General features: G+C 37.1%; 4 protein-coding genes across 10 annotated transcripts in view; 3 read left to right on the top strand and 1 right to left on the bottom strand.

Moving 5' to 3' along the window:
• Positions 1 to 5,437: 5,437 nt before the first annotated feature.
• On the bottom strand, positions 5,438 to 23,399 carry Cdnf (cerebral dopamine neurotrophic factor). Its single transcript, XM_015483510.2, has 4 exons — positions 23,184 to 23,399; positions 12,795 to 12,922; positions 11,534 to 11,675; positions 5,438 to 7,372 (listed from the first exon to the last, which is right to left on the bottom strand). The coding sequence occupies exons 1-4, from the start codon at positions 23,296 to 23,298 to the stop codon at positions 7,194 to 7,196; spliced, it is 564 nt and encodes a 187-aa protein (XP_015338996.1). The 5' UTR covers positions 23,299 to 23,399; the 3' UTR covers positions 5,438 to 7,193.
• A 247-nt stretch (positions 23,400 to 23,646) lies between these two features.
• Hspa14 (heat shock protein family A (Hsp70) member 14) lies at positions 23,647 to 53,421 on the top strand. 4 transcript variants are annotated; one of them, XM_015483509.2, is made up of 14 exons: positions 23,649 to 23,816; positions 25,019 to 25,099; positions 25,173 to 25,255; positions 33,529 to 33,577; positions 33,698 to 33,803; positions 34,765 to 34,855; positions 36,902 to 37,006; positions 38,053 to 38,214; positions 39,590 to 39,745; positions 41,627 to 41,729; positions 50,304 to 50,516; positions 51,058 to 51,231; positions 52,577 to 52,647; positions 53,209 to 53,421. In XM_015483509.2, the coding sequence occupies exons 1-14, from the start codon at positions 23,760 to 23,762 to the stop codon at positions 53,285 to 53,287; spliced, it is 1,530 nt and encodes a 509-aa protein (XP_015338995.1). In that variant the 5' UTR covers positions 23,649 to 23,759; the 3' UTR covers positions 53,288 to 53,421. The 4 variants fall into 4 exon arrangements, with proteins under 4 accessions (XP_048665140.1, XP_015338995.1, XP_048665139.1 ...); XM_048809182.1 differs by lacking the exon at positions 23,649 to 23,816 and adding an exon at positions 23,826 to 23,888; XM_048809183.1 differs by lacking the exons at positions 36,902 to 37,006; positions 38,053 to 38,214 and having other exon boundaries at positions 23,647 to 23,816.
• On the top strand, positions 25,083 to 29,148 carry Msantd7 (Myb/SANT DNA binding domain containing 7). 2 transcript variants are annotated; one of them, XM_048809185.1, is made up of 4 exons: positions 25,083 to 25,099; positions 25,173 to 25,255; positions 27,353 to 28,087; positions 28,625 to 29,148. In XM_048809185.1, the coding sequence occupies exons 3-4, from the start codon at positions 27,526 to 27,528 to the stop codon at positions 29,146 to 29,148; spliced, it is 1,086 nt and encodes a 361-aa protein (XP_048665142.1). In that variant the 5' UTR covers positions 25,083 to 25,099; positions 25,173 to 25,255; positions 27,353 to 27,525. The 2 variants fall into 2 exon arrangements, with proteins under 2 accessions (XP_048665142.1, XP_048665143.1); XM_048809186.1 differs by lacking the exons at positions 25,083 to 25,099; positions 25,173 to 25,255; positions 27,353 to 28,087 and adding an exon at positions 26,071 to 26,077 and having other exon boundaries at positions 28,674 to 29,148.
• A 5,829-nt stretch (positions 53,422 to 59,250) lies between the features above and the next one.
• Suv39h2 (SUV39H2 histone lysine methyltransferase) overlaps positions 59,251 to 65,102 on the top strand; it is a 27,161-nt gene continuing 21,309 nt past the window's right edge. Inside the window, exons 1-2 of one of the 3 annotated variants that reach the window (XM_048809181.1) lie at positions 59,251 to 59,450; positions 62,110 to 62,255. In XM_048809181.1, the coding sequence (XP_048665138.1) occupies positions 59,408 to 59,450; positions 62,110 to 62,255 (189 nt within the window). In that variant the 5' untranslated portion in view covers positions 59,251 to 59,407. The remainder of the gene's footprint in view (positions 59,451 to 62,109; positions 62,256 to 65,102) is intronic. The other 2 variants (XM_015483508.2, XM_048809180.1) reach the window with 2 other exon arrangements.

The raw sequence follows: 65,102 nt of genomic DNA, 5'->3' as shown, positions 1-65,102 counted from the left end.
GTCCTTCTTTATCCCTTTTGATTAACTTAGGTTTGAAGTTGCTTTTATTCGATATGAGTATGGCCACTCCTGCTTGCTTCCGAGGACCATGTGAGTGGTATGATTTTTCCCAACCTTTCACCTTCAGCCTGTGTATGTCTTTTCCTATCATATAAGTCTCCTGAAGGCAGCATATTGTTGGATTTGTTTTTTTAATCCAGGTTACTAGCCTATGTCTCTTGATTGGTGAATTTAAGCCATTAACTTTTAGGGTTACTATTAATATATTGTTTGTACTTCCAGTCATGCTTATTTATTTATTTATTTATTTTAATATGGCTAGTTTTTCCTCTTTGGTTATTTTTCCCCCCTTTACTGAGTTACCTCCCACTGTTAGTTTTGGGTGCTGTTTTTCAATTCCTCTTCTTGTAGTGTTTTGCTCAAAATGTCTTGCAGTGCTGGTTTTCTGGCTGCGAATTCTTTTAACTTTCCTTTATCGTGGAATATTTTAATTTCATCGTCAAATCTGAAGCTTAATTTTGCTGGATACAGTATTCTTGGTTGGAATCCATTATTTTTCAGCATTTGAAATACGTTGTTCCAGGATCTTCTCGCTTTCAACGTCTGTGATGAAAAATCAGTCGTTAACCTATTTGGTTTACCCCTGAATGTAATCTGCCTCCTTTCTCTCGTAGCTTTTAATATTCTCTCCTTGTTCTGTATGTTGGATATCTTCATAATTATGTGTCTTGGAGTTGGTCTATTACGGTTTTGTATGTTTGGGGTCCTGTAGGCTTCCAGGATTTGGCAATCCATTCCATCTTTCATATCTGGGAAGTTTTCTAAGATTATTTCATTCAATAGATTGTTCATTCCTTTGGTTTGAACCTCTATACCTTCTTCTATCCCAATGACTCTCAAGTTTGGTTTTTTTATGACATCCCATATCTCTTGGATGGATTGCTCATGATTTCTTAGCATCCTTTCTGTGTTGACTATATTATTTTCAAGTTGATAAACTTTGTCCTTATTATCTGATGTTGTGACTTCTATTTGATCTAGTCTATTTGTAATATTCTCGTTTGAGTTTTTAATTTGGTTTATAGTTTCCTGCATTTCTAGGATTACTGTTTGATTTTTTTTAAAAAATCTCTATCTCCTGGTAGAGTTCATTCTTTCCCATTTGAATTTGCTTATGTAATTTGTTTTCAAAGTATACTTTCATTGTTTGGACTTGCTGTCTAATGTCTTGTCTAAGATTCTATTCCATCTGAGTTAGGTATGCCTTGAGTTCTTTCTCTGTCCTTTTTCTTATGCCTCTAGGTTCTCCTGTAAATTTAAGTTGTCCTGCATTGTTTGTAATCCTTTTTTCCCTTGTTTTTTCATAGTGCTCACGTTACTTTCCAACTCTGTTTGACTGCTGTGTTTCTGTTTTCTCCTTTATATTTGTTTTGGTTTTTATAGTTCCAATATCTCTCCTTTGTGTGGGAGACAATGTTCAGAGATGTTGGATTTAATTGTGATTTATGGTAAATTCATTAGTTTCATTAAAGGCCTACAGATTTTGATGGCATATAGAGAACTGAGATTTGAACTTAGGATTTTATGTTAAGGTCGGGCAATTTGATGGTATGGAGGTTAGTATATGTTAGCTTCTTTGGGGGGTGGCTCAAATGCAGGCGGATATTAAAAGAGAATAGACAGGAGTACTTGGGGGTAGTTAAGGGCTTAGGTGGACTATAGACCAACTTGTGGTATTCATCTATTTGCATTTAGTAAATTATATGTAATCTGGGTGGTCATGCTTAAGAGGAAAGATGGGGAAAAGGTAAGGAAGCAAACCAAGAAAGAGAAAGGGAGAGAAGAAAGAAAGAGGAAAGAATAGAAAAGAAAAAGAAATGATAAAAAATAATAAAATACAGTAAAATAAAAATTACAATTAAAAAAATAATTTAAAAAAATTAAAATTAAAAAATTTTAAAAATTAAAAAAAAAGGCACTGTTAGGCTTCTATTTTCTTCGCTTCCAGTAGGTGGTGCTGTGCCTTCCGGGCCAAGATTTTGCCCTCCGGCTGTAGGAAACAATCTGTGTGAGGCCTCTCCCTCCTCCCCCACCTGGTGTCTCTCCAAACCTGTTAGCTTAGGTTTATTCCTGGTCTCTAGTCTCCTCGCTTCTCCTGCCAGACAGGCCTTCCCCAGTGTGATACCTCTCCGCAGTTCAAGCTACACTCTGGGCCTGCAGTTTCCTGGATGTGGAGCGAGGCTATTGGGAACCGGCCCCTTATTGTTTTGATTCCCTCTGATAGCCATTCCTCCGAGACCTGGTGAGACAGGTTTCGTTTTCGCCACTGGTGGGAGGGGGGAGTTGGAGGTCAGGTGCCTTTACCTTTCCCCACACCTCTATTCACGCTCACTCTGATAATCACGCCCCCAGAAATCCGGGAAGAGATTTTATGCGATTTCCCCGCTGTATGTGAGAAGGGCTAAATGTCACACACCTGTTCTATCGCTGAACTTGCTGCAATCTGTCGGAAATTGGCGATGGTGACGTCAGCTCTCCAAGATGGTGGCCACTGGCTTCCTTGGTGGGTTGGTCCGTTGTGGAGGACAGATCTGGATTGTTTCTCTCCCCTGTCTCAAACCCAGAACTCAGTCTAGAGCACAGTGAGGGCACAGTTGGCAGGACCCCACAGAATCCGCAGCGCTGTTTCTCTGTGTTGCTGGCATGCCGTTTCTGGCTGCGGGGCGGGCCGCCGATCAATCAGCCTGAATCTCCGGGCGCACGGTTCACTCGCGATTGAGCCCCAGTAATTGATCCTCAGGTGATGGAAATCCTTCCTCTAGGTTTCGGTGCACCCCAATTTTGCTGGAAATTCCTAACAAGATAGCTTTTGGCCATTCTAACTCGTTATTCACCTGTGCAGTGACGCGGTACACGGGGGTGATGCACTCTATTCACTGCCATCTTCCAACAGAGCAATATTTATTTTTTAGTTATCGGCAGACACAACATCTTTTGTTTGTATGTGGTGCTGAGGATCGAACCCAGGCCGCACGCATGCCAGGCGAGCCCGCTACCGCTTGAGCCACATCCCCAGCCCTTGAGCCACATCCCCAGCCCTATCCATTTCCTTTTATATTGACCCATGTTTTTTGTTACCAATAATAATAATAATAATAATAATAATTGTTATTAGAGGAATAATTACTTGATGCAATTAAATTCCTAGCTTTTATCCTTTATTCGTATTACAAATTTAAGATTCCCCTAAAACAAAAGGGGAAAAAAAACTAAAAGAAAGTTTCTGAATTCAGTACATTAGCATGCCCAGGAGGATTTCTCTTTGGGTGGGATTGTTTTATATCAAGCGTAATATGAAAAAATGGGCACCAATTACTTCTTTGGGATGAAATCCACAGGCTGAAAGCTCATAGCTACTTACTTAGAAAAGACTCTTATTAAGAGCTGTTCAAACCCACAGATGGGGCCTTTGGATCACAGAGTGCTCCATTGTGATTTTCAGGTCTACTAATTAAATATCTTCTTATCCGATAGGCCAAGCTTATTTAGTCTAAGTTTAAACCTTTTTGGTGGAATGTAGATTACAGATTATCCATGTTCAAATGAAGAACTAGAACTTTTAAGTTGTGCTCTAAATGTTATATCTGAACACCAATGTTCATTTAAGGACCAAATTAAAGGGTCTCCTGCTTGGAATTTTTGAAATCTAGACTAGATCAGGAATCATGTCTTGCCAGAATAAAACTGTTCACATGAACCTATTTAGCCCAGAGTTTTTTCACTTTTGTCAAAATGTCTCATTTCAAAATCTTCTGTACTTATGAATTTGGGGTAAAAACACATAAAAAAGGGCATAAAATACACAACAATGACAGAAGAAGGGATTTAAATGAGAACAACAAAAAAAATAGCTAGTTCTTATAGAGCTTAAAAAAAAGAAAGAAATGTCATAGCCTATATGTATGAAAGATGCAAATAAAAAGGAGGAGGAAGAGTTATTTAAGGTATTATAATCAGGAATTATAGCCTTAGATTCATGGCAAGGAAAGATTGACACTATATGGCAGAGATGGTTTGTGGTCACAAACTATTTCCCTTGTTCCTCAGTTAAAAAAAAAAAAAAAAGAAAGAAAGAAAAAAATCCTGGTTTTATCTGGGCAACAATGATCCCAAACTCCCTTACAACCAAATTGACATGTGCTTACTTTCTGGTGTGGAAACGTTAAGTGGGATGAGGACCCAGGTGGGGCAGGGGCTCAGGTGAGAGGCCAGTCCTTTCCAGACTTCTCCCTTTTGGAATAAGAAATTCCAGCAGCCAATCTGGACTGTGGATTAAAAATGACACCTGCCACTAGGATGTGAAGCAAAATGACTGGATCTGAGTCCCTGCTAACTTTGGGGAACTGCCAGATTTACTCTGGACTAGCTAGTTCTCTGCTTCTTTAACATGAAAGAAGAAATTCTTGCACATTTTGTTGTTGTTGTTATATTCAGCTCTATCAAAAATTTAACTGATTCAGACTGGCAAAAAGAAAAATTATATCAATCACAGGATCATGACTTGGGCCCTTGCCACTCATGTGTGGCCCCTGAAAGAGCAGCGAAGACATTTGGGGGCTTCTTAAAAATGCTCAGGTCCCACCCCAGAGTCACTGAATGTGCAATTGAAGCATTGAGAAGCACTTATATAAATTCTCTTTAAAAACTAGCCTAGGGCTGGGGATGTGGCCAAGCGGTAGCACGCTCGCCAGGCATGCTTTCGGCCCGGGTTCGATCCTTAGCACCACATACAAACAAAGATGTTGTGTCTGCTGAAAACTAAAAAATAAATATTAAAAATTCTCTCTCTCTTAAAAAAAGAAAAAAAACTAGCCTAACCATCGTTGATTGGAATGACCTGCTGAGTGGTGTTCTTATTACCTAGATTTATATCCTGAAAATGTGACACAGAAATATGATCTGATTTTGAAGTCAGAGAGTAAACATTATTTTCAAGACAAGTTTCACTAAAAGCTCAAAATGCAAAAACAAACAAGAAACAAATAAAAAGTCTATAAAAAATTTTTAAAGGGGTTGGGGTTGTGGCTCAGTAGTAGAGCGCTCACCTAGCATGTGTGAGGCCCATAAAAATAAAGTAAAAAAAAAAAAAGGATTGTGTCCAACTACAACAAAAAATAAATACTTAAAAAGAAGTTTTTAAAAACTAACTTTGGGCTTTTTTAAAATATATTTTTAGTTATAGATGGATGCAATACCTTGACTTTATTTATTTAATGTGGTGCTGACACATGCCAGGCAAGCGTTCTACCACTGAGCCACAACCCCAGTCGTAACTTTGAGCTTTTTAAAGACATAATTCAAAATAAAGTAGGTTCTTTACACATGATGATAAGATAGCTGATGAAATCCAGAAACAATAAAGACTTCAGGCCTGTCATTACACCAAAGCTTTTTTATTTTAATTTTTCAGTTACATAATAAATGTGTCTCCTTGGGAACCACTAATTCTGTGACAAGTTTGGTTATATTCTAACCACTCAGCTGAAAAGTCATTTACCTCTGTAGCATTTAAAAAAGGTAACATTATATTTTCAATATATACTTTTCAGTCTGGAAAATTTCTCCTGCACTCCCCAAAATGACTCCCAGTCAGGAAATGCAATTCTCTAAATAAACAACGTGTTTTGAATTGATTAATTTTAGACAATTTTCAAATAATTTTAGAGCTTTGTTTTTTAATTTTTAATTTTTTTGGTACTGGAGATTGAACTCAGAGGCACTTTACCACTAAGCTACATCCCCAGCCCTTTTAATTTTTTTAAACTTTGAGTCAGGATCTTGCTAAATTGCTTAAGGCCTTGCTCAGTTGTTGAGGCTGGTCTTGAATTTGTAATCTTCTGTCTCAGCCTCCCAAGTTGCTGGGATTTTAGGTATGCCACACAGTACCTGACTTAAGGCAGTTTTGGGGGGGAGAGGGATAGATACCAGCATTGAACTCAGGGGCACTCAAACATTGAGCTGCATCCCCAGCCCTTTTTTGTATTTTATTAGAGACGGTGTCTCACTGAATTGCTTAGCACCTCCCCATTGCTGAGGATAGCTTGAACTCTCAATCCTCCTGCCTCAGCCTCCTGAACGGCAGGGTTAAGGCAGTTTTTTACATATACAAATTTCCCAGATCTTAATTGTACTACTGGATGAGTGTGACAATCACATTCATGATCACCCAATTTAGATGTAGGACATTCCCATCACCACAGAAAGTTTCAAAGAAACACTGCTCTTAAGTCTTCCCCCACCTCCATCCCCATGCAAAACAACCATTTCTACCATGGCTTTCTTTTCCTTCTGTGGTAGGAAAATAGAACTGAGTACAACTTTGTAATTTAAAGCTGATAAAACAGCATTAAGAACCATAAAGTTCCATGCTGTCTGCAAGTGCTCTTAATATGCTTTAATCCTCTATCAAAAGTCCATCTGATGTGCAATAATAAACAATGAATAAGACTTTGAGCTTGGTTCACTTAGCAATTCAAGCACAATTACAACTTGCCAAAACATTGGATATTCTTATGTGGAGTCTTGATCTATTTTTTTTTAAGTAGGTTTAAGTATGTTTTCCTCAGATGGGAAACACTAACTTCCAGCATAATGCACTACCATTCTGACATCAAAGAGCCAGAATGTACATGATTTGCAGTTGAAAATAGAGTGTATAAAATACATATATATTTATACACACACACACACACAAACCCTCAGTAATTATTTGGGGTTGAAGATGTGTGTCAGATAAGCTAGCTGTTGTTTCTTTTGTTCTAGTATAATGTATTTAATTTAAAAATCTTGTACAAAGAGAAATTTGTGAGCACTCCCTTCACCCTATGATCAATTTACTTCATCAATTTTAGGTAGTTCATTTCCCCCAATTTTAGAGGTAGGCAATGATAACTTACATAGTTCTTCAAAGAAAATTATGTGAAAGGCACTTTTAGGTTCTGGTACATTTGTAAGATGCCAATGATATTAGTAATTTTAGTTATAAGCCTAAGTAACAAAATTCTGATATATAATATTAGGACCAAAAAGCCTGAGACCCAATGCAATGCAATCCCTAGTCATCTTTAACAAACATGTCCTTGTTCTCAAGAGTCATTTCTCTCTAATTACAATTCATGGTGTATGGGTATCCATCAGAGTTCAGGTTTGGGGTGCACTGCTGTGTATTTGGGTGCTAGTTCTTTGATTAGATTCACATAGTCGGTTTTCTCTGCACAAGCCTTGCACTCCTCACCCCAGCTGTGCAGTATCTGTTTCAGTTCTGCCACTCTCATTTTCTGCAGGTCCACAGATGCCAAGTCCAAGTTCTTTTCTAAATGCCAAAAAGGAAAAGCACAGTTAAAATACACAGCTCCCTAGAGTCCTGTAAAACACAAAGGCACATAGTGGTGAGTCCCCTGTGATCCAACATGGTAACAGTTTTGCTTTCCATGGAAACCAAGACACACCTAAGGAAAATGTAGTACATACAGGAGGCCCTCTCTATCTAGAAGTTCTGCATCTTTGGATTCACCTGAAAATGTTTGGTGATACAGGGGAGGTGGAAAAATGCTTCTGTGTACTGACCACATACAACGTTTTCCCTATCATTATTCCCTAAACAATACAATATAACAACATTACATTACACTGTATGGTCTGTTATACTTTAAATCATCTCTATATTAAAATAATGAAATTAATACAATCTAGATGACTTAAAGTATGGGGGGGGGGTTATACAGTAGCAGAGCACTATCCTAGCATACATGTGGCCCTGGGCTTGATCCTCAGCACCATAATAAATAACAAAATAAAGTAAGTAAGTAAGTAAAAAGGAGATGTAAATAAGTTCTATGCAAACACTACACCATTTTATAAAAGAGAATTGAACATCTGAGGATTTTAGTGTCCACAAGGGGTCCTAGACCAGTCCCTGAGTATACCAAGGAAGAACTATACAAAGCGCCTAAAGAACTGTACAGTGCTTTATCTAATTTTCTTTCTCTCCCAGGGACTATAACAGCTCAAAACATGAGCCTATGTAGTTCTGTGAGGTTCTCAAGATCAGCATTTCTAAAACAAATAGCACTAAATCCTAATTGCTGTTCCTAAAGTACGGATGGCATTAGAGCAGATTATGCTAAGTGAAGTTAGCCAATCCCTAAAAAACAAATGCCGAATGTCTTCTCTGATATAAGGGGGGTGACTCAAAATGGGATAGGGAAGAAGAGCATGAGAAGAAGACTACCACTAAATAGGGAAGAGAGGTGGGAGGGAAAAAGAGGGAGAAGGGGAGTTGCACGGAAGATGGAAGGAGAACCTCATTATTATACAGAATATATATATGATGTTGTAATGAGAAAAAGAAAAAAAAAGTGTGTCACATTAGATTGGATAGAGAGAAATGGGAGAAGAGGGAAGGAGTAAGGAGGATAGGAAGGGTAGCAGAATAGAATTGACAATATGATTGATGTATGTACATTCCATGTATGTATTATATGTCAAAATTCATTCTGCTGTCATGTATGACTATAAATAAATAAATAAATAAATAATTTTTTAAAAAAGATGAAATCCATAAAGGCAGTGTCTCTTGGATGGCTTTGGTTGTAGCCAACGAAAGCAGCTAAGCAGCCAGTTATGGTTCACTTTTCTTTTTTTAATTTTTTTGTAGTTATAGATGGACAGCATGCCTTTATTTTATTTGTTTATTTTCTTATGTGGTGCTAAGGATGGAACCCAGTGCCTCACAGTGTTAAGCAAGCTCTCTGCCACTTGGCTACAGACCCAGTCCACAGTTCACTTTTTATACATGACTTCAGTAAAACAGATGAGCACTATAGAGTTTTCAATAAAAATGTAAAGAAACCAAAACCTAGGGACAAAATTAGGAACATTTTCACTAATCCTTAATTATTTTGCATCTCTACTTAAACTCACCTAATGCCCCACCCTAACAGGATTAGTAAATTATCCCAGCATTCATTTGTGGTCCTTTGTGGTATACCTACTTCTCCAATGCTAGTGCTATGGTATCAGTCAACCTGGCTCCTAAAATTCTTGCCAATACTATTGTCACCAGCATCTAACTCCTCTACCAAGACTACCATCTCCCTGCTTAAAAAGAATACCTGCAGAGAACATTAAGAACTCAGCTCTCGGGGCTGGGGATGTGGCTCAAGCGGTAACGCACTCACCTGGCATGCGCGGGGCTCTGGGTTTGTTCCTCAGCACCACATAAAGATAAAATAAAGTAGTTGTGTCCATCGAAAACTAAAAACTAAATATTAAAAAAAAAATCTCTCTCTCTCTCTCTCTAAAAAGAAGAACTCAGCTCTCTATTGCCATGTCCAAAAATAAGAAAAATTTAAGCTCATCTATAATAAACTCATGATTGTAATTTCCCTATCAGAAATGGGTAATTTTCCTCTTTCAAAAGGAGTCTCCTCTGCCTCTCCCCCACTGCCAAGTGTTTGCCCTGAACACGGACACAACATTCACATTTACTTATTAAGTAATTAGATCCAGCCCACGACTTTTTCAGCCTGACTTCTTTTTTAAAAATGTTTTTTTCTTTTTCTGCCTGCATAATGGAATATCACATTTTAAAACATTAAAAACCCAATAGTCATTCAGCAGTTTGTACAAAATGTCCTATAAATGAATACAAGTTTAAAAATTGGATTTTAAAGATTTTTTTTTTTAATTTTTGGATGGTCATCTATACTCTGTGCTTCAGAGAACCCTTGAATCCTTAGAGTGATTCCTTGTGCTATTAAAAACAAAATATGCAAAGGCAAACATTTTTTTAGTTCAAAAACCAAATGACACCTTCCTTGAAAACATCCAACTCCACACTCATCTGGTTGTTAATTTGTGGCTGCTTTGACAGAATACCTTTGAAGTAGAAACTGTCATAAATAACCCAACTTATTAATATTCCACAGCACAAAGTTACCTGCTCAGTCTCTTCTTTCCTGACATGAAGAATAATTTGGTACTATTGATTAATTCAAGAGAAATAGCTGAAGGAGAAAAATACTTTCCTGAAAGTGTCAGTAGCTTCTTTGATATTTTTTCTCCAGAATTTGTCATCTTGCATTAATTTTTAAAAGGGGAAACATCTTTGTGACACCCTAAAACTACAAAGAAAAAGTCAATACCAAAGTTAAAAATAGTTCATGGCTCCCGAAGGGCCTCTAGTGGCCAGTGTTACCAAAATATTAGCAAATATTCATTTTGTCTCAATATCTGATTATTTTTTTCTGTTTTCTAAGGATCCTGTAAGATCCCATGCAAATAAGAGTATTTTGGGAAAAAAACTTGTTGAATTAAAGAATCAGCACATGGTTGTCTCTTTTGTGAATATTGTTTATGTGGACTCTGTGACTCCTGCCTCTGCTTCACTACTTTGAAGCTAATAAAGAGGGTTGCCTACCCATAATAACTACCCTGGAAGTTATGGCCTGTTTGGCAAATTGAGAAATAGTTATCTGTGGTATCTTTCAGACTTAAACCTATTTCAAGTTTGCTATGTGGCTCTGGTGCATAGGCATATTACATAGCTGTTCTGGGAAATAAGACAAATAATTGAGAGTTGGATGCTAATTACTTAGGTAGTCTATTGTTCTACATTGGGTAAGTAACATAAAACAATGACTTAAGCTGAAGAAGTGAGTCTTGATTGGTGGAATTTTAGGTGTTAAGGACAGTTGAGGGAAGAATTCTCCAGCCTTTTATTATACTTACTCAATTTACCCAAAAGGCTGGCCCAGATTCAAATCCCCAGTGTACAAATAGATCGAACTATGTGAAATTTAAAAGGCCAAGGATAATGTTTAAAATAGGGCATCTTCTTCCTTTCCTTGCTGTTTATTTTTGGGACCGCTGATAAGCTGTTTCATCATGCCAAACCTGATTTGATGTGAATAACCTATTTCCTAAAATTTAAAGCTGGTAGAATGACAGACAAGTGTAGGAAAGATAGAGTCATATGGAGAAATTAAATTATTTTATCATCTCTGAATAGGTGCAAGTTTTGTTTTATTTATTGATTTTGCAGTTCTGGAGATCAAACCCAGGGTCTTATGCATGTTAGGCAAGTGCCATACCACTGAGCCACACCCCAACCCTAGATTCAAACTTTGTCTTAATATATTACCATGAGCTAAATCACCATAAGTAGCTACTCTCTTGTATTCTGAAATTTTCCTTGACAGACATGGCTGATATTGCCTTGGTAAATTAGGAATTTAAACTTTGCTCATTGGATTGGCAGTTTCACCCTAAGACTGATTATGCCAGGACTATTTATTTCTCTTCCCTCAAAGGAGCTCAGAGGGTACAAGATACCATTTATCAGCCCAGAAACCTATCAGTGAGTGGAGAATTCCTTTGCTTCTAATTCTGACTTTTTAAAAAACATGTCCCTGTGTTTTGAGGTTTGGCAATACAATCAGACATATTGGAAAAAGCACTTGTCTTGTGATACCATATTTCAGCTCACAGATCTGGCTGTCCATTTTCTTCAGCTTCTCACATATCTTCATTGCAGGCATATGTACACTCATGGGGCGTGTGACTTCACTTAGGATTTTGGTGGCAGCATCTTTTGTGGCTCCTAGATAATAGCACTGTTGATAATGAAGAGAATTTAGCATCCTGGGTAATGAAAAAAGCAAGTAATCCATTATAGAAAGGGGAGAAAAAGGTTAACCTAGTTTTCATGGTCCAGCTATTAAATTTTAACCCCTACTAAGAAAACAAGTGACTCCACTCTCATGATCATCCTACTTAGAAGCACCTTACTACACGCTCAATGTGGAAAGACTGGTGAGAAAAGCTCACACTTACTAAGTGTTTTCTTTGTACAAGGGCTGCATTAACTTATTTACCTTTCATAACAATCCTGTGAAGCAAGAACTATTATTATCCCCACATTTTACCCAAAAAATCCAAGGCTGCACAGCCAGCAAGTAGAAGAGTCAGAATTATAAAATCCAGCACCCTGGCTGTCATCATGCAATACTTCCTTTCAAGCTACCTGACTTAAGAATTTTATGTGCAGAGCTAAGAATGTAGCTCAGAGGCCTAGCATACACAAGGCCTTGGGTTCGATCCCCAGTATTGCAGGAAGAAAAAAGGAAAAAGAAAAATTTACATATAAAAATATAAAACTTACTGGCACAAATAAATGACAAAAATTTCATGATGTATTGGTAGTTAAGTGGTCAAAAATGCAGATTAAACTGACAAATTCAACATGAACATTTTAGGGAAGAATAAATTGGTATAAAATTGTCCTTAGTTATGTAGAACACTATATTGAAATAAGCTATATGTGTAAACCCAGGAAACACCATCTAAATGCCATAACAAGAAAATATAAACACTTCATTAATTATGTATTGATAATAGTATAAAATGTTTTGATAGGTTTGAGTAGTTGTCTTGGTAAGAAATGGAAAGTCTACCCACTCTTAACTCAGGACAGTAAGTTCTTATTAGGAATTCATTCTTACAATTTCATTTAAGAAAATATACAATTGTTAGCCCATTGTTTACTCAGAAAGACAAATAAAATAATATATTCTGGATGAAAATACATAGATCATTTTTTTAGAAGACTGATTTCCTCTTGCTGTCCACAAGGAATGTGCTTCAAGTAGAACATCAAGTCCAGGTGAGCAATGAAACTAGTTACAGCTTTCTTTAAGCACATGGGAAAAATTAAAGGTGAAAATTTAACATACCAGGCGGTTTTCTTTTCCTTTGGTATCCAAGCAAAAGCTGATCAATTCGTTTTCTATAGTGTCCAGTGAAAAATGAACTCCTTTGGCTATCAAGTAGTTATAGAATCGGTTCAAGAATTCTTTACACACTAGAAGGAATGAAGAAATATGTTTGTATGCGTGACTTACCACAACCACTCCCAGTAAGTACCTGACGCACTCATCAAATAAAAAATAGGTATGGTTCATTGCCTTGTGAGGATGTTCTAAGTTCTAAGAATGATTTGGGGCCTATTATAAAGTTTAATTGCAGTGGATACATGAGCTGAGTGAATTAATGTATCAACCAATCTTTGAAATCAAGTTCCACCTAAAATGAGAACAATTTTTTATAAACTTTGACTAATCCTAAAATAAAACAGTTTTACATAGAATATGATCTTCTGATAGTTTAGTTTTAAGTGCAGAGAAAATCCTCTGAAGGCTACTGAATGAAACCCCTTGGTAGTCGGCATAAATCTGTATATTCCACCAACAGGGGCTAAAGTCAAAACCCAATTGAACAGTCATATTCAGTCTCAGTTGTCTAAAGCCAGTGGAAGAGATAGAGTTCAGGAGGGGAGCTGACATTAACAACCAACACAGTTAATATCTGGCAGGTGCTGGCAGGTTCTGGCAGGTGCTGGTAGGTACCAGCCCTATTCTAAGGATTGCATTTTAGCCCATTCAAGCGTCACAACAAAGTTATGATGTAGATATGTTATTATCCTCTTTTTACAGATAAAAGAAACTGAGTCCAAGAGAGGTTACCTAACTTGCCCAGTAAGGGAGGAGAGGGCATTAGATCCCAGGTGGTCTGACTCAGGGTATACATGCTTACTCATCAGGTTAACCCACTGTGGGAGGAAGTTGCTTTCCCAAGTGAGCAGACATCTGGGCCAAGCAAGCTAGGAATGAAACAGAAGCCAGAAGCTCGTCCTGGTAAATGGTGGTCCTGATATTAGAGAATTCTAGGGGAACAAATTAAGGGAAAATGGAGGGCTTTAGTGTTCTCTCTCTCTCTCTCTCTCTCTTTTTCTTTGGCGAGGGGAGTACCAGGAATTGAACTCAGAGTCACTCAGCCACTAAGCCACATCCCCAGCCCTATTTTGTATTTTATTTATTCTTCTTGAATCCCTGTACTGAGACCTGTATCTACCTAATAAACAAGGAAGAATCTATCATTCTAAAATTACACACTAGATACCTCAAGTAGTTTAATTTTGTTTAAAGAAAGCTGTTTGATTAAATTCATTTATTCACTTAAACAGTATTGAGTTCAAGTGCTGAGGGAGAGCTAGTAAAGGATGAACTTCAGGAAGAAGGAGATAGAATCCAACAAGGAAGATCAAGTTGTAGTATAGTGTTGTAATGATAAGAGAAAATGGCAAGTGTGTGAAGATGTAAATAAGGATTAAGTATATAAAACAAAAATAATAAACCTATAATAATGAAAACATAAAGCAAAACCAAATACAGTATAATCATAAAACATAAGATGAGAAATGAAGAATTCAATTTAAACTTCCTAAGGAGTTTTATTATCTAGGAGTATAGAGAAATATTACCAAATCATATTCATTTTTAGCCATCTAAGTATGATAAAAGTGTAAGGGTAATAACAAAAAATATATAGATTACTTCTAATGCAGTAGAATTAGAAGAAAGGACTTAAAAATTTTTTTTAAACTTTATCAGTTTATTAGAGGCAGGAAAGAGCAAAACAGAAGCAAAGAAAAAGCACAATACATTTTAAAAACTCACAAAATTAAAGAAATAAATCCAAAAGTATCATTAATTACAATATGTGTAAATATGCTAAACTTGCAGTTATAGAACAGGGTTTTTCAGGTTGAAATTTTTAAAATTCAACTAAATGCTGTTGAATTTTCAATCACAGAAAGACAAAATTCATATGATTCCACTTATCTTAGACACCTAGAGAAGTCAAATGAATGGAAACAGGAAGTAGAACCACCATTCGGTGGTTGCCAGGGGTGGGGATGGGGGTGTAGAATTTCAATCTTTACAAATGAAAAGAGTTAGGGTGCTGGATGGTAATGATGTTTGCCCAACAGTATGAAAGTACTTAATACCACTAAACTGGGGATTTAAAAATAAGGCAGTAAATTTTATATTTCACAACAATAAAAACGTGGTGTTTTTTTTTTTTTTTTTTTTTTTTAAGTATAAGGCTACAAAAAGAGTCAAAACAACAACACAATAAAAGTAAGTGAAGAACCAGAGACAGTGGCACAGGCCTGTAATTCCAGTGACTAGAAAGCCTGAGGCAAGAGGATTGCAAGTTCAAAGCCAGCCTTGGCAATTTAGCAAGGCCCTAAGCAACTCAGTAAGACCCTGTCTCTCAATAAAATATAAAAAGGATGGGGATGTCGCTCAGTGGTTAAGAGCCCCTGGGTTATATCCCCACTACCGATAAATAAATAAATAATAAAGATGGAATCTTTCTTAAAAAAAATAAAATAAAATAAGAGCTTTAAAAATAAAAGGTTATACCAGACAAATTCTAACCCCAAACTATATAAAGCTTTATTAGGCACAATAAAAAGGATTTTTGAAGTAGAACATAGACAATAGCATGGATTGACAATGTGGAAAATCCTGGCAGAATTGTAAGAACAAATCAGAGGCGTCATAGCCATGGTGGATGGTTGAGCAGCCTCAACTGATCAAATGAACCAAAAAGCAGTCAGAGCCCATTATGTACGGATACACACATTTGTAGTAAAAGTCCTAAAAAAAAAAAAAATGAATAGGAAAGTTAAGGGGGAAAAAATGGAGTTATTTGCAACTAATGGTTTATTTTTTAATCAATTTATTTAACTCAGAGAAAGAATGGTAGCAAATATTAAAATATTAATATTTAATCTAGATGCTAGTATAATTGTGTAAAATTTTTCAGTGTGTTTGGAATAATTCCTAGTTTATTTTGAAAACTCACCATAACTTTGATTACTGCAAAAATCCCCAACATGCTTACAATATTAATAAAAACTTGAATTGAAAGTTTTAAAGTGAAATCACAGTTCAGTCTGTTAATTGTTAGCCAGAGCCCAAAAGGAGAAAGCAGTATTTGAAAATATAATAATGCCACCTGCAGGAAAAGAGCTACAATTTTGTCCAAAAGTTATGACAAAATGCTTAAAATCAGTTTCATAGAATCATTACAACTATCAGTGGGCTATTCATTATTTTCATCAGTTCCATCCTTAACTTTTAGAACTAAAGCCAGATCCCCATTATTGACTCCAGCTTGATTTGGAGGAGGACAAAATACCAGATTAGTCTTGGTGGTACCAGGACTAAGGGGGCATTGCATCCTAAAAATAGGATACATATTATAATAATGAGTTAAGGTTTTTCAAGAACATTCAGAACTTGAATGATTTGGATGCTGCTTCTTTGTTCCAATTTTATTTGTAATGCTTTCCTAAATAAATGAGCCCGATACTGCACTCAGAATGCAATATGTTATTGATTGAGTACCTGAACTTCAAAACCTAGCTCTACTACTTTATAACTCTGTGACTCTGACTTTTCGTTATTGAACTTAGCTCAGTGGTAGAGTGTTTGCCTAATATGTGCAAGGCCTTTGATGCTCCCCAGCAACAAAAAGGAAGAGAGAGAGAGAGAGACCGAAAGAAAAAATTACAAAAAACTCATGTATCAATCTACTAGCCATCTGTTTTGAGATAGGTTGGCTCTCAAGGAGAGAGAAGAGACCCTTTCTAGGTGGAGTCTTGGCTCTATAAGCATGATCAGCTATGCCTGTCTCATTAGTAAGATGAATAAAACCTCCAGTGTATGCTTGTATCAGATTAACTAGAACAAAAGCATAATAAATTTAAATGTCACCAGATTCAAAGCCCTATACAATGCACCCATATCTGATTTATGGATAGAATGCTTAACAAAGAAACATTGTGAACCCCAAATATCAAATATTTGATTTTTATGAAAGCTTTCTTAGAAATCTACATTTTTCTTCCTAGGAAAATCCTATATATATTCAGAAAGTTCAACCCGGGGTGCATTGCTTGTCTCTTCTCTGAGAGGTGAGTGGAATCCACAACCTGCCTTTAGGGTGTGCATATTTTTTCTTTGATGTCTAAAAATTTTTTGCTTGTGCTTTGCTTTCTATGCATTCCAAAATTGATTTCAGAGCTAAGTCAAGAATCTTTCTGTACAGAGTGAGTCCCACTCACTTGGAGGTAGGACCACTTTGAAGGTAGTCAGTCTTTTTCCTCTAGCTGTTTTAAAGATTTTTCTTTTCTTTTGTGTTGTACAATTTCCTTTTGATGTGATTAGATGTGGAATTATTTTATTTATACTGTTTGAATATATTCAACTTCCATCTCCTCTATTGTGTCTTCTAAAAAGCCAGTTAACATGTTAGAAATTTTCTCTTTATTTTATTGTACTTTTATCCCTATTTCCTATTTTTATCTTTTCACCTCTCAGTGATTCAGTCTTGATAATATATTTAGATCTAATAATAATTCACTAATTCTCTAATTCACTAATTCTCTCACATGTAATAAATCTGCTGTTAAATCATATCAATTTTATTTATAGAGGTCTATTTGGTTTTCCTCCAAAATTATTGGATGTTTTTAGCACCTCCTGCCCTTTATTGATATTTCAATCTCTTTATTTCTTTAAACATAAAAATCTAATCTTATCTTCCATACCTGATAATTACCATATCTAAAAACTTCTCAAGTATGCTCTTCTGTCTCTTGTCTCAGCGGCTATCACTTGTGCTGCCCTTCTCCCTGCAGGAGACTTCAGTGAGAGCCTGATGCTGGGAAAAGCCAATCACAGATCCCGTGAGCACAGGATCATGAAGGCAAACCCCTAGTACTCCACAGTGTGCTGCGTTGCTCAACTATGTTTGGTGGGTAAGGTGTATTAAATACATTTTTGAGTTAATGACAGTATCAACTCATAATGGTCTTATTTGGAATGTAATCCCATTGTAAGTTAAGGAGTGCTCTACCCACATATACATATTTTCTATTGATCCTATTTCTCTGGAGAACCCTAATACAACATCCAACTGCAAACAGTGAAAAAGCAACTGGATATACAGTCATCCATCACTTAATGATAGGAATACATTCTGAGAAATTAGTTCTTCAGTGATTTCATTGTTGTGGGAACATCACAGAGGGTATTTACCCAAACCCTGATAGTTTGCAAAACTGGAAGTTGCTCTAGCTATTTGGTTATAGCCTAGGCTACAAGCCAGTAGGCTCTGTTATGGTACTAAATACTAAGAAAGTCCAACACAAACATGGGTATTTGTGTAAACATATTTAAGCATAGAAAAGGTATAGTAAAATTGTGGTATAAAAGATTTTGGGGCTGGGGCTGTAGCTCAGTGGTAGAGCGCTTGCCTTGCACATATGAGGCACTGAGTTCAATCCTCAGGACCACATAAAAATAAATAAATAAACAAAGATATGGTGTCCATCTACAACTAAAAACATATTTAAAACAAAAAGATTTGGGGCTGGGGTTGTGGCTCAGTGGTAGAGCACTCACCTAACACGTGCAAGGTTCTGGGTTCAATCTTCAGCACCACATAATAATAATAATAATAAAATAAGGGTATTGTGTTCTATATATATTTTTTAATATAAAGAAAGATTTGGGAAAAAATGGTTCACCTACATAGAAGTTTGCAGGACTGGAAGTTGCTCTGAGTTAGTGAGTAAAAGGTGAGTGAAGGACATCCTAGAACATCACTGTACCCTACTGTCGGCTTTGTAAATACCATACATTTAGACTATATTAAATTTCCTTTCTTCAGTAATAAAATAACCTTAGTTCACTATGATTTTTTAAAAACTATTTGACTCTTTGTAATAACACTTAAGTGTAAAACACATACATATTGTACAGCTGTACAAAAATACTTTCTTTAAATCCCTTATTCTACAAGATTTAATTTGGTTAATTTTCTTTTTACTTTTTAAAATTATTTCATTAAAAACTAAGACACACATACACACATCAGCCTAGGTCTACACAGGCTCAGGATCATCAATATCATTGTCTTCTACCTTCACTTCTTTTCCTACAAGAAGGTTTTCAGGGGCCATGACACACATGGAGCTGCCACCTCCTTTGATAACAGTGACTTCTGGAATCCCTCCTAAAAGACCTGCCTGAGGCTGTTTCATAAATAGAAAAAGTACTCTCTAAAATAATGATAAAAAGTAAAATATAGTAAATACATAAATCAGCAACATAGTCATTTATTATCATCAAGTATTATGTATTGTACATAATTGGATGTGCTATACTTTTATATGACTGTCAGTGCAGTAAGTTTGTTTACCCCAGAATCACCACAGACTTGTGAGTAACGCCAGGTACTATGATGTCACTGTACCTAGGAATTTCCCAGTTCCATTATAATTTTATGGAACCATCCTCATATGTGCAGTTTGTTGCTGACTCAAACATTCTGATGTGGCACATGACTATAAATCTGGAGATCAGGGTTAAAGTTTAGGATGATATGTAAATTTATGTTACCAACATTCAAACAATATTCTTGAGACTAGAGAGTAAGGGGAAATGGACAAGAGACATAGTCAGAGGCCTCATTCTTATGAAACTCCAATGTTTAGAAAATGGGACACAACTTGGGAAGCTGAGGCAGGAGGATTGCAAATTTGAGGCCAGCTTCAGCAACTTTGTGAGACCCTGTCTCAAAATAAAAAAATAAAAAGAACTGGGATTCAGCTCATGGTAAAATGCCCTGGGGTTCAATTCCTAAACCCCCCCCCCAAAAAAAAAGAGAGAGAGAGAGAAATTGAGAAGATGGGAAAGCACCAGAAAGACTGAAAGGACCAAGTAGTGAGTCAGGATGAAAACCAAAGGGTCAGTGTTATTATCATCAAGTATTATGTACTGTACATAATTGTATGTGCTATACTTTTATATGACTGGCAATGCAGTAAGTGCAGTAAATTTGTTTGTCAGGAATTCTAACATGTGCTTTTTTAAATACACAACAACAGTGGAATGCATGACAATCCTTATTACACATATATAGCACAATTTTTCATATCTCTGTACATAAAGTATGTTCACGGCAAATTATGCCGTTATACATGTACTTTTTTTTTTTTTTTCATTTAACGAACCAAGATACACCAAAGTTTGTCACAGCACAGATGTGTACAGTTTTTTAACAAACTGAGTGTGGGTCCTATGCCATGCACCACAGTAGCTGATGGAAACGCTCTGGTGAGCGGCAAGTCTTGACTTTTTAAGAGGGCACAGTTACTTGGAGGAAACCCAATTAGTAAACCACATGAGCAGGCTACTAGATACTATGGAAAACAAAGAAGATGATGCCTGGTGGAAACTGGGAAACCAGTAAAGGACATTAAACAAGTAGGAACACGATGACACTGCTAGGGAACTAGACACGAGGAAAAAGGTGGTGGAAACAGATGGGATTGTTTTGGAACCCAGGGAGGAGAATGGAGCCGTCCATCAAGAGGTCAAGCCCATGGACAAAATGACTGGTGGGCTGCAAGGGACAAGGGAAAAAGAGAAGCCTAGAATTCAGACCACTTAGTCAGGGACATGACTCACGCTGACACTGTAAGCAAAACAGGGATGGGGGAGGAGAAGGTGGCAAGATGACCACTTTAGCTTTTGACCGTGTTCTTTTGAAGTATGCAGTTGTTCAGTAGTCCAGTGACTGCAAGGTTGGAACTCTAGGTAAAAATGTGGATTGGAGAGGGAGATTTACACTTTATCATACTGAAAGGTCAGTCTTAGCCAGTCATCTGGTTTCTCAAGGAAAGCCAGAAATCTGAATTTTTTAAATGGAAAATCTCCCAGTTTTAAAATGTAGCCAATCAAATAAAAACAAGAACAACTGTGAACTCTATGTCCAAGGTGGTTCACAAACATGTGATTTTGCATTTTAATCATATATACTGAAGAGAAATTAAGTGGCTAATAAAAAAAGACTCATAAGTAGTAATAGAGCTAGAACTAGATCTTGAATCTAGATCTTGTTACAAAATATTTCTTTCCTTTGTGATTTTGATTACACTGAAGAGTGTGTAGACTGAGAAGAGAGAAGGGCAGAGAGCAGAACTCCAGACAATTTTAATGTTTAAGCCATTTCTAGAGGATTAAGCGCCCAGAAAGACACTTTAAACAAGTAGGCACAAAGATAAGAAGTAAAGATGAGTGAAAAAGCAGAATCTAGACCATAAAGACTTTCTGAATGGGGAAGAAGTCAATGGTGTCACATGCCACAGAGAAGTCTAAGTTCATTCCTTGGACTTAAGTAGAATATCCTCACCATGATCACCTAGTAGGTCAGTAACTTAAAAGTTCATGGCATATTGCTAAAATAGCCTCAAACAATCACATTCTTTTGTTTGTTTATTAAAAGTAATCCCATAAGTGAATCTATAATTATTTCAAAATAAGTTTTTAAAACAATCCTATAGTAGTAATCATGTTTTAAAAGAGATCTGGAAACATTCGTTTTCCAATAAGCCCTACATTATCTAAATGTAGGATCACAAACTTAAATATCTACAGGGACCAGGTAAGAAAAATGAAAGAGAGAATAAGAATTCAGGGGAAAAAAACCTTCAAAAATCTGTAGAACACACGTCCTTCCTAAAAAGAACAGCCATAGTCAGTTCTCAATACATGGCCATTTGGGACAATCTTGCCAGGTCATCTGGTTTTTTGTAGGGGGTACTGGGGATTAAACTCAGGGGCACTTGACCACTGAGCCACATCCCCAGCCCTAGTTTGTATTTTATTTAGAGACAGGGTCTCACTGAGTTGCTTAGCACCCCACTTTTGCTGAGGCTGGCTTTGAACTACTCCTGCCTCAACCTTCTGAGCGGCTGAGATCACAAGTGTGTGCCACCATGCCCAGGTAGGTCATCTGGTTTTACAAGAAAAGTCAGAAAACCTGAAAATATTTTATATAAAACCTACCAATTTTAAAATGTAGCAAAGTAAGTTTTTTACAGGATTCTTTGTGAATCCTGTAAAATTTCTTTTAAGTTCACATAAGAGAAATCCATCAATAGGTCCAAGATGGTTTTATGTTTGCTCTATTAAACATACTATGATATAGCATTTTAATCTTATACACTGAAGGGAAATTAAGTGGTTAATAAGAGGCTTATAACTCAGTGAAACAAATATCTTTAGAATGAAGTTTTTAAGATAACATCATGTAGATATGCAAATTTCTAGAGAAAAGTTTAATTATTGCTGGTAGAAAGCTAGACTCCAATTATTAAGATTTTATTTACTTATAATATAGACTATACTCATCCATCTATGCAACATATATTGTGAACTTACTGTCAGTGAATAGTCTCAAGCTTAGAAGACATACATTTAAAGTAATAATCTCAATAAATCCTGGAGGTAAGTGCTACAGTTAATCATGAGGAAGGGGTTAGCATAGCTAATTATCTTTGTTCTTATTAACAGCCTCTAACGTGGAGTATGCTGATTTTGCAAAAACCAGATATGATAGCTTCAAAGTCAGAGAGTTTGGTGGGACATAGATCCAGGTGTTTGGGCTGCAAGTCCATAACTAAGAAACAGAACAAAAAAAGGAGTCGTTCTTTTTTTAATCTTCTTTTTCTTCTTCTTCTTCTTCTTTTTTTTGGGGGGGGGTGGGGGTGGGGGGGTACCAGGAATTTAATTCAGGGGCTCTAAACCACTGAGCCACATCCCCAGCCCTATTTTGAATTTTATTTAGAGACAGGGTCTCACTGAGTTGCTTAGCGCCTCGCTGTTGCTGTGTATCTTCTCTTTCTCAAGAAGTTAATACACTCCTTTGTGCATGCCTTTGTAAAGCAACGTTTACTTATATAAAGTTCTAGGTAATGTTAGCTATGTTCTCTGAGTTACACCACTCCAACTCATGTCATGTTTTATTTTTCTTTTGGGAGTCACAAACTAGTTTGAACTTGAAAGACGTTTTCTGTTGCAGAGAGAGGCATGTTGGTTAGAAGCAAGAGAATCGGTTTGGCGCCAGGGTCATCAGAATCTAGCAGCGTTTGCATAAAACCTAATCCAAATCCCAACCCACCAGTCTTTACTGCGGCTATTTAGTATTCTCAGCAAAACCAGAACGTGGCCTCAAGGTGTCATTGGGCTTGGCTCAAGCTTTTGCCTACAGTTTGGCTAAGGAGTTCTGAAATTAAGAACAGGGCCTGTATTTACTGGGAGAAATGTTATTTACAGTCGGGGCCTGAGGAAGCCAAAGCCGACAACAGCAGAGCTGCAGCGCGGTGCCGCCGCCATGCAAGCAGGTCACACACCGCTCACCTTCACAGTCAGTCTCCGGCCGTCCCCACGCCTGCTGGCCCTGGGCCGGCACCGGGTTCGAGACCCAAAGCCCAGCACAAAATGCCATCACGGCAGCGGGGCTAGCGCACCGCATGCTGAACCAGCAGCTCTAATCGCCTCTACCACTCGCTCGTTGCCGAACGTTTCTACAGGACCTCCCGAAGAGATTGGAAAGAATCTGCCCAGAGTTGCTAGGACAAAAGACGCAACTCCATACAGAGTTTCTATTGGCTCTTGTGAAAGGCACAAGAAAGGGGGAGGAGCTGAGGACCCTCTTCCTGTCCCTCACCAGTTTACGCGTGCGCACTATCGCACGCGCTGTGCGGCTCGGGGGAGCGCGGAGAGACGCACTAAAGCCATTCGCTGACTTTTAGGAAAGGAAGGCAGGACCTTCACGCTGATTGGTGGCAATGCGGGAGGCTGGCTCCACAGACCCGACGCAGTGGGCGGGCGGGAACGTGAAGTCTCCGCGGTGCCTGATGGGGCTGTTCGGTGGCGGGTAGCTGTTGCCTCTGGGGGTCCCTTAGTTACTGCCGCCGCTGTCCTTGCCGCCTCATGGCGGCCGTCGGAGTCCACCTGGGCTGCACATCAGCCTGTGTGGCCGTCTATAAGGTGAGACGCTGAGGACGCTGGGCTATGGATTTCATGTCAGGTACCCCGTTCTCGGCACCGAGTTATACACAGGTAAAGACGCCGAGTTGATGGCCTACAAACGTCGCTTGGAGGCGAAGGGCCGAGGAGGCCCGGCCTCGTCCCCCGCGGCTTATTTGGCAAGCCCGCTGCGCCCTGGTTGAGGCTTTTGTCTTCGCAGATGCTCAGGTTTCGGGGATGCCCAACGGTATCCTGGGGACGTCGGAGCTAAGGGAAGCCGGGAGGGTTCCGGGTACTACAGGGCCGCAGGATGCCCAGAGGGGTTCCAAGGATGTCAGGGTCACACGGTGCCCGGAGGAGGCCTGGAGATTTCGTATCTGTAGGGATTGCTTGGAGAGGTCTCGGGGATGTGGTCAGAGGATGCCTAGAGGGTTTCGGGAGACCTCAGTGCCTCAGAATACCCAGAGGAATCCCCGAGGCAGAGATGTTTGGATATATCAAGACCGCAGGATCCCCGTGAGGTCCTGGCCACAGGATTCCGGAGGGGTCTTAGTGATATCAGGGCTGCAGATGCTCAGAGGGGGCTCTGTGACGTCACGATCTCAGGATTCCTAGGGGAGGGCAGTTCTTTTGACGTCAGGGCCACAGGACTTGCTGAGTTTGGCCTTGTGTCTGGGATCCAGAGGGAAGGGGTGCGAAGATCTGGAAGTGAGCCCCGCGCGCCTGGCTGTGAAGCAAGTAGATCGGAAGTGCTCCTCGGACATGGGCTTTCTGAGAGTTCAACAAGGAGTTGTGGCCTTTCTCTCATCAATAACAAGATAGAGGGAAAATAATAACGAATTCCCTTGTTCCTAGTCCCGCATTTAAATGTCAAATGTTTTGTTAAGGAAAGTCCACAGGGATTAGTACTACTTCATTTGTGGAAAAGGGAAGAAAGATGTATTTGTAGGAGATAGATAGCCTGATGTAATAGATGCTTGTTATTATCTTGTATAGCAAGGTTGTTATTATGTTTGATTCAATAGTTGACTTTGCAGAGCAGACTGAAAAACGGAGGCATTTGTTCATGGAAGTTAACCTACCATAAAACCTAGGAAATTAGTAGTGGTAATTACATCTACCATTTTAAAATATTGATAATAGTAACTTTTCTTTCCATCTAGATGGCAAATACTGGCCCACATTTATTTTAAAAAAACTAATACTGTTGTGTTTTTCTCTAGGATGGCCGGGCTGGTGTGGTTGCAAATGATGCAGGTGATAGAGTTACTCCAGCTGTTGTTGCTTACTCAGAAAACGAAGAGGTACAGTTCTCCTCATTTTTGTATTTAGAAATAATGAAAAATTACATGCATTATATATGTTGCTCTTTTTCAGGTGGTGGGATTGGCAGCAAAACAAAGTAGAATAAGAAATATTTCAAATACAGTAATGAAAGTAAAGCAGATCCTTGGCAGAAGGTATGATACAAAATGATACTTTTAAATATGGTAACAAAAACGTGTTTATAAATTCTAGGCTTAATATGAAGTTAAATGGAACTTTAACAGTTTGTTACTTTGTTGCTTTTTATGACTGAGTCCTTTGAGACTACCCCAGTAGGACTATTTCTTTTGATTATTATTGTTGGATCTTATCAAGGATGAAATTCACTTAGATATTTGATTTCTTGCTGACAGATCTGTTGGTATTGAGTGCCAGAGGTGGTAATTTGGACTTTTCACATTTTTATATAATTATTATTTTTCTTAACTGAGGGAACTTGAAAGATTTTGTGGGAACTTGAAGATTTCGTTGCATGGTGCTTGGATTTTTCAAGATCCATTATAATTGGTCATAATTTATGTAGATACTATTGATTTTCTTTCTTAAGGCCCTCTGACACTTTCTGGGAACTGACTTTTCCAGTTGGCTTTCAAATTTAATCATTAGAGAAACAGCTTAATTAATGTCTTATGTAAGAATCAGGTTAATCATCTGTTCTCACTTTAATTAGAAGATTAAAGAGGCTTGCTTCCTCAGACTTCTGTCTCCTCAAATTATAGATTATCATAATAATTAATGGTTTTCCTTCACTAGAGTAGTAGTACCTGATAGAGTGTTTTTTAAATTTTCAGGTGCTTTCACATCTATTATTTTATTTCATCCTCTGAACATCTCTATAGAAATTGGTAGGGCAGGTACTATCCTTCCCCATTTATGGATGAACAAATCATGGTACATGGAAATGGTGGCATATTTAAATTAATTAGAAAGGTGAAGTAGATAAGACTGCAGTTCAGGTTTCCTAATCCTCAGCCCCAGGTTCTGTCCTTTCCCTGCCTCCCTACTAGTGCCAGGTATTGAACCCAGCTACATGCACAAGTTGTTCTACCATTGAGCTATACCCCCAGCCCTTGACTTTCTGTTTTATCTAATGAAAATTTAAGTGGACATATCCTTGTGTTGATTTTAAGATTTAGAGATTACAGATTGATGTTTATTTCTATTACATGTGCAGGATTTTATAAAATTATCTCTTGCCTGTGTTTAATTAAATACAACTTGATATTTTTACCTTAGGATGTCCAGAGACTAAGCCAAAAATTATAGCATTTTGGAGAGAATTCAGATATTTGTGATGAAAAATTTATTCCCATATCCTTTTACCTGTTGGTAAAACTTAGTTCAAAGCATGCTAGAAACAAATTGGCTAGTGTCAAATATTTTTCAAATCATGAACTGGAAAAAAGCAAGTGATTATAATAGGTCTTGAAGTCGGAATTGCTGAGAAGCCAACAATTTGATTTCTTGAGATAATTGTGATTTTACATGCTGTTATAAGAAATAAACAGAGGCATCCAATATATTATTGAATTTACCAGTTCCACCAATAGTAACTTCTTGCATAATTGTAGGACAATATCACAATCAAGATACTGATATAGCCAAGATACAGAATATTTGCATAGATCTGTTGCCTGGTAGCCAATAATATATAGGTGTATTTTGTTTTGTTTCTTTTATGCTGCTTTTTGGGGGTGGATGGTTAGAGTAATGAAGTAGCTGTCTTCTGCCATGTTATGCGGAAAGTGTTGTATTAGCAGAACAACTTAAATTCAACTTTTCTGGCCCTGAAAGTAACCTTTTAGTAAAGAAGTGCAATAGTGGCAGTCAAATGGATAACAAATAGCCACAACATGTTAGTTGGGTTAAGGTTAGTAAAGGACAAGTATCCTTCAGATATATTTTGCTTACACCCTGGTCCTGCCAGTACTTCTCTAGAGTTAGTTACCTCATGGTCCAGGGTATTTTTCTCTTTAGCCTGTCTGCTTACTAGAGGATGGGGATTTTTTACAGACCCATAATTGTACTAGGTGTTAACCTTGAAAGCATTTGGCTCTTTGTGGGGAAGCCAGTTTTTTTGTGAAGCCCCCTGATCCAGTACCCACCCTGGGCAAACTCCCAAAGTTGGGCTTTCTCAGTCTTGGCCTCATGCCTATTTATGATCTGCTCACAGGTAGCATTACTTAATTTGCTGCCCTCCCTGTAACTCTCATTCCCCTGTGGCTTTCCAGCCAGAAATTCGGTCCTTGGACCTGGCATCTCAACAATTAGCCCTGAGAGGGAAGAATCGGCTGGCTCCTGGAAATGTACTGAGAGTACACAGAGCTTCCCCACACCTTCAAATTTGCACCTTGCTGCCAGGAGCTTGCTTCAGTAGCCTTCCTTCCTTCCTTCCCAACCCACTATGGCCACTTCTAATAGCAGTGCGGGCATCCGGTGGTCCAGACAGGAGACACGAACTCTTCTCTCCATACTAGGCGAGGCAGAGTATATTCAACGCCTCCAGACTGTGCATCATAATGCAGATGTCTATCAGGCTGTGTCTAAGCGAATGCAGCAGGAAGGCTTCCGCCGCACAGAACGTCAGTGCCGCTCCAAGTTTAAAGTTCTGAAGGCATTATATTTAAAGGCCTATGTTGCACATGCCACAAGTATGGGTGATCCACCTCACTGTCCATTTTATGATACGTTGGATCAGCTTCTCCGAAATCAGATAGTGACTGACCCAGACAACTTAATGGAGGCTGCTGCTTGGGCCAAGCACTGTGATCAGAACTTAGTTGCCTCTAACATCCCAGGGGAAGAGGGAACCAGCATTCTGAAAGCAAAAAGGAATCAGACAGCTGATCGTCAGACTATCTTGAAAACAGTTAAGGAATCAGATGAGGATTGTCAGCTGAGAATCAGTGACCGGATGCAAGAATCCAGTGACCTCGAGGACTCCTGGGCTGAATCCTCGGGTGCAGGTAACTCCCAAGCATGTGAAGAATTGGGGTCTCGGAGTCACTTGGTTCCAAACAGCAATGAGTGGTTGGATAGTGCCCTCTTTAGCATAGGCCTTATTCCTGCCCCAATCCCACCCTTTTTTTTAACTTCATAATAAGATAAAGGGCTCAAGGTTTTAAAAAGCCACCACCCTAGGTATGTAAGAAATTAGAACTCCTTAATTCTTGGAACGAAAATGGAAGACATTCTTTTTAGAACCAAAAAGCATTTCCCCATTATTTCTTATGGGGAGTTCGGAATTTGTGGGAATCAAATGGGTTGGATAGCTAGTAGAAAGGGGTTTGGCAAGGCAGGGGGGGAATTTTTGGAGTTGAGACAACAATAGGCCAAAATGTCCCGATTGAAGAATGATTTCCATTCCCTTGTGGAGAGAGGCCTTTCTAAGAATCATCCTAGTTTTGTAACTGTCTCAAAACTCTGCTGTAACTCTGCTGCTGGCTCCAAGCATTCCCTTACCAGGAGTGTCCTCTTTGCAACGTTGTTGCTTTGTTTTTCAGGGTGCTCTCAAGGGACCCCCAGCTACAGCAGCTCCCACAACCTTTTCAGAGGTGCAGCTGCTCTCTGTCAGAGCAGCCCTATGACCAGACGGGGTATGTCGGGTGAACCCAGTCCCTGCACCAGCACCAGCCGAAACACTCCTTGTGTAGCCTCCACACCGCGGCCTCCGGTCTCCTCTTCCAGAGTTGGTTTTGTCTCTAGCGAGGATAGGCCTTTGACCAGTGAGCCCCCTCCAAAGTGGGCAAGGCGAAGAAGGCGGTCAGTGGCCAGAACTATTGCAGCTGAGTTGGCAGAAAACAGGAGATTGGCACGAGAACTTTCAAAGCGTGAGGAAGAAAAACTGGACAGGTTGATTGCTATTGGTGAGGAGGCCAGTGCCCAGCAAGACGCTGCCAATGAGCTGCGCAGGGATGCTGTCATCGCAGTCAGACGCCTGGCGACAGCAGTGGAAGAGGCAACTGGTGCTTTTCAGCTAGGGCTCGAAAAATTGCTTCAAAGGTTGATTTCAAATACCAAAAGCTAGGAACTGGTTTCAAAAGGATATATTTCCTAAACGGTAGAAATCTACTTCCAATACCTGTCTTCTGGTACTCTGACATCTTTTCTATATCAGAAAAAAAAAGAGTAGACGAACCATTAATATAGTAGTAGGGAGTCAACTTGTAAATTCCTTTTCCTGGGATTCTCCACTAATTGAAAGACCTTTCAGAAGTGTGAGGGGTGGCCTAGTAGAAAACAGATGGAGCCAAGTTCAAGTGAGCTAACTTGTCCTGGCTTTGTCACAGATATGAGGCAATTTACTTTACCTCTCTGCAACAGTTTCCCCATCTGTAAAATGGTGGATAGATAATAACTCCTGCCCTGCCTACCTCACAGGGTTGTTGTGAGGATCAGATGGCTAATAGATGTGAAAGGTTTAAACGTTTAAAAGCACTATACACATGTAAGTTATTACACATATAAACTTGGCTTTGGCAAGGCCAGGGTGAGCACATTAGTTTACAATATGGCCATGTACCATGACCTCATTGCTTGAATCTTGACTTGTTTAATTTGCTTCATGGAGTACGAGATCTTAATTATTAAATCCCTCTGTGGCTCATTAGACTCGTATAGGCACAACATGTATTTGTCTTCTATAATTTAACTGCCGTGTCTCTGACATATCTACTAGTAGGTGCCCTATTTTAGTAGTCAAACCAGCTTTCCCTCCTTCATTTTACTAGTTCTTAGTCTTCTTTCAAGACAAGGATATAATTAAGAACTGACTAGGTACCAAAATAGTGCATTATGGTTCATATTGATAATCTTCAATATGGTGAAATATTGGCTGTTTTATAAAATAGTGTAAGTAAATTCTTTGCATTTCATATCATTTGGATTCCTTTGTGTGCACAGGTTATATCTTTAAATTTTGGTTGCCATTGGAGTATTTGGGAAACAATTTGGATTATGTCAATTTCCAACTTATTATTAGCTAATTTTTTTCTTTTTTGGCTTTGGTTTTGGTTTATTTTTATTTTATTTATTTTTTGTCTAGCCTGTTATAAAGGGCAAGTCCTAGCAAACTTTCCTTTCAGGGAACTTTCCATGGTCAATCACTTTTTCTCAAGTGGTATAAATAAAAGTTCAAGTAGTTAGTGGCATCTAGTGGAAGAGAACAGCTTTGTTTCCTGTTAGCTCTGAGAACATTAGAGGGTGTTGTGGACAGGAACAGCCTGCAAATAGGTAACTCCTTTTACGCACAGCCCTTATTAAACATACTTCCTCACCCAAGCACACACATTCTCTAGTGAGATAAGCAACACTTCCAGTTTACTTCAGAAGGAAAGTCATTACTTAAAACCGTCAGTGGTTTACTTAGTACTTTCAGGAAATTCAAATAGGAGTCTTGGATTTAAAAAGTTTCCTGCAGTCAAGAATCTGGGAGGTGGGATGGAAGTACATAGGGAGAGGTTTTATTTTGTACACTGCAGGTCTGGGTTCATATCTAAATCCCAGAAGTGCAAATAGATAAAGAAATATAAAACTAGGACCTACTTGAAATTGTGAACAGCTAGCTAACAAGCAAGCTGCTCTGATAAATGACTGGTGGATATGTGAACCAGCTGGTGTGGTAGAATGCACTGGAATCTAGTTAGAACTCCTAGACTATCTCTGTCATGGTTTGTTTCATGGGGCAAATCACTTGCCCTTTTTGTGCCACTATTTGTTTATTTCTTACTTGAGAGATTTGTACTAGATGATTTTCTTCCTAGTAACTTTCAGTTCTTAAAAAAAAAATTAATAGCATAATAAAAGAAAAATGAAAATGAAACCTTAATTGTCATTTTCAGTCACAGCAGCATATTAATGTATGTTTGAAAGACTGGCAACAATTGTATTTTAAGGGAGCACCCTATGGTATTAATGTTTATTAATGTACCCATGAACTTCTAAGCACTGCATCATGCTTACAGATTCCTTACTTTCAAGAAGCATGTGTTAAGGCATTGAAATGGATATACATATATCCATTGTTTAAATTGTTTTAGGCCGTTATGTGGAAAGATGTGTCAGTTATAACTGGCTAACACTAATGTAGATAAATAGATTATCTGGGAAAACAGGGAAGTACTTGAAGGAGAGTTGGACCTGTCCCATATAAAACTACTAATTGTAGCAAAGTACATAGGCAGGGATTTACTTAAGATAATAAAGTGCTGAAGAACAAAAGTGGAATTAAACTTTGGTGATAGATTGTGAATATCTAACAGGTGAAATAACCATAATGTGGGAATAAAAGTTAAGGGAAAGGTCCTTAAGAAGTAGTAGGAAAATATGCTAAGACTATTAAAGGGAGAGAATTTGTAATAAAGGGAGACCATGTACAAGAAAGCAAGCTGGGAATCCTACCTAAGCCCCAGGCCCAACCATTACTACTAAAGTGAGAAACTAACAATTGTTCTACCTACCTCACAGGGGTGTTGTGAGGATCCAATGAACAGATGAATGTAAAAGCACTGTTAGACATGTAGGCACTAAAATGTAATAGGAGTGGGGATGGAGACCCTGTAGCACTTGAGTGCTGGTGTGTGCCATGCCTGGGGGCCTGATGACTGTAAGGGTTACTTGAGGAAGAGGAAAAAGTGGTATTACTGGTAAAGTTTGTGATGCAATGGTAGGATTCATGCTGCCTCCTAAAGACCATGATATGAATGAGGTGCTATGTAGACCAGCTTCCACCACGTTTGTTTTTCTGTTAAGTAATTTAATCCGAGTGTGGACAAATAAAGTTTTTACTTGTGTGTAGTTGTGGGTCAGTCCGCTACTTTCTGAAGATATCTGTGCACCTGTGTCACCTCCATTCTCTGCTTTCCGTATCTCTGCTTTTGAGTCTCTAGTGTCTTGCCTGTATGTGGCCTTAAGAGCAACATGTGCTTTCTGTTTGCATATAAAAGAGGGCCTCTTTGCATGGCAATTAAGAAATCATTTTCTATTTCTAAAAGATCTGTGAATTGAATAAAAAATATCTTTCCTTGAAAATTATCCCAAGTGGTAGATAACCTACACATAGTTGAATAAATTATCTTGGTTGACTTAATTCTGTCCTAAAGAAAATAGCCAGTGTCAAAGTGTCATGCTGAAATTGTAGTATTGGTGCAAAATCCCACTGTAGGCACACTTCATCTTTTTTTTTCCTAAAAATACTTGGAATGTTGTCTTAATATTGGTTTAGAAAAAAGGAGCAGAGGAGTTATTGAATACTAAACTTTGTATTGAATATCTGGATGCCAGCCTTTACTTAACTATGTCACTTTGGGCTGGCTCCTTACCTGTTTCTCCTCCCATTAGTTGATTTTTTTTAGGGAATAGAGAAGGAAGAGTAATCTGCAAGTATACTAGAATTATAAGCCAAATTAGTCCATTTTAAACCCTTTTGTCTTCCTCTTGTTTACCTGGTTAAAGGTCTTTATATGTTGTGTAACCCACAATGAGTCAATATTAATTTTTAGCTCTTAATATACAATTTAGACTGTTTCTGTGTATAATAGCCATATCTACTTGGATGACTACTAGTAGAGATGCTAATCGATTTCATCTTAACTTCTAGATGAATTTAGCTAAGGATCAGAGATTCTCATCCCTGCAGGGGTAGAAGTATAGTGGTCATTTGCCATATTAGTGGTGAAAGGCTGAGGGGATTTGCACCTTTTTGAATTATGAGTCTGCCTCTCTCTGAACCTGTTTATCTCTAAAATAGTGGCCATCAAATGAATTTTTGGGTCAAATAGGTAATAAATGTGAAAATACTCTGTAAATTGATATAATCTTGAGCAACAAAACAGTCCTTGCTTTCATGTTTTCTTTGCCATATACATTTATTTAATAGTCTGTATGGGATATTATAGAACTGTCTATACTGGATTTAGCAGTACTATCTTTCCATATACAAACATTTATACTTTTGCTTGGTCTTTTGATTTGGGGTATTGATTTTTTTGTTCAGAAATCTAGCCACAAAGGTGATGTTAGATCTTTGCCCTTAGTTTACAATGTTATCTCCTTTGTCCTTTTTATCTCAGTGGCTGGGTCTTCAGGATTATAGGCGTGAAATTGTAAGATATAAAATCATTGACATTATGAAAAACTGCCTCAAAATATATTGGCAAGATCAGAATAAGAGTTATTTACTTTCAAATGTGGAGCTTAGTACTTTAGTAGAATTACTATAACCATTTAAATACTCCATTTAATTCTGTTTTCTGTAATTGAAAAAATTTTTTATTAAGCAGTTTAATAATTTTGTTGATATTTTAATGTTTGTCCAGTGATATTGAAAAATGTAGTGATCTTTAAACTTTACATATCTACAATACTAATTTTAATAATTAGCTATCTTTATATTTCTCTTTATGGACAGCTCTGATGACCCACAAGCTCAGAAATACATCATGGAAAGTAAATGTTTAGTGAGTATGGTTCTCTTATTGCTTTCCTGTCACACAAGTAATTGCCAAAGATCATGTAATATTGATTTGAAACTATATTAAAAAAATTATTGCTCAGCACAATTATAATTTCTTTTCTAGGTTGTTGAGAAAAATGGGAAATTACGATATGAAATAGATACCGGAGAAGAAACAAAATTTGTTAATCCAGAAGATGTTGCCAGACTGATATTTAGTAAAATGAAAGGTATTGAACAAAAGAGAAAACAATTAACTTTGAATGATCTTTAAAACGTTGACCTTAAGAAAAAGATGACATACTTTTGGCTTATGGGAGAAGCTGAGTATACAGCTGACTGTAGAACCCAACCTATACTATAGAACTGGTTTTGGCCACTAGCTCACTTTGTAACCTTGATATTTAAATGACTTATCTTCTGTGACTTTGATTTCCTTGTTACATTCACATTGAGTATCCTTTATGTGAAATGCTTGGAACTAGGATTGCTTCAGAATTCAGAGTTCCTCAGATTTGAGGATATGTGCAGAGGTCTTGGAGTTGAACATCCCCAATCCAAACATCTGAAATCTGAAATGTTCCAAAATCCAAAACTTTTTGAGCATTGACTTGGAGAATTTCGTATTTTCAGAATAGGCCTGTCCACACTGTAATGTAAATGGTTTGGGTTAGATGAGCATTTTTAGAACTTCCTAATAGTCAGCAGTCAAATAAACATGAATGACAAATATTATATCTCTTAAGATTATCAGCACACTTTGAACAGGAGTGTAGGCAGATCAAATAGGTATGAACAAGCTGGGAAATTCTGGAATAGATTATTTATAAGGGTCATTTATGAATCTGTGAGGTGGAAGGCAGCCCTTGTATTGAAATAACATGATGCTATATCTTCACATTGACTCATTAGTAGCTCGTTCTCTATGAATTTAATCTAATTTGGAAGATGGTTGAAACTTGGAGGGGAGTCAGGCTCTTTGAAAAGTAGCTAGTTCTGTGTCCACAAGCTATCACCAAAATCACACTTTATGATTTATAAAATTGACAGGGTAAGGCAGTCCAGTGAATTGGAATATTTGTTTAGTGAGATGATCTTTGGCATAAATTTAAAAATCTCAGAAAGTATTGCTTAATATTTTTCTTCTCATCAAAATTTATTTTTCTTTTTTCTTATTTTTTTAATGTACAGAAACAGCTCATTCTGTCTTGGGCTCAGATGCAAATGATGTAGTTATTACTGTTCCCTTTGACTTTGGAGAAAAACAAAAAAATGCTCTTGGGTAAGTATACTACAGAGTTTATCTTATATGCTTAATTAGGAGAAATACAAATTTCTTGGTATCACTATAGAGTAAAAGGTAAAATTGTATTTCAAAATAACTTACCTGGGGCTGGGGTTGTGGCTCAGTGGTAGAGTGCTCACCTAATGCGGGTGAGGCACTGAGTTTTATCCTCAGCACCACAGAAAAATAAAGGCATTTTGTCCACCTCCAACTAAAAAAATATTTTAAAAAAACCAACTTACCTAATAAATAATGTTTATAAATACCATAGTATGGCAATAATATTTCCTTTTACAAAATATCAAGAGAACAAAAAAGTTAGATGTGTGGTACCCTATTAGCTGTTTTGATTGGAAATGTTTTTAATTACTGAGTTAAACTGATGTTTATGGATCACTTTGCCTATTTCATGTAATTGAGGTTTATGTGGGAATTACATAGACTGTTCAATTGTGCAAAATTTTCTGATTATTTCATCATCTTAAATCATAACATCTAAACAAAAATAGTTAACATTTCGTGTTTATGGGTGATCATGAGAATAATTGGGAAACATGCCTTTGCTTTTTCATCAGAAATTTTATCAGGGGCTTTGACATGCATGGAGGTTGCTTCTGAGACAGAGGATTGCAATATTTACCTTTAAAAACTGTGACCCTAGATTTTAAAAAATTGGAAAATTCCAAACTGTTTTATGAATTTATCTTAATGTCTTTATAACATTTTTAAGTTTGGGTGGGGCAGGGGTTGTGGCTCAGTAGCAGAGTGCTTGCCTCACACATATGAGGCACTGGATTCAATCCTCAGCACCATGTAAAAATAAATAAACAAAATAATGATATTGTGTCCATGTATAATTAAAAAATAAAAATAATAATTTTAAGCTTAGATTTTTTTTCAGTGTTTATTGATTACTATTTAATTCACATTGTATTCAGGTTTGAATACATGGAGATAAATAAGACATGGTTCTGACCTCACAGAATTAGCAGGACAATTAGGGAAGAGTGTGATCAGTGTTTTGAATTGTGAAAGTTCTGAATAACACGTAGGAGGGCATCTCTTCTAAACACTGAGAGCCCAAAAAGAATTCACAGAAAAAGTGAACTTTTTTCTTCTTAGCACAGACATTTTTTTTTCTAATTTTGCCACTCTGATGGTTTTTTTTTATACCTTTATTTAATATATTTATTTATTTTTATTTAGTGCTGAGGATCAAACCCAGTGTCTCACACATAAGAAATTAACTTCTGGTTTTGTATATGCTTTAATCTATATAGACTGTGTTGTAGTAACTTGCATAATACATAGAATTTCTATATTCAGTTCTCTTAAAATTTATTATAATTCTTGATTTATAGGCAAGTGCTCTACCACTGAGTTATAACCACAGCCCAGCATGGACATTTTTGAGTTCTTTATTTTTCTTACTTGGTATAAACCCATAATATTTTCTTTGTCAAGAAAATGAACTCTGGGGGCTGGGGATGTGGCTCAAGTGGTAGTGTGCTCGCCTGGCATGCGTGCAGCCTGGGTTCGATCCTCAGCACCACATACAAAGATGTTGTGTCTGCCGAAAACTAAAAAATAAATATTAAAAAATTCTCTCTCTCTCTCTCTCTCTCTCTTTAAAAAAAAAAGCTTTCTCAATCTCAATATTAAAAAAAAAAAAAGAAAATGAACTCTGAACATTGTAACTTTGAACAGAAAGTGAACTCTTGAAAGAGTACTTTCCATTTCAGATGTTCTACTTTTCTTGCACTTCATGTCTGCTTCATGTCTACTTGTGAAATCTTGCTTGCTATTTCATACTTTTTTAAAAAAAATTTTTTTTAGTTATACATGGGCACAACATCTTTACTTTGTTTATTTATTTTTATGTGGTGCTGAGGATCAAACCCAGGGTCTCACACGTGCAAGGCGAGCACTCTACCACTGAGTCACAACCCCAGCTCCTATTGCATACTTTTTTATCAGAGCTTTTCTAAAGGTGTAGGTTTAAACATTGTGATATTAAACTCATTGAAAGCAAATTGTTCACAGAGAAGCAGCTGGAGCTGCTGGATTTAATGTTTTGCGTTTAATACATGAGCCATCTGCAGCTCTTCTTGCTTATGGAATCGGACAAGACTCCCCTACTGGAAAAAGGTAAAGACCATATTTGCAGTAATAAGTTTTCTCAGTTTTGAAAATTTTTTAGATTATGGAAATAATGTAAATAGGGATTGTTATATAATGCAGTGATTTCTCACCTTTATGGAGAGAGAGAATAAACCTCCCACCTAGAGTTTTTCAAGTTATTGAGAAAGAGATAATTGGGAAAGCAGGGAAAGGACATAACAGGAGGGGAGATTGATCTTTTCTGCACTTCTCTCTGTTGGAGGAATATTGGAAAATTACAGGTCCAGCCCAGTTCCAATGGAAGCTAGGACATTGTTCATTTTACTATCAATTCCAATTATTAGACATGCTTAGAAGAAGTGATTATATTTTATGTATAGTTGTATTGGCAAGAGATAGGGAGAAATCCAGCCTGAAGATCTGAGAAGATTCGCCATTCTTTTGATGGTGAAATAGTAAATATATACTTACTACAATTTAGTTGTCAACATTTGTCTTAATAGGTGTGATAATCACAAAACTTTAGAGAAATTAATTGATATAATATATTGTGTTAACTTTCCTTAATGGTTTCACCTCATTCAGTTTCTCATGTTGAAGAAACTAATATGTATAAATCACTAGGAAATTATTTTTAGGCAAACTAGATGAAGATAGAAATATCAATAAGTGTGAATTTTGATACATAAGAATTTAACTTCTCGTTTTGTATATGTTTTAATCTGTATAGACTGTGTTGTAGTAACTTGCATAATACATAGAATTTCTATATTCAGTTCTCTTAAAATTTATTATAATTCTTGATTTATTTTGAAAAGTAGTGTTTTGGACTATGATTACTCAGAAAAATATAGTTTTACTAGCATGATTATGTAAAACATTGGCCTGAATTCAGAAGCACTAAGTTAAAGTTGGATTATATCTAAGGGACTGTAGACAACTTATTCCTCTGAGATTTTCAGTTTCTTCATTTGCAATTTAGAGGGATTAAGTTAAGTGACTTCTACCATCCCTCCTGGCTTTAGAATGTTGTGATTCTCTGATAGCCTACTCACTTTATCTTTCTCTTGAAGCAATATTTTGGTATTTAAGCTTGGAGGAACATCCTTATCTCTCAGTGTCATGGAAGTTAACAGTGGAATGTATCGGGTTCTTTCAACAAACACTGATGATAACATCGGTGGTGCACATTTCACAGAAACCTTAGCACAGTATCTAGCTTCTGAGTTCCAGAGGTGAGTTTTAATGGTCTAGATAATACATTTTGATTGAGGCTGCTATTCAAGTATAAAAAAATGTTTCCCTTAATTTGCTTTAAATTACTATGCTGCAAATGAAGATGGGTTTTTTTCAGTGCATGGGAACTACCAATAGGAAAGATGGGTACTAATTTATGTACATTTGACTTAGCAGGAGATAGTGGGGTCAGGGAGGATCCAGCCTGAAGATTCAAGAAGATTCCCATTCTTTTTCTTTTTTTAGTTGTAGATGGAATACCTTTATTTTATTTATTTATTTTTATGTGGTGCTGAGGATCGAACCCAGCGCCTCACACATGCCAGGCAGGCGCTGTACCACTGAGCTACATAACCCCAACCCCAAGATTCCCATTCTTTTGGTAGTGAAAAGTTACAATGTCCTGGGATGAAGAGGCCAAGCTGCCTAGTGTAGGGTGCTGGAATTTCTCACTCAGTGCAAAGGAACCAATAGCCACTGAAATGTTTGGGTCTGGTGATGGCTTTATTGTGTTGTTATCATCATATCCCAGTGAGTTAATATCTTTTGGAGTATTTATTTTAACGAATCTACCACAAAGAATATTTGAGTCTTATTACTGTATGTAATTATTCCATTTAAAGTGTTGATCCTATTTGGACATATCAAAAGTTAAATATATTACATGTTTATTATATGTTTATGTATTATACGTTTTGTTATATTGTATTAGACATTGACAGTCTAAGGAAAAAACAAAACATGTAGTTGAAATAGCATTTTCACTAGTTCACCAAACTCATTGGTTGAAAAAAAGGTAATTTCTCACTTGTTTAATGAAGATCTACACTGCTTTGTCATTTTAACAAAGCAATTGATCAAACAGTTTTAAAAATTAATGAACATTGGAGATAGGGGAACTTTAATTTTACATATTTTCTGGGTCAAATTTCTTTCGAGAAGCATATTTAAGTTTTGGGGTTCTTTAAATGCTCAAAAGATAGTTTTATGCAATTAAAACAGTGGTTATGTTGTGATTGTAAAGGGTGAGATAGGAGGCAGACCCAATTACATAAATCTTCAACCTCTATCTGTCTCACCTGCAAAAGGATATCTATTCTACATTCTTCAAATTACTGTCTATTATTGTGGTTACATAATACACTAATTCAAAATATTAAGTAAATTGGTTATTTCTCAAATGGACCCTTCTCTTAATTGCAAAAAATATCCCTAGGAAAGTTTAGAGGGATTAGAAGCCAAATACTAACATCTGGTATGTAATATTGATTCATAAATTTATTATTGCTCTAAGAGCAAATATTAGGTTTTAATTTCATTAAATTCTAAATGACCCAGTAATTTTAAATTTCAAAGGCTATGTTTTTAATTTAGGTCCTTCAAACATGATGTGAGGGGAAATGCCCGAGCCATGATGAAACTGATGAACAGTGCTGAAGTCGCAAAACATTCTTTGTCAACCTTAGGAAGTGCCAATTGTTTCCTTGACTCCTTATATGAAGGTCAAGATTTTGATTGCAATGTGTCTAGGTAAAACTGAAGTTCAAAAAACTTTAATAAATCATTCCAAGAGCATTTTATGTGGGTATGATTTTCTCACCTTAAACTTTTTTGTTTATTTTTTTATTTTTTTGGTACTCAGGATTGAACTCAGGGGCACTTGACCACTGAGCCATATCCCAACTCTATGTGGAGCGTCTCCTGTTTCAATATTACTTAATAGTAAGCATTGTATAGCAAGCTGTATTTTAAATATTTGGATTAACTAGTTGAATCCTCATATCAGCCCTAAGAGATAGATACTGTTATCTTTCTCATTTTACACATGGGAAAGCAGAAACAGGTTTCATTACTTGCCCAAGGTGTGATACAGTTAGGAAGTGATGGGCCTGGGATTCAATCCAGGCACTTTGAGTCTAAAATTTAGCTCTTCAACTGTTAACACAGTAGTAAAGATTGATGTCTCTCTTGTTTTTGTTTACTCTGCCCATCATCATTAGTATTTTATATCTTTTATTTTTCACTCTGTACTGGTGATTGAACCTAGGGCCTCACACATGCTAGGCAAGAACTCTACCACTAAACTACACCCCTAGCCCTAGTATTTTACATTTTAATAGCTTTTATGATACTTAGTGAGTATAGATTTAGTGTACATAAAACAGTTTTTAATAGCCATATCTTTTACATAATCTAAGACATTGTCTATAAGTGATTTCATTGTACTTTGGACATTGCCCCAGTCTTTCATATCGAGTGTTTATTAATAGTAATAATAGCCATCTTTAGTTAGCCTATTGAAATCTCCCAAAAATTTGGCAGGTGACTTTCAAACATAGTAAAGCCTTGAAGTGTTGCTGCATTGTATAATTTTTAGGATTCTACTCACTATGTTTGTTTACCTTCTTTTTCTATCTCTTTTTCCTAATTGAGTTTTAGTGCTGCCTAATACAATAGCCACTAACCACCCATGGCTATTTAATCAGGAAAAGAATAACATTAAAAATGCAGTTCTTTGGTACCACTAGCTACAGTTCGAGTACTTAGTAGTGCTATGTGGTTAGTGATTAGCTGAATGTTCTGTTGGGCAGCACTGTTCTAGGGTAAAAACACATTTTAAGCCATGCCCCCAAATACAGAGACGGTGTTAATTAAATTGAATAGATACTTCTTTGTGGGTAGATTATCTATTTTCAGGATGCCCTGAAATTAAGTTTGTCAAAGTACTCAGTATGTGTTTGCTTATTAATATCAGCAATTAATTAAGAAGAGGGAATTTATAACTTTTCATTAAGTAAATTAAGTTCTTAGAGTATGTTTAATATCTGTACATAACACGAGTTTTAAAATCATTCATCTACAATTAAGAAGTTCAGTATGAGATTATGGAGTATATTTTCATGAACATGAATCTTTTTAAAAATTTTATTATACACTAGTATTCAAACTTCTTAGTGCATAAGGACTGAGGTACAACTGAGAGTATAATGAAAAATAATAAGAAATAATTTTAATGCTTTAACATATAAAAGTAGCAAAAATTTCCTAATGATGGTTTGATTAGGGTCAATAGGCTTATTGTTGTGAATGCTCCAATTTGGGTATTTATTCTTAGATTTTTTTTTTTTTTTTTGAAAGCTTATAAATAGACCATAGGCATGAGAGCTTCCCACCTGGATTTGATATTAAATATTTTTATAAACATCTAGATGAATAACTTAAATTGACACACACCCATGACATTGCACTGTTTAATAAATACCCTACTCTGATTGTAAACCTATCATTCCAAAACTATCACATTAAATTTTGGCATTGTTCTTTACAAAAAAGTAAGTTTGATTATACTAAGCCTTTACTTTTTGTGTTTTTCTTCTCTATGTGTGTGTTCACATGTGTACTCATGTACAGAGCAAGATTTGAGCTTCTTTGTTCTCCTCTTTTTAATAAATGTATAGAAGCAATACGAGAACTCTTAGATCAAAGTGGATTTACAGCAGATGATATCAACAAGGTAATGCATTTATATTTTATTTTTGGAATAGTTTCAGATTTGAAATTTAGAAAATAGCTCTTGGTACAGAAAAGTATTTTTATGCTTGTACTTTCAGAGTTTTTATTAATGAATAAGTAAGCTTTGTTGAACTCTGATTAATGACTCGTGATCTCTAATTATGGAGATAGATTATATATATCTATATCAATTTTCTATATATATGTATATATTTTTCCCCTTCCAGTTTCCCAGAAAGGAATAATTCCTTTCTAGTATACTTTTTTTGAAAGTATGCTATGTGCCTGGCACTGTTTTTAAGTACTTTACATACATTAACTTGTTGACTACTTACCAACAACTCTGTGAGGAAGGCTCTGTTATATATCCCCATTTTATAAGTGGAGGCACTGAGGTACAGAAATTGAGTGACTTGCTGATGCAGTTAGTAAGTAGTAGAGCCAAGATTTTTCATTCCTGAGCCTGCCCTTAAATTATACACCATACCACATCTGTTTATTTGCTTAGGAAAGAATTTTGATATTCTCAAAAGCGTTCAGGTTGTTTAGTTTTATTTTTTCCCCCAAATTATTTCTATCCATTGATAATTTTTTATAAACTTAAAATGTTTTTTAATAATTTCATTATTAAAGTAACAATTATTCATATAAGAAAATTCAGAAAATACCAAAATCCAGCCCATATTATATTACAAAATATTTTGAATTTGTGTGTATAAGTTTGTTTGCTAGCCATGGTTTTTGGGGTTTTTTTAAAATAATAGTTCAAATTTTGTACGTACAATAATACAGTCAGTTTCTTTCTCCATATGACTGTATAATTCTCATAAACACATTTTGAAATAGGTTGTTAATATCCTAAGAAAGGAAAGGCACCATGAATTGTCTTACTGTTGTTTTGTGGACACGTAGGTTGTGACTTTTCCTCCCCTGTTGATGCCTTTGGACACAGGCCTGTACCATATTTGATATTATCTCTTCCAGTAGATTCTTACAGTAAAATTACTGGGTCAAAAGTATAAATAGTTCAAGACTATTTTTACCTCAGATTACTTTCTGAGAGACTTGAGTTAACTATTCATGCAACTCTGTAACCTTGATGACACTAAACTTTATCATTTAAAGATAAATTTCCAGTTGCTTGTTGAAATAAAAAAGGTATCTATTTTGTTAATTACTAGATTATTATTATTACTATTTTGGGTACCAGGGATTGAATTTAGGGGCTCTTGGCCACTGAGCCACATCCCCAGCCCTATTTTGTATTTTATTTAGAGACAGGGTCTCACTGAGTTGCTTAGTGCCTCACTTTTGCTGAGGCTGGCTTTGAACTTGAAATCCTCCTGCCTCAGCCTCCTGAGCCTCTGGGATTACAGGTGTACACTACTGCTCCTGGCTAATTGCTAGATTAGTTTTTAAATGTTTATTTGATTTTGTATCTCCTTGTGTATAAAATTCATTTTATATTCTTAATCTAATTTAATTTAAATCATAATACTTTTAAAAACATTGGGTGGATATTTTATATAGTCAAGAGTTTTAACTATCATTTATTATAATCTTCTTTTGAGACATGTTCCTTACTGTTTAATTTTGACTCTGTTATGGAAAAGAATATTTGAAATACAGAAATTTCATTTGTCAGTTTAAATCTATTGATCTATTACTCTGATTTCTTCAGCTGCTTTGTTTTACTGTATGATAAACAATAATACTATTTTAACTTGTCTATAGTTTGAAAGTTTTTATATTTTTAGCTTTTTTGGTGAATTCTGTATGATGGAAATTTCTAACTGGTTTCTGCAAATCAGTTCAATAAGTTTTGGGGACTGTTTTGACACTTATAATATCCCAAGCATTGTACTAGTTGCTTAAAGGCTAACGATGGGTGACAGGAGAGAAGCATGAGAATAATAGTATAAGACAGCAGTGGAGAAGATGTGGCCTTAGACATCACCTGCCTGAACTGGAGTCCTCCAGTTCTGATAGTTCTGGATTAGGCAAATCACTTTATTTCCTGAGGCCTTTATTTCTTATAAGAGAGTAGTAATACTTTAGAAGTAAGTAGTATAACTTATTATATAGGATTATTACAAGAAATAAACAATATCATTTATAGTACAGTGTGGGGCATACTGATCAATTAGTGTCAGTTGTCTTCCTAGGACTAAGAACATTGTTAAAGATCCCCTCTCTGGGTATTTCTAAAAACAGGCTTTTGAGAATTTAAAAACATGAAATTGTGTCTCTAGTTTGTTTACTTTTCTATAATAACTAAACAGCCCTCAATTTTTGTGGTTTTCTAGAGCAAACTTTTTTTTTTTTTCTTACTTAGGTTGCGTGTGGCAGGTGGCTGGAAGTCTGCTGCCATGGTTCTGTTCCCTTTGCTGCTCAATCTCAGCTCTAGGATATAGGAGCAGCTATCTGGGACATGCAGTTCTCATGGGAAAGGGCAGGAGGGACAACACTTAAGAACACACACTATTTTTAAAGCTTTTCTTTAGATATGTATGACAGTGCATTCATATTCAATATCATGGCTAGGCCTGACAGGCAGGCAGGGAAGTATCCCCTACCTACAAAGTCAGGTAATAGGCAGGGATGGATAATCCTCTTACAGCAAAGGGTAATGAGTGATTGGGCTTCACATGCACTAAAACATTTAATCTTCACAAAAGCACCAGGATGTAGGAACTAGTTATCTGCATTTTCAGATGTGGAAACTAAGGTTTCCCCAGAGGCTAAGCAGTTAGCTCACAGCTATAAGGCTAGCATGTCAGGACTGAAATTCAGGCAGTCTGCCTCTAGAAGTTGTGTTCTTGATGCTTGTGCCCATTGCCGGCTAGTATTTATAGATGTAGTCTTAGGAACGATTATTTTTTCCAGAAGGAATCCTTTGTTCTCTTGCTTCAGAAGAACGGGTTTGATTTCTGGCCTGAGGACAGAGAGCATCAGGGTTGAATATTCTCTTGAATATGCACTTTCCCTTCTTCCCCATGTTTTCAGCACCTTGCGACTCCCCTGCTAGCTGCTCTACATTTGTTTCTAAGTTCCCATAACTATGGAATAATGTGCTGCCACCTATCTGAGTCAAGGGAGAGATCTTAGGGGTCCAGTCACTCCATGTGAAAACAACCCCAGCCCTGTGTTTGATTCTGTGCTCTGCCCTTGGTTTTGGTGGATACTTCTGAGCACCAGTCCACTCTGAATGATGAGTTGAACCACCCTGCTTCTCTCAGGTTATTTTCAACTTCATCTGCTTTAAAATAATTACCTCTTCCCTTTCAGCTTCCAAAATTTGTTGAAATCTCTAACTCAAGCTCTTTCTTTCTTTGCCCTTCTACTTTTATACCTTCTTACTGTCAGATTAGTAGGCTTATGGAAGGGTGCATAGAAAAATGGGTGTGGTTAGGGGCTGGGGATGTGGCTCAAGCGGTAGCGTGTTCACCTGGCATGCGTGCAGCCCGGGTTCGATCCTCAGCACCACATACAAACAAAGATGTTGTGTCCGCCGAAAACTAAAAAATAAATAAATAAATATTAAAAAAATTCTCTCTCTCTCTCTCTCACTCTCAAAAAAAAAAAAATGGATGTGGTTAATCCCTGCATTTTATGACAAAGCTCCCAGATTCTACAACTGCAATTTTAATAGCTCCATAGGATTTTGTTGCATTGATGTTACCATAGTTTAAAAACTAATTCTTTATATTAGCTATGTAGGTTATTTTAGTTTTATATTTTATAAATGGCAGTCTTTGCGACTTTGTGATCATTCTAATTTCCTTGAAATAAAATTTAGCATAAAATTTCAGATGTTAAGACTTCTAATATTTGTTATCAAATTGCTCACCAAAAAGCAGTTTACTTTTTGAGTAGATGTGAACCTTCATTATTAATTATTATTTTCATTTTTAAATTCTCTATTTTTCTTTATCTTCCATTTTGCCATTTTGTGAACTCTTTGGATTGATGATTTTTAATGGAACCTTCTGGATTTTCTGGGCATACATTCAAATTTATTTACTAATTAACCCACAAGTAATTATTGAGCATACTTATTTTATGCTAGACAGGTTCTGGACACCTGGGATACAGTAGTAAATGTAACAAAGTCATTGCCCTTTTAGAACTGATATTCTACTTAGGATATAAAGTTAATAAATAAACAACTGAGAAAATAATGCCTCCAGTTTTGATAAGTATTACAAAAAAAGATAAAGCAGGATAAGGCTCTACCTAGTGACAAAGTGTATTATTTCAGGTCAGATTCCCAGAACAAGCCATGTGAATGTCTGCCAGTGTCCCAGGCAGAGGAACAGCAGGTTGAGAGCATGTGTGGTGTGTTTAAGGGGCAGCAGGAGGTAGTGTGGGTGGAAGAGAATAACTGAACAGGGAGAGTGGGGATTGCTGAACCTGGCAAGGAAGTAGGGAGCACAACACCAGAAGAACTTGGGCAATAGCTTGAAGAGTACATTGTCGTCTGCATTTAGGGAAAGAGGTCTGGGCTTGAGGTATGCATTTGTCAGCACATGCTACTTAGAGCCACCAAGCAGAATGAGATCACCTGCAGAGCAAGCAGAACCACATTAGAGGAGAGACCCCAAGACAGAGCCCCAGGCCTGAGATTAGTTAATAGACAGAAGAGGATCAGCACAGGGGATTTAGGACTAGTCTGCTAGGGAAGAAGAGAATCAGCAATTAAGGGAGGGAAAGAGCAACTGTTCTGTGCAGGCAGGTGAGACCTGGTGGTTGATTATTGGGCTTGGCAATATGGGATGACTGGCTATAAGAGCAGTTGTAGTAGAGCTGTACAGATAAATTCCTTCCTAATGTGAGTTTACTATAGAATAGAAGGTATTCTGTGGAGATAATGAATATTGGAGTCTCTCTTGAGAAGCTGCCATTATAAGGGCAGCAGGAACATGTGGTAGGCTAGGGGTGTCAGGAAAGGCTGAATCTCTCTCCATATTGTTGACTTTATTTCTGTTTTATATTTAATCACTGTGATCAGAATGTAAGTACTTTTGTTGATACTGGACATACTCCTTTTGTTCTTTTTATTAGGGGCATGCTATTAATCTTTTATCAGCAAATATGATTCCTGGTAACTATTTTGAAATAGATTTTCTTTATCTAATGAAGATAGAATTTCCTGGTGAGCATGGTGATACATGCCTGTAATGCCAGCCAGGCCAAGACAGGAGTATCAAAAGTCCATGGCCAGTCTCAACAACTTATTGAGAACCTGTCTCAAAAAAAATGAAAGGGTGTGGGGATGTAGCTTAGGGGTAAAGTACCTTGGAGTTCTATTCCCAGTAGGGGCTGGAGGGTGGGTGGGAAGGACATTTCCTTTTTTCCTATTTTTAAAAGAGTTTTAATATGAAATAGGTATAGAGTTTTCACAAATGTATTTTTGGACACCATAATACATGGTTTTCTTTCCATTTGTCTTAAAGCTATGTGATGAATTATTTTGTTATTTAAATTTCTGTGATGATTTCTAATTTTCACAAAATTTATGCTAAGTTAGCAAAAAGATAACCCATTTCAGAAGTCTCTATCTTATCCTTATTGTCTGAACAAAATGGCCCCTTTTAACATATGGTTCAAAGAATAGTTGTCCTGTGGTTGGGGGGGGGCTCTGCTTTTTAATTGTTCTATTCTAAGAAAGTGCTGGAATTGCTCAGCTCTTGTGCATGGCCTCACCCCTGGATGAGGAGCTATCAGTGGCTTTTTTTGATCCATCTACTCAACAGTTGATCCCAAGTCTGACACATATAGACAGTCAGAGACATATGGCTGAGCTTCAAGGAGACTGCAACCTGGGCTTGGTCCTTTTCTAATGTTTTCTCTCCCCTTCTTTCTTCTACACATATATTGTGATCTTGTGCATCAGTGTTCAGCCTCTTCTAAGGTTACGATACTATATGCAGAGACTGTACTTCCCTCTTTTTGCTCTCTGTCTTTGGAAAAAAGTCATGAGACCCTCAAAGAAATAGGGGGTTTAATCCATTTTGACTCAAGTGCTTGAACTTACTCAGAAGGACAAAATATTATAATATATGATTTTTTTTTTTACTCAATACCTCTAAGCCAAAACATCCACACTTTTACTTTTCTTTTTTTGACCCATTTTGCATTTTTTAACTTGAAATTTAAAACATGACCTCCATTATCAGGCAATTATATTTTTACCCTTTTATACCCAGTTGAGTTGGTAGTTCTTGGCAGTTTTTTTTCTTCCTACACCCAAAAACTGAATTCACTTTCATGCCTGAGACCTATAAAATACTTGAGCTAGTGATGTCTTTCATGTGCATTTTCTTTAAGAATAACCTCTGATAATTGTTATTTTCCTTTTTTTTTTTTTTTTAAGGTACCAGGGCTTGAACCCAGGGCTGTTTTACCACTGAGCTACATCCCCATCTCTTTTTATTTTGAGATAGGTTTCACTAAGTAGCTTAGGACTTCACTGAGTTGCTGAAGCTGGCCTCAAACTTGTAATCCCACTGCCTCAGCCTCCCAAGTTCATGGAATTATAAGTGTGCAGTACTATGTTTTTTATCTCCTTGTTTTTTATCTTCCAGTTTTAAAATTTCCAATTAGTTAAGTCCTGCCCACCCCACCCCAAAACTCATATGTTGAAGCCATAGTCCTCAGCTCATCTCCTATTGGAGATGGTACCTTTAAAGAAGTAGCTAAGGTCATATGTGGTCATGGTGAGGGCCCTATTCCAATAAAATTCCATGTCCTTATATGAAGGGACAACCAGAAAGCTGGTTCTTTCTCTTCCTTCCTCTCTCCCTTGGGAAACAAAAAAGAAGTCATGGTGGCCACAAACAAGCCAAGTGAAATACTCAAAATGAAACCTACCTTGCCTTGATCTTGTACTATGAAATGTCTGTTGTTTAAGCCATCCAGTCTGTGGTATGCTGTTAAAGGCAGCTTGAGCAGAGTAATACAGGTGGTTTGAATTTTTTTTTTTTTTGTACTGGGGATTGAACCCAGGAGTGTTTAACCACTGAGCCACACCCCTAGCCCTTTTTATTTTTTTATATTTTATTTTTTATTGTTGTAGATGGATATGACACCTTTATTTAATTTATTTATTATTATGTGGTGCTGAGTATCAAACCCAGGGCCTCACATGTGTGTTAGGCAAGCACTGTACCATTGAGCTGCAACTCCAGCCCTTATTTTTTATTTTGAGACAGGGTCTTGCTCAGTTGCTTAGAGCCTTGCTAAGTTGCTGAGGCTGACTCTGAACTTGTGATCCTCCTGCCTTAGTCTCCTAAGCCGCTGGGAGTATAGGGATGTGCCACTATGCCTGGGGTTTCTTTTTAAACCTCTGTTTTATTTTATGAAATATTGCAGAAATTGTATTTGAAAAGCCTTTGATAAGAATAGTTAACTATATTTGAAATTCATGTTTTTCTATTATAATTTAAATTTTCAGAAATCTCATTGTAGACTAAATGCTTAAATAATTTATTTAAATTAAAACGTATTGGTTACTGTTAACATTAAGAGTATCACACTTTTCATCCCCCCCAAAAAAAAACCAAAACCCCAAAATTTCCTGGGTTATTTAAAAAAAAAAATTATAGAGCTAATGTTTTGTTAATATAGCTTTTGGATGTTGAATTTGAGAAATTTGCAAAGCCATATTTTTTTATTCTCATGGTATTTACCTGGGGTCCTAAAATTTTAGAAAGGACTTTTTTTTTTTTTTTTTTTAAGCCTAGAAAATAGACCTTTTGTGGTTTCTTGCCAAGGCAAACATACTTTTTTTTTTTTTTTTAAATGCTTCAGCTGATGTTACTCATCCCTCACCTGAAGATTAATGTGGAAACTCTTATTTCATTCACATGACACGTTAATGAGTCCTAGTTCTCATTAGTTGTTCTTCTCTGCCACACATTGGACTTTGAGACCGTTAAGACTATAAAATAAGAAGTGTTTATTGATGATTTCCCTGCCTGGGTATTCATTCATTCATTCATTCAATATTCCGAATCCCATGGAGTCATAAGTGCTGAATGAGTGGGCAATGTAGATGATTTATAAGGAGCAGTTTTACATTAAGTTCTTCAGAAATAAGAAATCTAATCAGATAGGACTAAGAGCTTAAAATATGGTTTTGTAAAAATACAAAACATCTCTTTTTTTCCTTAAGACAATATTTTTCCATGGTGAAGTCAGATAGCATGGCACTATTTTGTCACAAGAATGATGTCGTATTTATTCATATATTTCTTTAAAAGATGTTGGAACAGTACAAAATATTAACATATCTTATTCAAGTGTCTATTTGTTGTTAAGCCTTAGGTGCAGAGTATTAATCATGAACCACATATATACTGCTGAACTGTATTTTATGCATTTTTTGAGTAAAGAATATGTTAATTATATATGAAATGTTAGATTTAGATATTTATATATTAAGCATGACAATATGTTAAATGTATGGTTTTTTAATTATGTATGGTTATGATGGTTCAGCCCATTACATTTGATTTTGAGAAACAATCATTCTTGTAAAAGTAAAGAATTGAAAATTATTTTCTTTTTCTAGATTGTCCTTTGTGGAGGGGCTTCTCGAATGCCAAGGCTACAGCAACTGATTAAAGATCTTTTCCCAGCTGTTGACCTTCTCAATTCTATCCCTCCTGATGAGGTCATCCCTATTGGTGCAGCTATAGAAGCAGGAATTCTTATTGGGAAAGAAAATGTATTAATGGAGGACTCTCTAATGATAGAGTGTTCGGCCAAAGATATTTTAGTTAAGGTATGTGTAGCTTTTCTGTGCATTCACACAAATTAATTAACATAAGTTTTCATATACACCATGATTTTACAATAAAACTTTGTTATACTGGTAAAGATTTTAAATTTAGGTTTATAGTTTTATTTTTAATAAGTTTCTTATATTCTTTTAGTTTAATATTTATCTAGCAGGTTGATTTCTTTGGAAAGTGAAATAATCATAAGCTTCTAATATTTCTTTTTTTAATATTTATTTTTCAATTGTAGTTGGACATAATGCCTTTATCTTAGTTATTTATTTATTTATTTATTTATTTTTATGTGGTGCTGAGGATTGAACCCAGGGCATGCTAGGCACATGCTCTACCGCTGAGCCACAACCCCAGCCCCAAGCTTCTAATATTTCCATGTATTTTTTAAACAAAGTGGGATGGAATTAATTTATATTTTTCTCATCTTTTCCTAGTTTCCACATTTTCAACAAAGAATATGTATTTTATTTATAATAGAAGTTTTTCTCATCTAAATATCAAAAGGTATGCCTCTTATTTTCCTGCTTACAGGGAGTGGATGAGTCAGGAGCCAACAGATTCACGGTACTTTTTCCATCAGGGACTCCTTTGCCAGCTCGAAGACAACACACATTACAAGCCCCTGGAGATATATCTTCTGTATGCCTCGAACTCTATGAGTCTGAGGGGAAGAACTGTGCAAAAGAGGAATCCAAGTTTGCCCAGGTGAATACATAAAATTAGACTGTGGCTTAGTCACATGCAACTGTTCAGCTTTTCCTTCTGGATTAGATTCAGTTTAATATCTCAATTAATACAAAAATTACATAGGATATCTAACCCTTGTTTATGAATGAATTACTTCTACTTAATTCATTTTTAGGTGAAGGAAGAAATAGTGATTTTAATTTGAAAGTTTGGAAAAATAAAAACAAAATGCAGTTTGTATTTTTACTGCTTCTCTGTTCATGCTCTTGGCTCACCTTGGTATTAGGTACTAGAAGAGGAAAAGAACACTTTTTTGCTTGCTCATTGCACCTGGCAATCCATTCATAAACAAGTGTTAGGTGTCCTACATCCTGTGGTTACAAAGTGCACCCCTCTTGTAATCCCAGCAACTCAGGAGGCTGAGGCAGGAAGATGGCAAGTTCAAAGCCAGCCTTAGCCTCAGCAACTTAGTGAAACCCTGTCTTAAAATAAAAGAGTTGGGGATGTGTCTGAATGGTAAGCCCTCCTGGGTTCACTTCCTGGTACTAAATAAATAATGGAAAAAGTATGTATAGCATACCTGGGCTGCACCTCAGACTTACCAATTTGGCATCTGCTGGTTAAATTTTCAAAGCTCCTTTGATAATTCTGCTGTGTAGATAGAAGCATTTTCCTATGCACTAGGTCTCTAATCTCTGATGATACTTTTAGTATCCCCCTTAGGGGCGCTCTCTCACTCCTACCTTTCCTTTAAAACCAACTGGGGACTCCACAGCTGCTGTCACTATCTAACTTAAAGATGCTAGATGGAGAAGTATTGGTCAGTAACACTGATCTTGGAAGATAATCTTTCAGTATTTCCATCTGTTCTAATCTTTTCTTTTTACAAATGAGTAAAACAAGGTAGTGACTTACTTTGGTCATTATACTTGATCTTGGCAAAGTCTGACAAGTAGCTCAGTGGCAGAGCACTTGCTTTGCAAGCATGGGGCACTGGGTTCAATCCTCAGCACCGCATAAAAAATAAATAAAGATATTGTGTCCATCTACAACTAAAAAAAATTTTTAAAAATAGTACTCTGTATTTTCTGAGATAAACTACTTCTTATAAACAGTCATTTTAATCTAGATACTAAAGAGGGACAAATACATTAGGTGTTTTATATGTTCTCCATCCCAAGTATACACTTCCAGTAATAAAGCTTAACTATTATTCTTTGAATTCTGTTTAAATGTTAGGAGAATTGGAAACTGCCCTATTTTAAAAGGTTTGTTTCAGTAAAAAGTAAAATTTGTCCTTTGTAATAATTGGTGCATATGTCAAAGTTTTGAATCATCTTTGTCTTATTTTTTGCATAAACAGGTTGTACTCCAGGATTTAGATAAAAAAGAGAATGGATTACGTGATATATTAGCTGTTCTTACTATGAAAAGGTACAAAATTAGACTCCTTCTAATGTTAAGACAATTCATTTTGAAACTTGACCCCTTTTGTGAGTTTATTGATTTTTTTCAACCATTGTCATTCTAGGCAAATCATTTATTAAAAACTTAGAAAGATTTTTGTCAGTTAATCACATTTTTCACCTTGAAAACTTACTGTATTTTACAGAGAAGAGCTTATCTCAAGACATTGGTTTGCATTATGAATATTTTATGAATTCTTTAAGTGTAGTCAGTGTAAATATTTAATCTGTGATAATTGGAGATATAATTTTTTATCAATTTTCAATGTAATTTTCTAAGGTTTATATCTTGACATTCTTTGCCCTATGAATGGGTAAGTATGTTTCATTATTGCTATAGTAAAGCTCTAGGAAAGAAATTACTAATTAAATTTAGCTGAAGACACTAAAATTGTGTTTATTCTTAATAATCCTCTTTTAAAAATTTAAATTAAGTCTTATTTACTCCAAGTCCTCAAGTAACTTCTTAAGGACTTTCTGTTTTTATAAAATGAGCTTTTAAAATGTTATTCATTTTTTGTTTGTTTAGGGATGGATCTTTACATGTGACGTGCACAGATCAAGAGACTGGAAAATGTGAAGCGATCACTATTGAGGTTGCATCTTAATGTTTTAGATAACCCAAGCCTTTTTTAGAACTAGAATATCAATATTACTTGGTTTTGTGTATAAGCAATGTTTTTATTAAAATACTTTTCCAATAAACATATGTCGTGTTTATTAAATTAAAATATGTTGCAGTCTTTTTGTTTTATTTTTCATGTAAGATAAGCCAGTATTAGTGGTAAATAGAGGATTTTTGATCATGAGGCTCTTTATAATTAAACTAAGTTGGCTGAAGGAAATTTTATTGGAAATTTTGCATGATGTTTTAAAAATTTTTATTCTTATATAACTTCCAAATTTAAAAGGGTTTTATTGATTTTTGATAGATAATTAATAATTAAAAGTCCTTTATATTAATTGAAAAAATTCAAGAAACATATGCAAAGTTAAGATACCAATCTGGGCACGTAGTACATTGGTTCAGCTCATGAGATCTTGAGTTCAGTCTCCAGCACCAATAAGTAATAAAGTTGAGGCTGTTTTGTTGTGGTGGTGTTTTTTGTTTTTAACAGTACTCAATATCAAATCCAGGGCCTTGCAAGACATCACTTTCGTTAAAAAAGTAAACTCAACAGTTGTGTATCAGTGTGCAGTGTGTGTGTACATGTATACCACATGTGCGTACATACATAGAAAAGAAGTCTAGAAGGCTAAAGACCAAATATTGTAGCTTTGATAGAGAGAAATATGGGAAGGGTTTTTATCTTTGTTTGTTAAAATTTGTTAATTTTTTTCCCTCCAACAAACATCTTTTTCTTCTGAAATTAAAATATTAATATCACCTTTTTGATATCTCATCTTAATATATCCTTCAAGTCAGTCAATGCATCTTTTGCATATTTTATGGCTTAGGCATACAATAGAAAAGGACAGGAATACCACTGCTTCTGACTTGACTTGTCACTTTGCATGGTTTATTTTCCCTCCAGACATGTCAACTTTCTAATTGTTATCAATAAGTATTCTGACGCATTATGAAATACTTTCAAATTTCCTTGCACCTCAGGTGATAATTTTTTATTCTGAATTTGTGAAAGATATGCCAACTAGATTTTCTAATGGTTTTTAAAAAAAATTTAAGGTGAAAATAGCTTTAACTTTTCTCTCTGTAAAAATGTATTGATATGTATTTATTACAAAATTAATATTAAAAACTAGAAGAACGCAAAACATCTTGTATTCCACCACCCATGAATTTCCCACTTATCTCTGCTTTGTCATGTATATTTAAATACTTGAACACTTGTTAGCAAAAGTTTATGTCTAATTATAATGTTGCCTGTTTGCATGTCTGATGTCTGGAGGAGAGAACCAACTATAAAAATGAAATGACTAACTATAATGGTGAAGTTGTTGGGAGCTGTTGTGATATGAGCTGCTATAATCCATAGCATAACCCTAGACTGGGTGGCCTATGCACAGCATAGGATAGAGATTTTATAAACATATTCATATGTATAGTTACATAACTATATACACTTATCTGCCATACCACTCAAGAGACTGAGACCAGAGGATCTCAAGTTCACGGCCAGCCACAGCAACTTAGACCCTGGGGTTGTATGTAGTAAAGGGCCCCTAGGTTCGATTCATAGTAGCCCCCGCCTTCCTTAACTGTTAACATGAATAACAGTTTAATGAAAAATACCTGTCTAAAAAGTAGTGGCAACAGTGATGGTCTATATTTTTTCAAATCTCTTTATTTAATGTCTGGTTTAATAGAAGATAGCTATATTCTGATATCTGCTTTCTTCCATCAGTATTTTGCAATATCCAATTTGTGTAAACTCTGGAAAACTCCACTGTATACTTATGAGAGAAGGAAAATAAACAAGTCAGATAACATGTTGGTATCATTATGAAAACAGTCATGTGTCACTCTGACAAGGACACATTCTCAGAAATTCTTTGGCAATTTTAACATTGTGTGAACATCTTAGAGTACTTACACAAGTGAAGATGGCTACAATGTCAGTTAAACAATCACACAGGCAGGCTGGGGTTGTTGTGGCTTAGTGATAGAGTGCTTGTCTAGCATGTGTGACACTGGATTAGATTCTCAGCGTTGCATAAACAAAGGTCATTGACAACTAAAAAAATATATTAAAAAAAAATCACACAGAACCAACATTGTGGCTGTGATTGATTGTTATGTGGCGGTGACTATTTATGAGCTCTTGAGTCTCCTGGATCTTCCTACCATACCTTTAAAAATGGTTTTTCTAGATAGTAGACACAGTGGTGAATATTAAAGAGAAAATACCTACTCTGACCTGGAATTAAGGAGATTCAAGACTAGGGAAACAAAGGAAATTTGATTTACAAAATAATACAATATATTCATTCTGTATTTTTTTTTTTTGGTGTTGGATATGGAACAAGGGCTTTACGCTTACTAGGCAATTGTTGTACCTCTAGAGTACACCCCCAGCCTAATTCTGTAAATTTTTACTAAAATTTATAAAGAACAAATAAAAAATACAGACAAGATAATTACAGATTTTGATAAGTGCTCTTAAGTATCTAAAGAAGAGATGAAGTGCTATGTCAAATAGGGTGAACATAGGAGGCCCTTCTGGAGAAGTGACTGAAACCCAAGTGATAAGATAGCCATGTGAAGAAGGGGAGAAAAGTATACCTTAAACTAGGAAGTAATTTTGGGATGACAAATTATTTATTTACTTGTTTATTATCTGCCCCTCCCACTAAGAAACAGGCTCCATAAAGACCGTGTTTACCTTTTTTTTTAATATTTATTTTTTGGTTTTAGGTAGACACAATATCTTTATTTTACATTTATGTGGTGCTGAGGATCGAACCCAGTGCCCCATGCGTGCTAGGCAAGCATGCTACCACTGAGCCACAACCCTAGCCCCAGTGTTTACCTTTTATGTCCACTGCTACATTCCCAGAACCAAGCAGGTGCATAGAACAGGAGATGCACAAAGAAAGATTTTTGAGAGAGAATTTTTTTTAATATATTTTTTTTTAGTTTTTGGCAGATACAACATCTTTGTATGTGGTGCTGAGGATAAAACCCGGGCCCCATGCATGCCAGACAAGCACGCTACCGCTTGAGCCACATCCCCAGCCCACACAAAGATTTCTGAATGAGTGTGTATGTGTGTAAAGGGGTGTCCCAGAGAAACTAAGGGGAGAGTGGAACAAAGTAAGGTTAGAGAACCAGTTCCAATCACAGGAGGCCCTGAGGCCACCAGTAGGTTTGAGTTTTATTCTAGTTGTATTGGGAAGTCTGTAAAGTAAGAAAGGGCTGTTCCACTTTGTTTCAGATCACTTTCACTGGATGTAAAGTGGATTGGGTGGGGAGCATAGTGGAACTGAAGCCAGTTTGGCTTTTAGAGGACTTCTGCTCAGGGCACTAGGTGGGTACTGTGGAGATAGTATTGACTCAACTAGCTAATGGGATTATAGACACTTCCTGACTTACGATGGTTCTAATGACAAGTTTTCACCTTTACAATAGTGTGAAAGTGATACTTATTCAGTAGAAACCCTATCCTACTTCAAATTTCGAATTTTGATCTTTTCCTAAGCTAGTGATAGGTGTATAATACTTTTCAGGACTCTGGCAACAGCAGGACCTAACAGCTCCCAGTGAGCCACAAGATCATGAGGGTAAATTACCGTGTACCGTGTTGCTAAACCATGGTGTTTGGTAGGTTAAGTGTATTGAATGCATTTTTTACTTAATATGTTTTCAATATATAATGGGTTTATTGAGATATATAACCTGATCATAAGTTAAGGTACAACTGTGATTTTGAGAGTGAGGAGGGAGTGAATCAAGATGACACCTAGATTCTCTTAACAATACCTGAATAACAGTGGTGCCAATGAATTGCTATGAGAAAGCCTGTGGAGCCTGGAGTAAAGGTAATGAGCTATGGCAGCAAAAATAATTTCAAATGGAATGTATTCAATTTGAAATTTATGTCACACCTGAGTGGACATGACCATTAAGCATTGTGGATATTCAAGTCTGGAAGTGAGGGCAGAGCTCAGCGCTAGAGACAAAAAGTTGGGAATCTGAAGCATAAAAATGATGTTTCAACCAGCCAGTGTAAGATTTCTCTGTCACCGTTAAGAGAAATGTGGTCCCACAGCCAAGTCCTGGGAGTGCCTAATGTTTGGGTTGGGTAGAGGAAGGCTAGCTGAAAAGGGGACAGCAGAGAATTCTGTGGAAAAAAGGAGGACTAAGAAAGAGGTTGAGTAGTGATGCGTACTCATGGTCTGCTATGAGATCACAGGAGGGGCACTGAGAACAACTGGGGAGCGCAGAAGGAAAGAAGGCCTTGGGAAGGAGAGGAGGCTTCATCCAAGTCTTAGAGGGTCTATAGAAGTATCTAGAAAAGTCCTTGTATGGGGCTTATAGGGCCTTTTATTCCTTCTTACCAAGGTAATGAGATACTCATACAAAACAGTTAAATAGCCAGGCATGGTGCTGTTTGTCTGTAATCCCATGGGCTCCGGAAGCTGAGGCAGGAGGATCCTGAGTTCAGAGCCAGCTCCAGCAATAGCAAGGTGCTAAGCAACTTAGTGACAACCTGTCTCTAAATAAAATAAAAAATAATGCTGGGAATGTGGCTCAGTGGTCAAGTACCCGAGTTCAATCCCTGGTACCGAAGGAAAAAAAAAAAAAAAAAAGGAAAAGAAAAACAGTTAAATTTGTAAAAATGAGCAATTAAACCAAATCAATTCATAAGGATATTATATTTTGTTATCTTTCTCTACACTTTTTTGGTACAAAGTTGAAAAGGCTGAATGTTTTCTCTGATATGTGGATGCTAATTCACAATAAGTAGCGGTGGTGAAGGTACTTTGGATTAGACAGAGGGGAGTGAAAGAAGGGAAGGGGGGTATGGGGTAGGTATAATAGTAGAATAAATAGGACATTATTATCCTATGTGCATGTATGATTACACGACCCGTGTAACTCTACATCATGTACAACCAGAAGAATGAGAAGCTATACTCCCTTTATGTATGTTGTATCAAAATGCATCTGTCATGAATAACTAGAACAAAAAAAATTTTTTAAACATTAATATTAAAAACAATAAACATCTTCTCAGGTGGCTAAGCACCTGAGAAGTATTTCATAATAGAATGAGCATGTCTTTAGTGTTCTTCATTTATTTCCAATTTATAAATATCACGTTTTGAAAACTAATTTTTCACATGGATCTTTAAAAATCCTTGGTAGCTGTCAGATGGCTGTCTGCGAATTTTTCTCTTCTAAGATTTTTGCTTTATTTAGAATAATCACTATGGGTGCGGAGTGAAGAATGGATAGGATCAGGGTAGGAATGGGGTCGTCGAGGGTGTGGGACCAGTTTGGAGTTCCTGGAGTCATCCTGCAGTCTTGCTACCATAGTGTGGCACACCCAGGCTCCCCCAGCAGCATCAGATAGAGCTTGACAGAAATGCAGCAGCTCAGGTCCCATTCCAGACCTACTGAATTTGAATTTGCATTAAACCCAACCTCCTCAGATGATTCATATGTGAGCAGATCTGATCAAATCAGGTGTTCAAAATGTGCTGCACATTAGAACCATCTAGGGAACTTTCAAATAGATGCACACTGCCCTGGCCTCGTGCTACACTAATTAATCAGAATCTCTGCGAGTGGACTAAGCAGACAAAACCTCTCCTAATGATCCTAACATGCGACCAATTTTGAGACCTCGTGCTCCTGCAGGAAGGAAGGAAATGGGCTCAGCTGTGTGAAGTACCGACGTGAACCTTCTTCCCACCGTAAAGTCGCGCTGCACGTTCCGGACGTGTACCGTGCACGCAGTGCCTATATAAAGTGGCTCAAAAGCGCGGCGTGGGAAGGGCTGGCGGGTTTGTTCCCCAACCTAGGAGAGAATCGGGACTAGGAGGTAGGGCTCGGCTGCGCCTACCCGGCGCGGGGTTCGCCCCGCCCCGCCTCACCCGGGCCGTGGGGCGCAGGCGCGCAGACCGCGGCGGCCGGGGTCGGCCTGTGTGACGTCAGGACGCCTCGCGGGTTCCAGGGCCCCAGTCCCGGCCCCCGAGTCCCGGGCGAGGGCGGGGCGTCGGGCCAGCTGAGCTATTCCGTCAGACCGCGCCAGTTTGAATGAATGTCCCACAAGATGGCGGCGGCCGAGGCCGAGGCGCGAGGAGGTGAGGCTGGAGCGCGGCCCCCGCCCTGCCGGTTCCCAGGCACGCTTCCGAAGCTGGGGCAGCCAGGCCGTCCCGCGGGGCAGCAGGACGGCGACGTGGCGGGACACCGCCCGCTGACACACTGACTCCAGAATGCGCGCAGCAGGCGCCTACTTGCCCCGCTGCCCGCGACCCTCCTCCCGCCCAGCCCGCAGTCCTCTGGGGCTCGCCATCCCGCACCGGGGGTGGGCGCCGCGCGAGCCCGGACGCACCGGTCAGCGGAGCGGCGAGCCCTGCGCCCTCGGCCCCCTCGCGTCGCCGCAGCGGTCCCCGAGGTCCCGGGCTCCAGGGCTCCAGGTGCCGTGGGCACGGCTGCGCGGAGCTCCTTTGTGGCGGTGGGAGCGGGGCGCGCGATGTGCACGCTGGCTTTTAAGTGGGAAGCGGGAAACCACAGTCGCCGGTGTGATGGTGACCTCGGTATCCGGGGTACGGGGGTGGGAAGAAATTGGGGCTGAAGTGTGGTAAGGGAGTGAGCGAGGCTCCCCACAGTGCGGACACGGAGGGGGGGTTCCATCGTTGGAGAATCTCCGTGAAAGCGGGCATTTGAGGATGCAACCCCGGGCTTTTTGTAACTTTCCTGCCCACCAGGATTTGCGTGTTATTTATGTGGACACTGAGAAATTAGCGTGCGTGCGTGTGTGTACGTGTGCGTGCGTGCATGTGCTTGCATGTGTGTCGCGCGCCCTTTGAAAGCCTGGAACTTTGAATGCAGTCTGCAATTTAAAGGTGTTTCAAGTTCTGCTGCTTGCAGTTTGTGACATTATGAAACCTGAACTCTACTTCTTTTAAGAATGGCGGGGGTTTCTATAACTCGTGGAAGGATTTTTTTTTTTTTTTTTGGATGGCAATACAATATTTATCTGGTCATCGAAATCCTTTTCTCCATTATTATAGGCTGCCATTCCCCTTTATAAATCAGTACTTTGCAGTTTTTTACGCTAATGTGTTTTTAAATTCTCAAATTCATAATGTCCATCGAGGTTTCTGTTTGGAATCCTCAAATGGGTATAAGTTTTCAGAAACAGGAGACAAACATGTTGTGTACATAACTAGTAGGAACCTCCTTTGTAAGTGATCAGCACAATGAGATGAACCTTACCCAAAACATCCTCAAGAGTTTTAAATGGAAATGAAGGGACAATTAATGTCTTTCTTCAAATTTGGTGGATTTTCCTTTTTGTTTGTTTTGTTTTGGGTGCTGGGGATTAAACCCCGGGGGCACCTTATCACTGAGCTACATCCCCAGCCCTCTTTATGGTTTATTTTGAGTCAGGGTCTTGCTAACTTGCCCAGGCGCGTCTTGAACTTGGGATTCCCTGTCTCAACCTCCCGAGTAGCTGGGATTATAGGTGTGCACCACGGAGTCTTTTCCTTTGGGTTAGAATTATGAATTTTTGGCAGGGAGTGGTGAAAATTGTGCTGATTTCTGACAAGTCCCTCTGAGTTGGGGAGGGTGTGTCTTTAATTTTGAAAAAGTAAAGTTAGAGCAGCAGTGTTCTCTCTTCCCTGGAATTTACCTCAAAACACCAAAGGTTATGCTACTACCTTGGAGAGCTACCAAGTAAAGCTTGAGTTAGTGATAAATTTTGTTTGGTAACCCCAGTTTTCTCCACTTTCTGACACTTTTTTTTCACATTGACACAGAGAAAGATTGAGACTTCCCCAAAGTCATGTAGTTAGTTGCCCCACCAAGGGATAGGGGCAGAGGACTCTTGGTCCATCTAGTACTTACCACCATGGTAGCTATAAAACTGTTTAAATTTTTTTCTAAATATCAGTTTGTGTGATATTTTACATTCTTTGTGGTAGCATACTGTTTACAGAATTTGAAGGTAAAATCACATCACAATTAGTTTCTGGCTTCTGTAAAGTTGATTATGAGTATGTCTGATGCTCAGTTAGGTATGTGGATTTACACAAATTGAATACTTGGTGCTTTCTGATGCTCAACTTTAAAAAATGCAGAAAATGAGTATCACAAACATCAGTATACTTTCCATTTATAGAATGTAATCCTTGGTTTTATTCATTCTGATAACACACCATGGGGCAAAATAATAAGTGGAGTTAAAATTTCATGTAATATTCCAGAGTGGGAAAAGTAGGACATATATATTTGTAATTATAGAACTTCAGTTAGAGTTCAGTTATTGTCCAATTAAAAGAAATGAAAGTTACTTTTTAACCAATTATAATTGCATTTTAAAATCTCTATTGGATACATTTCTAATCTTAGACATACTTATTTTCATTGTTTTATTAAAACAGCAATTAAAATTCTATGTAAACAGAAAAGTCATATATTACCTGTTAACGTTTGCATTTATGTGTGATCTTAAAGTTTACAGGCATGAAACATTTTGTTCATGGCTTAGCAGAAATTGATGTCAGTTAATCATGGTAGGATCGAAATCCATGAGAAAAATCCAAGAAGACCAGTTTGGCAAAATACTTCTTTAATGCTTTACTTGAAAACACTTAACTGGTTTCTTGTCATATGGATTTTTAGGCTATAAAATTGCCAGTTGAAGGGTGGGAATGTAGAGGTTTTAAGTTTCTCTTTTTTTGTTTTAATTGAGTAGCTATTTCATTGGTAAAGAATTCTATTTTCTTATTGTAGCTTGGTGTGTGCCTTGCCTAGTTTCACTTGATACTCTTCAGGAATATTGTAGAAAAGAAAAGCTCACATGTAAATCGATTGGAATCACCAAAAGGAATCTAAACAATTATGAGGTGGAATACTTGTGTGACTACAAGGTATTAAAGGTAAGGCAAATATCTAGCTCCTTAAGAGACTTAATCACACTTTAGTATTTCCTATTTCTGTAGTATAAAAGAACCTTAAAAGTAAACAAAGCTCTTCTTAATGTTTAAAACATAGCACCATGATAAATTATATGTCCTGTCATCTATATTGCTAAGTAAGACTGAGAGGATTTTTGAAGCATAGCGTGTTCTTGCATTGGAATATTTTAAGGTACTTATACCATTCTACATCCAGTTCTTGATTATCTCCAGGTGGATTACCAGAATAAATGTTTTGCTCAAATTGGCTTTTCCTGTCATTCCTTTTATTCCTGGATTATATTTGCCCACTATCACTTAAAAAGAAGTTCCAAACCAATTTTAGTGTTTCTGAATCTCCTCAAGAAGTATCACCGTTTGTGTTTCCTGCCATGATGCCCAACCCCAGATATTATATGGTTCTATAGTGTAGTAGAATTGCCTGGATTTCAGTCATTTTGGGTCTTCATTTAGTACCTTAGAATGTTAGAAAACTCATTTGACTTCTGGGATTCTTTTTTATTCCTCTTAAAAATAAGTTGTTCTTCCGAGACACTTTTTTATTCTAAACTTAAATTTTTTGCAGTTCTTGGAGTCAAACCCAGGGTCTTGCACACATGTTAATCAAGTGCTGACTTGTGCTAAGCTACACTTGGCCCCTAAACCTTATAATTATATTTGAATAATGTATCTATATCTTACCTCTGAGAAAGAACTCTATTCTGGTCATTAATTATTTCTTTCAGAAAAATGAATCAAATCTTGCTTTAATTTTTTGCTTTTGCTTCTCCTTAATCTATGTTGAATCAGTCACTAAATCCAGTTCTTCCTTTAAAATGTCCACCTTCTCCCCTTAGTGGAATCTTATCAAACATTCCACCTACACTCTCAGCATCCTTCCACCCTGGAAACAGCCCAACCATTTGCCATCTCAGTTTACAAGCTCCGAACTGACCTGTCTAGCTGAGAGTGTCATACATGCGTACATATCAACTCCATTAAAACATTCTCATATTGCTCAGTTCTCCTTGATAGACTTTTTTTCTATTACTCTTAATAGAATCAGCTGTTTCCCCACTTTTTTTTTTAATATTTATTTTTTAGTTGTAGATGGACACAATATCTTTATTTTATGTGGTGCCGAGGATTGAACCCAGGGCCTCACATGTGCTAGGCGAGAGCTCTACTGCTAAGCCACAACCCCAGCCCTGTTCCGCAACTTTTATTACTTTTCTGGACTTTTCTACCCTTACTCTTTCATGTGACTGAAGACTTCTACCTCAATGAAAAATAATATCTTTCAAGTCTGAACTCAGTTTACCTTCACCATCAGTTATCTGTGTCTTCACTCATTCTTCTGTTCAAAGGTGTCATCGTGTTTATTATTCCTTCCTGTCTACCCTTCTAGAATTTTGCCTAATCTGCAGTGTCCTTTCTATATCAAGCTCTCTTTTCACTGATTTTTCTCAGTCAGTAAATATATTAAGATCTTCCCTAACCTTCAGAAATCTTCCTTTGACTTTGCATCCACACTCATACAAGTATTTTTTGTATTTTCCTTCTTCACTCCCCATTCATTTTCTTAATATATTCATTTATTTATTTGTTTGTATGGGGTGCTGAGGTTGAACCCAGTGCCTCACATGTGCGAGGCAAGTGCTGTACCACTGAGCTAAAACCCTAGCCCCCTATTCATTTTTAACAGATTTGTTAACTATAAATCACATACCATCATACAATTTTCCTATTTAAAGTGTGTAATTCAAATCTTTTAGTTTACTCACAATTTTAGAACATTTTTAATTACCCTGAAGAGAAACCTTAGACCCCATAGTAATTACCTCCCAAATCTCCTCTATTACTTTTTCACTGCGTCCCTAGGGATCCACCAAATCTATTTTCTGTCTCTATAGATTTGCCCATTTGGACCTTTCATTAAAAAGGGAATCATAATATGTGTTTTTCTTGTGATTGACTTCTCTCACTTAGCATACATGTTGTGGCATGTATCAGTATTATATGGGTGTATCACATTTAATTTATATATTCATCACTTGATGGATATTTGGGTTGTTTCCACTTGGAGACTGTTATAAATAATTCTTCCATGAACATTCATGTGTAAGTTTGTGTTAGTATAAGTTTTCATTTCTCTTGGAATGGAATTGCTAAGTCATATTATTTCTATGTTGAACCATTTAAGGAGATCTCCAATCCTCACAAATCCTAAAGCTCTACATTATTTTACTTTTCCCTCAGCAGTGTATAAGGGTTTCAATTTCTCCACGTCCTGACCACTATTACTGTTATTGGACTTTTAAAAATTATTACTCTTTTAGTGGATGTGAGATACATCTCATTGTGACTCTATTTGCCTTTCTTTTACAGCTAATGATATTATTGGCCATTTGTATATCTTCTGTGGAGAACTATTCAGATCCTTTGCTCATTCAAAAAAATGGGTTGTGAGTTGTAATTTTTCTTTATATTCTGGATACAAGTTGCTTTCAAATATATGATTGCACAATTTGTCTTCCATCCTGTGAGTTGTCTTTTCATTATCCATTACTTTTTAAACTCATTTTATTCTGATATGTACCCCTGGCAATTGACTTTCTAATTACTAACTTTGAAGACCTCAAATCTTACTATATTACTTTGCCATATTTAACACCACTGGCTACTTTTTCTGCTTTAAAACTCTTGTTTAAAAAAGACTGCTTAGATTCAAATTCCAATTCTGTCATTTATTGTGGTGTTCATCAAGTCAGAGCCTTTCTGTCCTTCATTTTGTTCATCTTTGAAATGAGGATAGTTATAGTACCTGAT

This window comes from Marmota marmota, unplaced genomic scaffold, assembly GCF_001458135.2.
Source record: "Marmota marmota marmota unplaced genomic scaffold, marMar, whole genome shotgun sequence".
Classification (NCBI taxonomy): domain Eukaryota; kingdom Metazoa; phylum Chordata; class Mammalia; order Rodentia; family Sciuridae; genus Marmota; species Marmota marmota.
This window is presented reverse-complemented; position numbering and strand designations above follow the sequence as displayed.

What these genes read in the sequence shown, in the direction of transcription:
- Cdnf (XM_015483510.2), bottom strand. Translation starts at nt 23,298, where the DNA reads ATGCGGTGCGCTAGCCCCGCTGCCGTGATGGCATTTTGTGCTGGGCTT. An exon ending in GCCGGAGACTGACTGTGAAG is followed by an intron (nt 12,923 to 23,183) that starts GTGAGCGGTGTG and finishes CATTCCTTCTAG; the next exon opens with TGTGTAAAGAATTCTTGAAC. An exon ending in AAGGAAAAGAAAACCGCCTG is followed by an intron (nt 11,676 to 12,794) that starts GTATGTTAAATT and finishes CATTATCAACAG; the next exon opens with TGCTATTATCTAGGAGCCAC.
- Hspa14 (XM_015483509.2), top strand. Translation starts at nt 23,760, where the DNA reads ATGGCGGCCGTCGGAGTCCACCTGGGCTGCACATCAGCCTGTGTGGCC. An exon ending in GACTCCCCTACTGGAAAAAG is followed by an intron (nt 37,007 to 38,052) that starts GTAAAGACCATA and finishes TTTCTCTTGAAG; the next exon opens with CAATATTTTGGTATTTAAGC. An exon ending in TTTGATTGCAATGTGTCTAG is followed by an intron (nt 39,746 to 41,626) that starts GTAAAACTGAAG and finishes ACTCATGTACAG; the next exon opens with AGCAAGATTTGAGCTTCTTT.
- Msantd7 (XM_048809185.1), top strand. Translation starts at nt 27,526, where the DNA reads ATGGCCACTTCTAATAGCAGTGCGGGCATCCGGTGGTCCAGACAGGAG. An exon ending in GGCTGAATCCTCGGGTGCAG is followed by an intron (nt 28,088 to 28,624) that starts GTAACTCCCAAG and finishes TTTGTTTTTCAG; the next exon opens with GGTGCTCTCAAGGGACCCCC.